Source organism: Notothenia rossii (assembly GCF_949606895.1).
Source record: "Notothenia rossii genome assembly, chromosome: 8".
NCBI lineage: Eukaryota > Metazoa > Chordata > Actinopteri > Perciformes > Nototheniidae > Notothenia > Notothenia rossii.
In genome coordinates, this window is record NC_136906.1 from 47,643,820 (window position 1) to 47,715,908 (window position 72,089).

The 72,089-nt window shown below is 41.7% G+C and overlaps 2 protein-coding genes and 2 long non-coding RNA genes across 5 annotated transcripts in view; 3 read left to right on the top strand and 1 right to left on the bottom strand.

The window, feature by feature from the left end:
- Positions 1–5,571: 5,571 nt before the first annotated feature.
- Positions 5,572–9,366, bottom strand: LOC307015071. The gene is made up of 4 exons (XR_013801413.1): positions 8,790–9,366; positions 8,328–8,419; positions 7,787–7,982; positions 5,572–7,617 (listed from the first exon to the last, which is right to left on the bottom strand). It is a non-coding gene; the product is annotated as an uncharacterized lncRNA (long non-coding RNA).
- A 3,621-nt stretch (positions 9,367–12,987) lies between these two features.
- On the top strand, positions 12,988–40,984 carry ndufaf4 (NADH:ubiquinone oxidoreductase complex assembly factor 4). Its single transcript, XM_079646197.1, has 3 exons — positions 12,988–13,254; positions 13,393–13,490; positions 40,111–40,984. Exons 1-3 carry the CDS (start codon positions 13,110–13,112, stop codon positions 40,414–40,416), a joined length of 549 nt encoding a protein of 182 aa, XP_079502323.1. The 5' UTR covers positions 12,988–13,109; the 3' UTR covers positions 40,417–40,984.
- Positions 40,985–47,673: 6,689 nt separating this feature from the next.
- gpr63 (G protein-coupled receptor 63) lies at positions 47,674–65,542 on the top strand. Its single transcript, XM_079643443.1, has 2 exons — positions 47,674–48,111; positions 62,811–65,542. The coding sequence occupies exon 2, from the start codon at positions 62,917–62,919 to the stop codon at positions 64,129–64,131; it is 1,215 nt and encodes a 404-aa protein (XP_079499569.1). The 5' UTR covers positions 47,674–48,111; positions 62,811–62,916; the 3' UTR covers positions 64,132–65,542.
- Positions 65,543–69,379: 3,837 nt separating this feature from the next.
- The window catches only part of LOC307017484, a 3,013-nt gene continuing 303 nt past the window's right edge, over positions 69,380–72,089 (top strand). The window contains exons 1-7 of one of the 2 annotated variants that reach the window (XR_013802194.1): positions 69,380–69,492; positions 69,717–69,815; positions 70,118–70,213; positions 70,612–70,761; positions 70,850–71,048; positions 71,280–71,437; positions 72,016–72,054. This is a non-coding gene — a long non-coding RNA (uncharacterized lncRNA). Of the gene's footprint in view, positions 69,493–69,716; positions 69,816–70,117; positions 70,214–70,611; positions 71,049–71,279; positions 71,438–72,015; positions 72,055–72,089 lie in introns of both variants that reach the window. The other variant, XR_013802193.1, reaches the window with a different exon arrangement.

Here is a 72,089-nt window from a genome sequence, read left to right on the forward strand (position 1 = left end):
AATCAGCAGGAGTAGCTATTTGACTAAAACTACCAGGTGGACCCGGATTTGGCTGTACATTTCCTGATAGTAACAACAATAAAAATACCAAGCACCTTTTCCTCTTAATCAACACACATACATTTTCAGCTGTTCTAGAGTCACCAGCAAACTTCGCAAAAGTGAGATTAGAGTTCAAAAAACAATTCTGAAGGACCATTGTGGCAGGCATGTGAGAAAGACAGACATTTGACGAAATGAATGTCCGCGACAGTGCAACTAGCAATTGTTTGTGCAACCCATCCGAACCTGTACAGGGGATGTCCACTGCGGGCGGCAGAACGGACCCGCATCCAGCAGAATTGTCAGGATGACTAGCGAACTTCTCCTTGTCCAGCACAGTCAAAAAAAGGCACAGCAGAAACACGACATTTGCCATTTTCCCAGTCCAGCTCAACAGCATCCACGATGTTCCCGAAGCAAAACCACGTCAGGACAGCAGCAAGGAAATAGGCAATCAGCAGTGTGGCAACACTCCGGTTTCTCCGCGGTATCTCCAGACCAGGCCTCCCCCGCACAGTAGCACCCAACAGGTGGGAGTAGGCCTCTAACAGCAGGTGGATAGCGGCCTTCAGCCGTGGGAACCACCACCAGCAGAAGCAGAAATGGGTGGACGGCAGGCCCTCAAACCGCGGCAGATCCTCCACAGATCAATGGCGTTAAAGATGGAACATAGATGGACATAGATGGAGCCTAAGCCGGAGAGCTAGATCTATGCTAACAGATGCCAGATGCTAACAGGTAGTGGGAGCCTGTAAAAATTGCGACTGCCTCACGCGAGGCTGGAAGTGTGTGTGTGTCAGGCACTCAAACTACTTCATCATCTAGTAATGCCAACTGGCTAGCTAACTAGCTTAGCAGTATAGTATAAACCTCATGTGACTGGGGGAAGGGGAACACTCAACATGTGCAGATTAAAACCACACTGCTTGACAATACAAAACAACACAATCTTCATTTATCTTAGCTCTAAATTCTTTCGATGCTGACCTTAAAAGCTGATCTCATACCAATCTTGTACACAATCGTTTCGGCTTAGAACATTGCACAAAAATATACTTTTCGGCTTAAAAACTCCACACAATATACTTTATTAAACCAGACTACGTCGGTTTAACACATCAAACATATAGACTAACATGAATGGACCCAGTCCAGTGTAAACCAGATCAAGTCTGGTACCTCCCCAGAAGGTCTTAATACTATGTAATATTCACATTAATCGGGCGGCGCCGAGGGTACAACAGAGATGAATAGAAACACTATATACAATCTCTACACCACTCGCAATCACCACATTATTACCACAGATCAATCTACAGATCACTACCAACGCTTGCACCTAATGTAAGTTATTTAACTATACAGTTTTTGAATTGAACAGGTAACTGTCTTACCTTTCGTTTAGGCCCAGCCAAAAACTCCAGCAGTGAGTCTGTAGCCTGTCCTCCCTTTGTGCAGTCTGGTGTGATGCTAGTTAGCTTGCAGCCTTCCCCTCTTCTTCTTCTTCTTCTTCTTCTTCTTTTCTTTAATGGCGAATCGCTTCCACTTGGAGCTTATATCGCCACCTACTGTTTAGTTATTAAATGTTCATACTAAATCCTTGTCCTCAGACCAGTGCTTTTGAGGAATTTGAAGATCAGCTTGTTTGCTTCATTTCTTGATTTACTTTCAAATATTGCCTTGAAATCCATGTCCTTGATGTTGAGTTGTTCCAGTGCAGTTTTCAGAATGAATCTTTGTCTGTTATAATCCGGGCAGCTAAAAAATACATGATGTATTGTCTCTGGTTGTTGGCAACCATCACAATTGCCATTTGGATGTTTTCCAATCAGATGCAGTGATGAGTTTAGTCCAGAGTGTCCCAATTTTATCCTGCTGTTGATGCTCTGCTCTCTTCTACTACTCCCCCAAGTGCTTCCTGTTCCTACTTCCCTTTGTATCTGATATAAATGTCTTCCTTTGGTGTTACTATCCCATAGTTTTTGCCATTGTTGCTTGATAACCACTTTAGTAAAAGATTTGACTTCTGCTCTACTGATGGGTACCATAATATCAATCTGGTTTGCTTTCAAACCACATTTTGCCAGTTGATCCACTACTTCATTCCCTCTAATGCCCACATGCGCTGGAACCCACACAAATTGAACAACAATTCCCAGATGAACTAACCTAAACATGCTTTGTAAAATTTCATGGAAAATATCCTGACGACATTCTGAAGAGAAGTTGTTTATACTCTCCAGAGCTGCACTGGAGTCAGAGCAAATGACCACTCGCATTGGCTGTATTTCCTCTACCCACTGAAGTGCTAGAGAGATAGCCATCATCTCTACTGTGTATACTGCAATGTGATCACTTGTACGCTTTCGCACTTTGACTTTTAACTCAGGAACATAAAATGCACAACTCGTTAGACCATTTTCTGGATTTTTGGATCCATCAGTAAATATTTTTATAAAGTGCCCATATTGTTCATGTAGAACAGTGTTCACATAAGCCTGTACATTGAATTTGTTTTTCATTGAATGTACCCGTTTCAATAGTGATAAATCTACTATAGGTTGAGGTAGCAACCATGGTGGAACAGCTGATAACAACACCGTCGGACTAATATTCCATTCCTTAACTTTGAATTCCTTACATATTTCCGAAACACAAAAACAAAAACTTTCTTTTTTTATTTTGTTACTTTCCCAACTTGTTTGTACAGTTTGTTTAGTAGGGTGAGTATCTTTATGACCCTGTAGATTTGCCCAGTAATTAACAATTAACTGCTTTCTCCTCAAAGAAATAGGTACTTCTCCGACCTCTACCTGAAGTGCCGACACTGGTGTAGATCTTACTGCCCCACAGCATATCCTTAGTGCTTGTGCCTGGACTCTATCTAATTTTTGAAGAGAAGAGTATGCAGCTGACCCATACACTATCAGTCCGTATTCTATGGCTGATCTTATTAAGGCTGTGTATACATTCCTCAAAGCAGCTTTATCAGCCCCCCACTTAGTGCCTGCCAAGCACCTCATAACATTTAAAACCCTTTTACATTTATCTACGACTTTATCAATGTGAGTACTCCATGTGACTCTCTCGTCCAACCATATTCCCAGAAATTTAAATGTCTTCACTTTCTTTAGATCTTGTCCATAAAGTTTTAACCTAACCTCCTCTCCTATCCTTTTCCTCGTAAAAAATAAAGTTTCAGTTTTTTCCACCGACAATCTAAATCCCCATGTCAGAGAACAGCTTTCAATTTCCCTAATGGCTTCCTGAATCTTAGCTACAATATATTTTACATTTCTGCCCCTTTTCCAAATAGCTCCATCATCTGCAAAAAGTGACTTACCAATATCAGATCCTACTTGTGTATATATATCATTGATCATGATAGAAAATAAAAGAGGACTGATGACACTCCCCTGCGGGGTTCCATTTTCAACTTCATGCCTTCGAGAATATGACTTGCCAACTCGGACTCTGATGGCACGGCCAAACAAAAAATCCATAATCCAATTATATACATTACCTCCCAGACCCATAATGTCCAGTTTTATTAATAATCCTTCCTTCCACATCATATCGTAAGCTTTTTCCACATCAAAGAATACAGCTACAACACACTCCTTGTTCGCTTGGGCTTTCCTGACTTCAGACTCCAGGCACAGCAGTGGATCTAAAGTACTCCGCCCTCTTCTAAACCCACTCTGATAAGGAGTCATTAGTTCATTTTTCTCAATGTAGTATGTTAGCCTTTCTGTTATCATTCTTTCCATAACTTTACACAAGTGTGATGTCAGAGCTATAGGTCTATAACTGCCTGGACTGGTTGGATCTTTCCCAGGTTTCCTAATAGGAATAATGACTGACTCTTTCCATATTATTGGCAGCTTCCCTTTCTCCCAGATCTTATTGTACATCTCCAGCAGCTTTCCTAAGGCAAAATCACTTAATTTGGTCAACATTATATAACATACATTATCTTTCCCAGGAGCAGTCATTTTACACTTACTTAATGCTCTTCTCAACTCTTGAATAGAGAAAGGTATATTTACAACACTCTGCGACAAATGTCTTTCTTCATATACATTAGGATGCTCATCTAACACTTCCTGCCTCCTGATCTTACCTTCTTCTGTCAAATTTTCAGAAGAATGAACTTTGACAACATTTTCAGCTAGAATTTCTGCCTTCTCCAAAGCACCAGTGGCAACTTCCCCTCCAATCTCTAATACTGGCAGGTTACTCTGATGTCTTATTCCCCTCATCTTCTTAATCATTCCCCATACTTTATCTAATGGTGTAGTTCTCCCAATACTTGAACAGAATCCTCTCCAACACTCACTTTTTGCTCTTTTAACAATGTTCCTTACCTGAGCCTGTGCCTTTTTATATTCTAATAAATTATGTAATGAATATGTCTTTCTTAGCTTTCCAAACAGCCTGATTTTGTTTCGGATTGCATCATTACAGTCTTTGTTCCACCACGGTACCATCTTAACACATTTACCAAGTTTCCCAGTTTTATTCCCAATAGTTTGATTAGCGCTTTTAATTATATTTGAAGTAAATTGCTCATTTATTTCATCAATACTTTCTGCCATATCAATCTGATCCAACTCATTATCGCACAATTTAGCAAACATCTCCCAATTTGCTTTAGAAAAAGTCCATCTCATGATACCGTCTAGCTCAACCACATGATTTATATCAAACTTGATTATAATCGGAAGATGATCACTCCCAATACTGTTATTTGTCAATACTTCCCAACTGCTACCAGAAGCTAATTCACTTGTTACAAGAGTTAGGTCGATCGCAGACTCTGTTCCATCTCTAAAATTGATCCTTGTACCTTGCCCATTATTTAAACAAACTAATTCCTTTGCCTCCATTAAATCCTCCACCACCTGTCCGTTGTAATCTGTTGATCTCCCTCCCCACATTGTATTATGTGCATTGAAATCACCACACCATATTATTTCATTTCCTTGGCAGAGACTGTCTAATTCCTCTATTCTGAGTTTATTACATGGATTATAAAAATTCAGGACACTAATTTTCCTTTTATTAATCCAAACTTCTACACCCACTATTTCTAAATCATGACTGTTCTTAAATGTTAGCTTACTATAAGACATGACTTCTCTGATAAAGATTGCACATCCCCCTCCCTGGCCATCATTTCTATCTTGTCTTATAGCAGTATATCCCCCAATGATGAAGTCCAAATGAGTCTTCAGCCATGTTTCTTGAATAAAAATAACATCTGGTTTTTCTTTTAACTGATATATATAGGTCTTGAATTCTTGTCCATTTGCAATAAGGCTTCTAGCATTCCATTGCAGAATGAGAAAAACCATTCATCTACTCAATCTGTGAATCATCATTATTGGTGGCTAGCATATCATGTATCATTTCAATGGTTATATCCTTTATCCCCAAAAATTCACCTGCTGCCTCCACTGTTGTTTTCAGTCTTGACCTCTTTTTTGTCTGTTGTAACGCAACATTCACCACTTTTCCAATAAAGGCCACAAACTTGTACTTATTAACAATCAATGCATCCTCTCCTATCACACACTTATGTGAACACTTTGTGGGGCTTTCCTTTGCCTGTGGGAGTTTGGGAAAATCTTTTGAAGAGAACATACTTGATGCTACTTGGGATTTCCTAGCTATGTTTAGTGAAACCTTTTCTGTTGCTTCAGCATATGAGACTTTATTTTGCACTTTGTATCTCTGCACCTCCTTGGCCTTTTTCTGCACTTCACAGCCCTGATACGCAGCACTATGTTCCCCACCACAGTTACAACATTTCACCTTAGCACCTGCAGTACAACTACCATATTCATGTTCCCCCGCACATGTTGGACACCTGGGCTTAGTTGCTTTGCACTTGTCTGCCACATGCCCAAACCTTTGGCACTTAAAGCACCGCAGAGGTTTAGGGATGAATTATCTTACTGGAAAGCTCATGCAACCGATCATTATCTTCTGTTGCATTGTTTCTTCAAACTGAAGAAGAACAGACAAACTATCCACTATCTTACCTTGATACCTAGTAGGAAGACGCTTTACTACAGTCACTTTCCCCCCTTTAATTTCCTTCTTGAGTTCTTCTATGCCTATTTCTATGGGAACTCCACTGATAACTCCAAGTATTTTCCGATTTGCTCCAGGAACATGGCATTTAATTCGAACTTCCTTCAGGGTCTTCATTTTCAGTAACTTTTCCTGTTGTCTTGCATTAATCAACTCAACCAACATCTGTCCTTTGCTCAGAAATCTTGCTTGTTTTATCGATCCAATTTCTTTGTGAATTGCTTTAGTCAGGGCCACTGGATGTAGCTTAGCTGCGGATTGCTCACCAAACTCCACAATCACTTTCCACTCTTCATTCTCAATCCTTTTCTTTACTTTCTTCAATTCATTCTGTGAATCAGATTCACTAAGACTGTCACTTGACATGTCTATCTTCTTTCTTGAAGTCTTTTTCCTTACTTCATTCCATCCTCCTTCAGATGCACTTCCCATATCCTCCTCTCCAGGACTCAAAGAAGCCATTCCACCAGCTGCTCTCAATCTCGCACTCACTTCAACGTTCACTCCTATCTCCGTCTACTCAGTCTCAGCACGTGTGTCCGCTGCTCCAATACTCCTCAGTCAGCCCAACCCTGGACTTCCTCCAGCCTTCCCCTCTACTCAGCTCTATCCTGCTTCAGGTCCACCCAGGGACGCCAAATTGAAAGCAATTCTAGAACCCTGAAGGCAAGAGAGACTGAAAAGAGTCAAGGGAAGCTTATAAAAGTTAACAGCATTTAATTACACAAAATATGCGGTGGTGTACAAAATGAATTGTGCGAGTGGAGGCGCTCTCCACATCCGACCGGTCAGTTCAGGTCAGGGGGTCGAAGAGATCAATTCTTGGCTTGCTCTTCCTGTTGTCATCTGAGGTCTTCTCCTATTGGCCGGCGTTGTCGGGGGGCGGGTCCTATGCAATTCCTGCCTTTTTCTGTAGCTAAATTGCATCATTCTGGCATCTGTGGTTATTTAAACATTCCCTGCTACACATTATTCAGCGTCAATAAATGAGTGCTAATCCCAGTGTGCTCAGTGTACAACATCACATGTCATTTCACCTTGGTTCAAGGTTTGAAATCGTATGATTCCGCCAGATGCTAAATGCTAACCGGAAGTGACGAATTTTCAGAATAAAAGTGTTAAGCTAATAGTGAGAACTTCCGGTTTTTCAGAATAAAACTGATTTAAATCAAATAGTGTATTTAATTCAAATTACGCCATATCAACATTGATTTTAATTTCTAACAGTTGACATGTGGAGATTATCCGGCTGAACAAAATGTGATCCCTCTCTTAAATGTGTGTCAACCACAGACCTTATTTCGAGCTATTTTCCAAAATCCTATGGAGAATTTGCATTGGTTTTTCAAGAAGGAACCGGAAGAAGTTTACTTCCGGGTTTTACGACGCGTCACTGCAGTTCTCTATACTCACAACATTAGGCTGAGGTTCATCTTCCGCTCTTCTTGAAGTGGTTGTGCTTCTTGTTGCTTCCGGCTAAAATAAACATAATTAAAGACATTTTGAGTGTTTAAAATGTGCTGTAATACACAACAAATTATTTATTCCTAAACTTGCAGAAAGAAAAACTAAAGTGTGACATTTAATCACATATTTATATATCAATCTTATACACCTTGAATTCTTGTTGGCCAATGATACACACCACTCATTGAAGATGAGCTGGGAAGTTGAATATTGTTGGCACAACACCATCTTTAAGCCGGACAGTCTGCCCCGTCCTGTCAAACTCCTCACAACTGAAGTGATCACTGCAGAGCAGTGTCCTGCCACAGGAAACAAAACCGTCCCTTCTTCGGGCAACTTCCCACTGCCGCCTCCTCTCTCCGGTTTTGGGAAACCTTAAAAACATGAGAAAGGTAGCCAGATATATAAATTACTGTCAACATTGTCCTCCCTTCTTTCCTTTAACATTAAGGGTAAGGACAAAAATACACAACAAAATTATCATATGAATAAGACAACCACACTAAGAGTTATAAAAAAGGTGTCCAAAAGAAACATTAAATAATTGTATAAAGAAATGGTAGCAACATATTCTAAAGAGGCTGGGTCAACATCAATCTTGCAATACTATTATCTCACATAGCCCCACTGATCCTGTGTAGCAGGACTTGTAATGTACATACATCCACTAAGTAATTAACGATTATCCTAATTATAGTCATAATATTGTCATATCTTACACATGAAAGGTGATTCCACGGGTTCTTGTTTGCAGACTGCGGCGATTAGAGCATCCGTAGGCTGCACAAAACTCCGGCATAGTCAGGTACTTCTGTAAACACAAAGCCAGCAATTTCCTGTATCATAATGTATCTAAAATGTAAGATGTTTTTAACAAGCCAAACCACTTGGAAGAAATCATGTGTAACTTCAGTTAAGTTGAAAAGAAAGAGCAGTTTTGCCTCTCCCACTGGTGTAAAGTTGCTGGGTCAACTTTGTAAATACTATGTCTCACTCACAGCCTCTTGTTATAGCCAGCTAATAAATACAACCACGGCACATACACAAAGAAAAGCTGCAATTTCAACATGTCCAATCATCCTTTATCATAGCCATGCTAATAATGTTTATAATAAACCAAACCGTTTGTAAATCAGTCAATATTTCAGCGATTTAAGAGTATTTTTGTGCAGATCACTCACCTTACAACAGCTACCAGAGCGCGTACCAGAGTAGCTGTTGACTGTAGCAAGATGGCGGCCGGTGAGCTACGCTGGAAAATCTCCCATGAGCCATCTAGTGTTTATATATATGGGTGTCAGTAGGTTATGGCTCGAAAGGATCCGTCTTGTTTAAAACTCTCGTGAGAGTTTGGCTGAATGTCACGTGGCTGAATGTTTACGTTTGGCAGGCAGCCTTTCAGTTACGATCGTTAACATCAGTGGGCCACAGCAAATGATGGTGAGAAGCTAAACTATCTATTAATTATGTCAATGACAGGGAGTGTGATTGTTGAAATAGGGTGTTAGCGGTCTTGCTGGTGTTCAAAGAAGAATGACAACACTGTAGATCACCAACACTATGGTTTATTTTTTATTCACAGGCAAGTCAACGTTGTCGCAGTAAAAGTCCCAAGATAGCTCCTGGTGCAATAAAATGTTCCTTGGCAGTGTTTTACTATTATGTCTGATGTTTCTCTATTAATACTGCTGCTGCATTAATGTGTATGTTGCATCATGTTACTGCTGTAGATGTGTATCCGAGCCGCTCCGGTTACAACGAGAGTTACAACGAGAACGTGACGTCATATTTACACTAGACGGATCCTTTCTAGCCATAACCGTTTGTACCATATGTGCTCGGGATCCGTTACGCTTACCAATGACGTCACGCATTGGCTGTACGGCAACACAAGAGGTAATAATAACAATTCTAAATAAAACAGGAAGTTAACCTAAATTACATTTAAGACACTGCAACGAAAGTAACAAAAACAATGTAATATCCTTTTCCGTTTCACAGAACACAAATTGGGTTATTTACATAATTATGTTTACACTGTTGAATAGGGGACATAATTCACTGGGTTGGGTTATATAGTGTGTGTTGCACCCATATTTGCCAACCTTGAGACCTCAGAAATCGGGAGCATTTAAAAATGCAAAATGGGGGGGGGGGGGGGCAGGGCCGTGGGAAGTAGGGGTGCTGAGGGTGCTGCTGCACCCCCTGGTGGAGGACAGGGGATCTGCACTTCCACAAGATTAAATACAGATATAATAAATTTAAAAAAATGAATTTTCAGCCTTGACGTAACAACATTCATAATTAAGTAAAGATAACACCCTTTTCACCCCGGTTACATTTTCCATTTGCCCCGTACGATGGGCGCTTTAAGTGATGAAAGTGGGGGATGTTGGCTTATCAGGCGCCCGCAGCTCACAGCCAGCGTGAGAGAGAGATAGATAGAGAGAGGGGGTGCACCTGTACCGGCGGGGAATGTTGTTAGCTTCTGCTGCGCTAACGGATATAAGAAGCTCTTTCTACAATAATGTGGAGGGAGAGTTCTGTCCTGTCAGACTGAGAGGCTCAGTGAGGTAAAGGACTCTGAGTGTTTAGATAGTTCACTTTAGTCTAAGTCATCTCAGTGGGTCTCAAACGTTTTGATCACAATTTATGTAAAAACATATCTCCAATGCACACCTTTATAATTATTAGGATAAATAAAAACAGGTTTGAAATCATTCCAATGTATACTATAAGACAGTAAACCAAAAATATCGTTTAAAACTGGAGAGATTTAAAAATATGCATAAATAAATAAATGTTAACTGATGAGATATAAATGAACCACAAAAATAAAACAAGTTAGCCTACATTTATTTGTTATTGGCTATTGTAGGTTATCGGTTATGTTCACATACTTATTTGATTATTAAAATGCAAACCGATCTTTTTCATATGGGTGTTTAGAGTTGTATCCCCTAGATCAGTCTCTAGTAATTGGGCGCTCAAAGTGCACCAGATGGAAGCATTTGACTTTAAAATGTTAAAAACAATCTTCCCGGGGGGGCACCCCCGGACCCCCCTAGAGGATGTGAAGTCCACCCCCCAGTTAAAACATGTTCAATGTGCATGCAATACTAAATAGTATACATTTGAAGCCTTTTTATATAAGCTGTCCACCATGTCAATATGTTTCTCTGTTTGTAGTGTCTTTTGTAGAGGTTTTTCATTGCCAGCTAAAATCTTGCCAATAGGGCAGCAAATTGGTCAAAACCGGCCCTGGTGTCAACCCCACAGCACCCCCCATTTGAAACATGTTCCCACGGCTATGGGGGGGGGGGGGGCTAGTGCCTTGCGGCCTGTAGCACCATCCTTGATGGAGCATATGTGTGGGCTGGACCTGTACCACGAAAGGAGTGAGCAGAGAGTAGAGTAGTTGTCGATTCTTGTTCTGTTTCCTGTGACTATCTGCTTCACCCTCTCAGACTTTGAGTTGCGCGCGCTACTAAATAAAGAGACGTGTTACCATGGAAACCAAACAATGGTGTAGCTGTATTAAAGTCCGAGTGGAAACAGTGCTGAGTAAATCTGATTTTGTCAGAAATCGGGAGAAATGCGGGAGAAATATGACCCCGGGAGGAAACCGGGAGAGGGCAATGAAATCGGGAGTCTCCCGCGAAAATCGGGAGGGTTGACAAGTATGGTTGCACCACGGACGAGTTAGTGAGTGCACCTGTGTTGCGTTGTCATTCTAGCTTGTGTAGCGTGTATACAAGTTCATCCTGCTGACTCCCATTCATCGGCTCTACAACACTGTCGATTGTTCTTTTTTAACATTCAAACATAAAAAATAACAATCGACATTAATCTGAATGAGGGAGGTGATTTATTATCATTACAACGTAATTTCCCAATCATTTAAATAAGAATATGGTGAAATACATTCTTACAATAAGCGAGAAATTGATTTAACTCCTGTTTGACAATAAATGTGAATTTATTTCCTTTTATTTAGAAATCAAATTTGATCATACACCAATAGGGCGGGTCATACTCAGGTGCTAACATGAATCTGAAGGAAATCCTAACAAAAAAAAATGATATGGGGAATTCAAATATGAGTTTATTTAACTCGTCTCTAACCTACATCGTTTTGTATTTCTAAATTGGCCATTTTACCCTTTCGAGGGAAATAATTTATATTGACAAAGCCAAATCCTTTTAAAATATTTATTAAAAGGTGAACTGCATATTATTATCATAATATTATTATTATTATTGTTAACTGCATAACTGGACAAGATTACAAAGAGTAATCTTCTGACTTCTTGAACTTTGCCAGGTTGCACAAGTCCTGCTTTGACTCATTCTTGGACATCAGTCTCCTGCTAGTCTCCTGAGCTCTGATCCCTCCATCCCTCTTTTCCTGTGAGAAGTACTTAGCAGAAGCCTCGGTCACCATTTTAACAACCTCGATTTCTCTTATTCTTCTCCTTCTCTCTCTCTACCTACACTCATTCGTCTTTGGTCAGACCCCCGGTATACGCTAGTCAGCGCCCTATAGTTACACCAATCAGCGTGCGATTACCGTACTGCCAATCACAACGCGTGACGTCATTGGTAAGCGACGGACCCCGAGCAGATCTGGTAGCCCGAGCACATATGGTACTGACACCGGTGTCGCTACACGATGTGTTTTAATATGTTTTTCACAAACATTTTCACACGCTAGGAGTATAGGAATACTTCAATTCGGTTCGTCATGATCTGTAGATGTGATTTGCCCCAGAGCACCCCTGGGTAAATTACCGTACAGCCAATCACAATGCGTACAATGCGTGACGGCCCCCGAACACATCGTGTACCCCGAACACATCGTGTACCGACACCGGTCCACTGCTCATATGTGCATTACACTCATAATAATTATGTATTATTACAACATAGATCAGGAATTACATTTCTAAATTTAAACTAGTACTTTTTTTCAAATCCTCAATAAAATACATCTACTTTAAAAAAAAAAAAAATGTAGATACTGTATCAGCTTTCCATTGTTTTATTCACGTGACATCGGTTAATTATTTTTGAAACATTTCTCAGGTTATTATGTTTCTAGAATAGTTTACTCAAATTACAATTGTGAATGAATAAAGTATGTTCTTGTTGGAGGACATTCCTAGGACGACATAAATTATGTAAGTGTATTGCATCATTTTCATAGTATTTTGTAGCATTCCTTTATTTATTAGGGCAATTGACAGTCACACACACACACACACACACACACACACACACACACACACACACACACACACACACACACACACACACACACACACACACACACACACACACACACACACACACACACACACACACACACACACACACCGTTCATAAACCATAGCCTCTTTCGTCCACTTGGTGTCGCTGCTTTTTCTCTGTTCATATATATATATATTTTTAAATGAACCTTCTTGCTCACCGTCGTCAGTTTGCGAGCTGTGTTTTGTAACATGTCAAACATGGGGGCACGGGTTGCGCGAATGTTCCGAAATGTCAACCTGGAGAACCGTGTTCACCGAGAAATCTCCAAGGAGAAGCCGCGAGCAGCACCCCGCCACGAGGCCGACCTGTCGCGCTCCTCCGGCGGCTCTGAAGGTGAGTGACGCTCCACTGACAGGTCGCTTCTCCTGCGGGACATGCCGGGAAACCAGCCTAAAGGCATGGCGGCAGTCATTAAGCTCTGGAGGAAGGTTCTGTAATCCTCTGTTGACGGCCTGTTGTGTTCTGTTTCAGCCGCGGAGACAGCGGAGTTGGTGAGCCAGAAGAACGCCCCGCTACTGGGCCTCCTGCGCTCCGTGTATGTGGAGTCCAAGGACCCGGCAGCAGCAGAGGTCAGCCCGGGACACTCTCTACCCTTCTGTGTGTCTGGGGAGGGAGGCTGCTTCAGTTGAATGCCCTCCATATATACCATTATAAGAATGTTTGATTATTAGAAGCTGAGGTGGGGAAGTACTCAGATGTTGTTATTCAGTAAAAGTGGAAGTACCAGACTGTAGTATAGGGTGACCAGACGTCCCCGTTTTCCGGGGACAGTCCCCGTTTGTATTGGCCTGTTCCCGGTTGAAACTGTCCACGGAAATGTCCCCGTTTTTTAATATACGTTAAAAACACATAGCAAGGTGAAATAAAACGTTTCATGTCAGGAAACAATGGGTAAACAGACTGGGGTGAAGCCAGCCCCCACTTCGGAAAACACAGTCAAAAGCACGTTGTATTGCGGTGCGCGAATATCCTATGGATTACGGTAGAGGCCTGGAAAAACTGCCTTCAAAATAAAAGCGTTTACTCGGTCAATAAGAAATATACCTGAAAAACACACCAAACATATTCATATATACTGGAGCTTAAATTAAGAAATATGTGCTACATAATGTGATCAATAATAATTTAAAACAAACTACTTATAACTACCACATTATAACTGAGTGAATGTAAAATGTAAGTATACAGTTAATGAAGACATATCTGACATTTCTACTGCGTGACTAATTTCAATTGATGTTGACACCATCTCACAACACTCCTAAAATAACATTACTTTCTGAAGCACAATTTAAAATGTATGCTGTTTAAAATCTCAAATTAGATCTATTGTCCATCTATATTTTGATTATTATTTAATGTAAACCGTCCAAAATCAAAGAGTCATTCGAAGTCAATCACATACAGTACTTGTTTCACTTCAGGGTGATAGCAGGAGTCCCTGTCTAGTCAATCAGAGAAAATCAGGAAAATCGGATGTCGAATTTCAAAATAAAATACTTTTGAAATCTCATATGGGCTATCGTCCTTCCGTTTTTATACAAGAATAAATTAAAAAACTGTCAAATTATCAAAGACTTATTTCACTCCAGGGTGATAGCAGGACACCCCATCTAGTCACTCAGAGAGAATCAGGACAATCTGATGTAGAGTTTCAAAATAAAAGACCTTTGAAGTCTCATATATGAGCTATCATCCCTCTGTTTTTAGATAAGAATAAAACAAAAACTATCCAGTATCAAAGACTTATTTCACTCCAGGGTGATAGCAGGACACCCCATCTAATCACTCGGAGAGAATCTGGGCAATCTGATGTACAGTTTCAAAAATAAAAGACCTTTGAAGTCTCATATATGAGTTTGTATCCAACAGCTCAAATGTTCGAATTACATTAAACCAGAATTGTCCCCCTTTTTTCTTTAACAGTGGATATGTTAATGATATATTGACCGCAAAACTCAAAATGTCCCCGGTTTTCATTTTGAAAATCTGGTCACCTTACTGTAGTAATACAATTTATAACAGAGTATTCCTTACAGGTAAAAGTCCTGCATTCAAATGTTACTCAAGTAAAGTATTAGCATCAACATATATTTAAAGTTCCAAAATTGAAAGTAGTCATTGTGCAGATTGGTCCATTTGAGAATAATATATGATATGTTTTATAATGATTGATCATTAAAGTGTTCTCAAAGCTGGTAAAGGTGCAGCTAGTTTGAATGACTTTGTATACTGCAGGGTAGCTTGTGAATTTACTCCAGGTGGAACTAAAGTCTGATTTAACACTGATTATATTTCACAGTAAAAGTAAAAAATGTACTCCTGAATTTTAGTGGAGTAGAAGTACAAAGTATCATAAAATAGAAATACTCAAGTACAGTAAAAGTATCTCAAAATGGTACCAAAGTACAGTTGTAGAGTACATGTACTTAGTTACTTCCCACCTCTGATTAGTAGATGCTACGGGCATTCTGCTTTATATGAGATTACGTCTTATATTGACATCTTATGTGTTGACTTTCTTTACATACATTTCAAATGCTTATGTTAAGCATCTTATCCTCATCTTATGTTATTTTTTCAATGTGTTTTTTTAATTTGGACTTGCATCTCCATCTGTTAACATATGGGCTCAGTGCAGATTGTTATATGTGCTCGAATGTTCCTACTTTGTTAAAAAATGAATCTCCCCTCCCCCCCACATACTGTATTTCAATCAGGAGAGACATCATTTTCTTTAAAGAACATTTATTGACACATGTCATATGATAAATGTAAAGTCTTTGGCGATTAGACCCCGATCCTGAAATGGTATATCTAAAGGGGGAAATGCAGCCGTGAGCATATAAGGAACCCCCCCCTGGAGTCTAGACACTGTGATGATGCTGAAGATCTGTATTTGATGAGGAGATGGGATGAAGAGGAGGTGTGATGAGGTCTTTGGATTAGCTCTCCTGGCACTGGATGTGATGAAATGAGGTGGATGGGGAGGAGGTGTGATGAGGTCTTTGGATTAGCTCTCCTGGCACTGGATGTGATGAAAGGAGGTGGACGGGGAGGAGGTAGGGCTGCTCAATTAATCGTATTTTAATCGCAATTACGATTATGGCTTGCAACGATTACGAAAACAAGGACATTTTTTATTTATTAATTAGTTGTTGTATTGGTTTTTCAGTTTAGTTATACTTAAAGTTCAGGGTAATCAACTGTTAAAAACATACTGTTCAAAAAAAATTCTACAATAAATTGATGTTTTCAAAGTAAATGGATAATCGTTTTAATAATCGTGATATCAATCAGTGAATGACATTAAGGATTTTTGGGAGATGGCCCTGTGGGCCATCTAAGCTAATTTACAGATGGCCCTGAACCCAATAGAGATTGCCCTGAAAAATGTGCGCGGACGAAATGACGCACGAAGGGTTTGGGGGGCCTCCTCCTAGACAATTTAGATTTTTGCAGGTCTTAGATGCTGTCTGGTGTATTCTCTAGACTGAATTATAAGATGAACCACCACAATATTATATTGTACAATTTCAATTGTATTCTTCATTTCACTTGTTTGTTTGTTCTTGTTTGTGTTTGCTCGCTTGCATGCCCTGCATAGTTATACCTGCCAAAACAAACATTATCAGGGCTCGACATTAAGGACTGCCCGATGGCCCGGGGCCATCTAGTATTTAGCTCGGGCCATGAAGCCTCACCTGCTGGTTGCCCGATCGGGCAATCTATTATACCAGTATCATGCAGCTCGCGGATCCAGTAATGAGGGACCCGACAGTAAAACTAAACATATCTATAACTAGTTTAGGTAGTTTGAGAGGTAATTAAAATAGCTACGTGTGATATTCTAACCTGAAGTGTGTTTTGTTCCGCTCACCACTGCATGTGATCATGCAGAGCTGCGTGTCGACTCGTCAGCAGCAGCTGATCTCTCTCTCCCATCAGATTAGACTTCACTCGCGCTTATGTCCATATCGATCAGATCCAGCTAGTTTTAGCTAATGATATGACTACCTGCTTATTAAAAGACACCTTGAACTAAACAATAAGTGTCGCTATGCAACTGGGTGAGGCCACAAAGTAGAGCGCAGTATTATGCATTTGTTTACATGCCCACCGGAACCCCGAGGCATTAGCAACAGTTAAACGCACAATCAACCCATACAGCACATCTCTTTCTCCACATTAAGTGTTACACATTAGAATTGACTACTCTTGTCTGTCACATACTCTTCTTGTCTGTCACATAAGTGGCGCAACTGAAGCGGTATTGCGCTAAAGGGAAATTATTTTGACTGGACATTTTGACCGAAGAGATTTTAGATTTGCCTGCTAACGGGAACTCTGATGTCGCCATTGTGTATGCTTCGCGGATGCACTCGGCTGCTCGGGTCTGCTCGGTCAGCTTCTGGATGAGGAGGCATTCCTTCGACCAACTTACAGTAGATAACATTACAAACATTTTTAACGGGGGCCATAATAGCGTAATTAATGTTTGTTTTGGCAGTTACAACTGCATGTAATGTTTTCTACTTTTTTACATCTGGGAAGGCATTTGCCTTCATCAGATGGAAAGTGTCTTGACCAACAACTTAAGTATTTATTATAGCTATGCAGGGCATGCAAGCGAGCAAACACAAACAAGTGAAATGAAGAATACAATTGAAATTGTAATATTGTGGTGGTTCATCTTATAATTCAGTCTATAGAATGCACCAGACAGCATCTAAGACCTGCAAAAAGCTAAATGTTCTAGGGGGAGGCCCCCCAAACCCTTCGTGCGTAATTTCGTCCGCGCGCATTTTTCAGGGCAATCTCTATTGGGCTCAGGGCCATCTGTAAATTAGCTTAGATGGCCCACAGGGCCATCTCCCAAATTATTATGGCCACTGTTAAAAAATGTTTGTAATGTTATCTACTGTAAGTTGGTCCAACGAATGCCTCCTCATCCGGAAGCTGACCGAGCAGACCCGAGCAGCAGTCGAGAGGAGCCAAGCGCATCCGCGAAGCACACAAAATGGCGACGTCAGAGTTCCCTTTTGCCGCAAATCTAAATCTCTTCGGTCAAAATGTCCGGTCAAAATCATTTCCCTTTAGCGCAATACCGCTTCAGTTGCGCCACTTACAGTATGTGACAGACAAGAATAGCCAATTCTAATGTCTAACACTTAATGTGGAGAAATAGATGTCCTGAATGGGTTGATTGTGCGTTGATCTGTTGGTAATGCCTCGGGGTTCCGGTGGGCATGTAAACAAATGCATAATGCATATATACTATACTTTGTGGCCTCACCCAGTTGCATAGCGACATTTATTGTTTAGGTGTCTTTTAATAAGCAGGTAGTCATATCATTAGCTAGAACTAGCTGGATCTGATCGATATGGACATAAACGCGAGTCGACTGCTGACGAGTCGACACGCAGCTCTGCATGATCACATGCAGCGGTGAGCGGACAAAACACACACTTCAGGTTAGAATATCACACGTAGCCAGTGGCGGTTCTACGGGGTGGCACGGGGTGGCAGCTGCCACCTCAGAAAAATGCCTTGCCGCCCCAGCTGTCACCCCATTTGGCAGCTTTGTTTTGAAAGAAAAGTTGTGGCTCATCGGAAATTTATGAGAAAATCTCTAATGTCCGAGTGCAAGTGAATGCAGCACAAGACACGAGCCTTGTAACCACCCCCCCCCCCCCCCCCCCGGCGCGAGCTTGGAAGTATGATTGGCGGCGATTTCATTTGAACGGGAGGACAGCGCAAAATGAGAAGCTTTTCGGATACAAGTAGACAGAAGGAATGAGTTATTTGCGGTCAGGGTATGGCTGGGGTAGGCTACAGCCATACCAAGAAATGGCTTAGCCCCACCATAAAAAATGATGTTAAAGTAAGCTAAATAAAGTCTTCCAACTCGTGCGGAGTAAATTGCACAGACAGCAGTTAGTAAGATTGATTTCAGTAGCCACTTGTCTGGAAATACCGAAGACTAGAAACGGTTTTGAAAACTTTTGTCACGTAGTGATCGTTTTTTCAATAGAACATCTTGCTCTGTCTTCTGGCCAATCAGAATCAAGATAACGGCGTGGTGTTGTTGCAGGAAGTCCCGACGGAGAATACTTTTGCTGTAGTACATCTCTATATACATGGGTACAATTATAAGACCCCACGCTTTGATGATTGATAGGTGTGTGGGCTGTCTTTCATTTTGACACACAGAACAATGGGTGCTATCCACCCTTATCCACAATGTAAAGTAATTCACACAGCCTCTTCCCTCTTCTCTGTGAGGAGCAGCAGGTTCAGCTTTCAGAGCAAAGTAACAAAAAACTAAAATGGCATTCATTTTTTAAAATACGTCGTGTAGTAATATATATTTATTTATTTTTCTTCTCAAGAGAGCACCAGAATGTGTATTTGATTTTAGTATTTCAAAAAATCTCCTGTAGGAGAATCCCTGCAGGGGTTGGGTTTTCAGCATGTCAACTCTTTCACCTGTGGGTAAATTGCAGGATTGGCTCCAGGTCGCTCTTTTTATTTACTACAAGACAAATGTGCCTTTTTATTTCATACAGTTGAATTTGGATTGAGACAGGGAAATAATCTAAACCTCAAGCGTGGCGTTTCACTGTCAAGGGGAGCGTGTATGTAATTACATTGCAAATACTGACTTGAGCCCTACCACTGTATGGGTTAGCCCTACCATAGATTACCCAACACAAATACTCTGGCGCCGCAACTGTTTGCGGTCTACAATGACAGAGAAGAGCCTGTCAAGTTTGGCTGTACTCAGCATTGAATCAAAACGCACCATAGCTTTAAACCTTAATAAGTTTGTGAGGCGTTTTGCTGATCAAGATGGTAATCGCCACATTCAGCTGTTATAGACATGCCAACTTGATGCTCTGCTCACGGATGAGTCGATGAGAATAATAAACTGTTTAAGAAGATGACCTTACATGTGTATATATGTTTCTTCTTTGTGGGGGTCTGCCCCCAAAAACCTTTTTCAAGTCCTGAGAAAGTCAAATAAGACGGTGTGTAAAACTTCACTGCCCAGCCAAAAAAAAGTAACCACTTTGATTAACTAGGCGAGTAGGTAAGGGCTTTCCACTGGATAATAACTGCAGCGATGTATGTTTTAGCTGAATACACGTTTTTTTAACCCTAACTGATGCAGTTAGTCATTTCTTTAATGTTTGTTCTTTTTGATGTAAAGTCAAGGTTGTAACTGTTTGCAATGAAGTTGTGGGGCGCTCAACTGTTCCTTTGATTCTTTTGAATTATGATAGTAATTACTGGTCTTTCAAATTTGAAGGAGGGTGAGCAAGCATCTTGAGGAACATTCATCATTAACTCTACTCTAATTAATTAATGATTGTTAATATTATCATATTCATACAGACACACATCGATGAGACAGTTAATGTACTTATTGCAGCAGTCTGCATATTTGGTACCCCTGCTGGTCTAAGAGTTAAACCAACTCATTCAGTTAAAATTCATTAAATTACGCCTGCCACCTTATATATTTATATTTAAGGCTTTACTGATGTGCCACAATAATGTCACCTATGTTATTGAGTTAAAATATCAATATTGTGGCTTTCCAAGTTAACATTGATTGATATGACTGCGATTAAATCAGCATATACTTCTGCCAGGGGATGCCACCCCTCAAAATCTCCTGCCACCCTCTTGCCACCCCATGAATATTTTTCTAGATCCGCCCCTGCACGTAGCTATTTTAATTACCTCTCAACTACCTAAACTAGTTATAGATATGTTTAGTTTAGGGCTGCAACAAACGACTAATTTGATAATCGATTAATCTATCGATTAATGAAACGATTAATAGACTATTCGGACTATTACTGTATGCCTTGCACAATTTCTCAAATGCTCTTATTTAGCCATCAACTTTTAGATTTAGCTTGAGGTTGTTTTAGGCATGTGGAAACTAACAATGAAGACAATAAAGATGAATACTTGATTCAAAAATACATATATTATTAAACTAACTAAACACATTTTGAACAAAATTAACATTGCTTTTTATTTAAATTTTAATAAATAATATTTCACATCAAAAGAAACAATATTTTAACAAATCGTATTAAATAATCTGATGACAGAACTGTAAACACAATAGCTGAAACTTTAACAAAATAAAGAACTCAGTTACCTCTAATCATTAACCCATGTTTGTATAATTGAGTTAACTGCGTGTGTTGCTGCTAGCATACATAACACCTGACGTGGAAACGTTACTCGTGGATGGGGGGGCTACAGAGCTACTAGAAAGACAGTCGAACCCGGTGCATTCCTCCGTCTGAATGTGGTGCACTTTTGCTAAATGTTTAGACAAATTGCTCGTTTTACCACCCTTACATGCTAAACTCTTATTGCACTTTTGGCAACGAGCATTGTCCACATCGAGACGGGTAAAGTTTAACCACACCTCGGAGCCATACTTGTCAACCCTCCCGATTTTCGCGGGAGACTCCCGATTTCATTGCCCTCTCCCGGTTTCCTCCCGGGGTCATATTTCTCCCGCATTTCTCCCGATTTCTGACAAAATCAGATTTACTCAGCACTGTTTCCACTCGGACTTTAATACAGCTACACCATTGTTTGGTTTCCATGGTAACACGTCTCTTTAGTAGCGCACGCAACTCAAAGTCTGAGAGGGTGAAGCAGATAGTCACAGGAAACAGAACACGAATCAGAACTACTCTACTCTCTGCTCAATCCTTTCCTGGTACAGGTCCAGCCCACACATATGCTCCATCAAGGATGGTGCTACAGGCCGCAAGGCATTGCACTTAGATTCACATTAACATGCTTATTGTAGTTCTAACAGCTCCGGCGATCCACTAGAACCCCCCCCCCCCCCCCATTTTTGCTCCCGATTTCTGAGGTCTCAAGGTTGGTTCTCTCCGCCATCTCCGCAGTGTGTTTCTGCATGTAGCAGCCGCGTGTGTGTAAACTGCCCCGCCCCCTCGTACACAGACGGGGGAGAGAGATCTCGTCTGATCGAAAATACATCATAGACGCATTTTTGTTTGTCTTTTTGCATATTAGAAACGAGTTGTCGACACTAAGACTATAATGTTTTTGTAGCAATAATACATGACATATATTTTTTAAATGTCTCCAATACCGATGAAAAGACCAATAGAGAACCGCAGTGACGCGTCATAAAACCCGGAAGTAAACTTCTTCCGGCGCCTTTGTCAAAAGCCAATGCAATTTCTCCATAGGATTTTGGAAAATAGCTCGAAATAAGGTCTGTGCTTGACACACATTTAAGAGAGGGATCACGTTTTGTTCAGCCGGATAATATCCACATGTCAACCCTACTTTTATAATTTTTGAATCATAAATCTAGTCGCCAGAAGCAAAATGCTAACGTTATGCTATAAACGAACTACAAGCCAGTACAGCAGCAGGGTCGCACGACTTCAACGTCACGCCAACTTAAGATCGTTTCAACTGACTTGCACTGAAACTGCACTTTGAACCCTTTAAATATATTAACATTTTAAACTGTATACCCCGGTTATCTAGGCCCTTTTTGTTTTGTTTCATGTATACCACGTTTATCTAGGCCCTTTTTGTTTTATGTATACATGTCACACTGTGGGAAACGATATTTCTGGATGTATAACACATGTAGAATTGTTGGCAGTAAAGCTGAATTTGACTTTCGCGCGCTTGCATATTTTAACAAAGCTTTTCATTTTAGCCACACTGAATTTAACTAGAAGTCATGGCTGTGTCAATTACCAGTCTCATATCGTTTTACAAAGATGACAAGAGTGTAGATAGGAGAGAACCACTACAAGTCAGGACACGTAAAACAGTGCAGCCTAGATGAAGGCGTGCTTACCGGTGTTGTCAGGGCTAGCATGAGGGACAAGGTTTATAGTGTCGGTGAGTAGTGATAGCAAGAGTACCGTTAACCTAGAGTTAATTTATTCACATACATTCCCATCAACAAATCCATTTTATGTGTCACATGAAATCTTTATTAGGCAAGGCAAGTTTATTTATATAGCACTTTTCAACACAAGGCACTTCAAAGTGCTTTACAAAAAATGAAAGACATTAAGAAAATGGCATTTAAAATCAGTCATTAAAAAGAAAAGCTAATAAAAGAAACATTAAAAGAAAAAACACATGGATAAAAGTTACAGTGCAGTCTAAGATATGAATAGTTCAATTAAAAGCAGCGACAAAAAGAAAAGTCTTCAGCCTGGATTTAAAAGTAGTAAGAGTTGCAGCGGACCTGCAGGTTTCTGGGAGTTTGTTCCAGATATTTGGAGCATAGTAACTGAACGCTGCTTCTCCATGTTTAGTTCTGACTCTGGGGACAGAAAGCTGACCAGTCCCTGAAGACCTGAGAGATCTGGATGGTTCATAATTTAGCAGGAGGTCAGAAATGTATTTTGGGCCGAAACCATTCAGTGCTTTATAAACAGCAGCAGTATTTTGAAATCTATTCTTTGACACACAGGAAGCCAGTGTAAAGACTTCAGAACTGGAGTGATGTGATCCACTTTCTTAGTGTTAGTGAGGACTCGAGCAGCGGCGATCTGAATCAGCTGCAGCTTTCTAATACATGTTTTAGTGAGACCTGTGAAGACACCATTGCAGTAGTCCAGTCTACTGAAGATAAAAGCATGGACAAGTTTTTCCAAATCCTGCGTTGACATTAGTCTTTTAATCCTAGATATGTTCTTTAGGTGATAGTAAGCTGATTTAGTAACTGTTTTAATGTGACTGTTGAAACTCAGGCCAGAGTCCATGACTACACCTAGACTTCTGGCTTTATCTGTTGTTTTGAACATTGCAGACTGAAGCTCAGCGCTAACTTTTAAACGTCCTGCTTTGGCTCCAAAAACCATTACCTCAGTTTTATCTTTGTTTAATTGGAGAACGTTCTGACACATCCAGTCATTGATTTGTTCAATGCACTTACCGTAATTTTCGGACTATAAGCCGCGCCTTTTTCCCTATTTTTCGACGCTGCGGCTTATATAACGGTGCGGCTAATCTATGGATTTTTACAGCTAACGGCCAACACCTTTAACTCTATGGGCTCTATGGCCGGTCCGCGGACCCCCACCTTTAAGCGGCGAGTTCCAGCAGGAAAAGCTGGAGGCCGGAAAAGAGTGAGACAGGTAGCGCGCAAAAGTAAAAGTGGAACCGAGAGTGGTATGCCGCTGCTGCGGCTTATATTCAGGTGCGGCTTACAGGACTGTCTCAGAAAATTAGAATATTGTGATAAAGTTCTTTATTTTCTGTAATGCAATTTAAAAAAAACAAAAATGTCATACATTCTGGATTCATTACAAATCAACTGAAATATTGCAAGCCTTTTATTATTTTAATATTGCTGATTATGGCATACAGCTTAAGAAAACTCAAAAATCCTATCTCAAAAAATTAGAATAGTTCCTCAGACCAAGTAAAAAAAAAAGATTTATAACAGCAAAACACAATCAAACATTTGAAAATGTCCATTAATGCACTCAGTACTTGGTTGGGAATCCTTTTGCACGGATTACTGCATCAATGCGGCGTGGCATGGAGGCAATCAGCCTGTGGCATTGCTGAGGTGTTATGGATGCCCAGGATGCTTCAATAGCGGCCTTTAGCTCATTAGCATTGTTGGGTCTGGTGTCTTTCAGCTTCTTCTTCACAATACCCCACATATTCTCTATGGGGTTCAGGTCAGGGGAATTTGCAGGCCAATCGAGGACAGTAATGCCATGGTCAGTACACCAGTTACTGGTGGTTTTGGCACTGTGGGCAGGTGCCAGATCATGCTGGAAAATGAATTCCTCATCTCCATAGAGCTTTTCAGCAGACGGAAGCATGTAGTGCTCTAAAATCTCTTGGTACACAGCTGCATTTACTCTGGGCTTGATGAAACACAGTGGACCAACACCAGCAGCTGACATGGCTCCCCAAACCATCGCTGACTGTGGGAACTTCACACTGGATTTCAAGCAACTTGGATTTTGCTCCTCTCCAGCCTTTCTCCAGACTCTGGCGCCTTGACTTCCAAATGAAATACAAAACTTGCTTTCGTCTGAAAAGAGGACTTTGGACCACTGTGCAACTGTCCAGTGCTTCTTTTCCTTAGCCCAAGTCAGACGCCTCTTCCGTTGTCTTGAGTTCAGAAGTGGCTTGACCATGGGAATACGGCTATTGTAGCCCATTTCCCGGACACGTCTGTGAACAGTGACTTTTGATACCTGGACTCCAGCTTCAGTCCACTATCTTTGAAGCTCCCCCAAATTCTGGAAGCGACTCTTCTTCACAATGCTGTTAAGGCTGCGGTCATCTCTCTTGGTTGTGCAGCGTTTCCTGCCACATTTCCCCCTTCCAACAGACTTTTTGTGGATGTGCTTTGAAACTGCACTCTGTGAACAGCTTGCTCTTTGAGAAATTTCTTTTTGTGTCTTACCCTCCTGATGGAGGGTGTCAATGACGGTCCTCTGGACAGCAGTCAGATCAGCAGTCTTCCCCATACTTGTGATTTAGTTTACTGAACCAAGCTGAGGGTTTTTCAAGGCTCAGGAAACCCTTGCAGGTGTTTCGAGTTAATTAGACGATTCAAGTGATTCGTTGAACACCCTACTAGTATACTTTTTCATGATATTCTAATATTTAGAGATAGGATATTTGAGTTTTCTTAAGCTGTATGCCATAATCAGCAATATCAAAATAATAAAAGGCTTGCAATATTTCAGTTGATTTGTAATGAATCCAGAATGTATGACATTTTTGTTTTTTTAATTGCATTACAGAAAATAAAGAACTTTATCACAATATTCTAATTTTCTGAGACAGTCCTGTATAGTCCGAAAATTACGGTACTCAGTTTTTGAATTGGAGCATAGTCTCCTGGTGAAATGGTTACGTAAATGTGTGTGTCATCCACATAGCTATGGTAACTTATTTTGTTGTTCTTCATTATCTGAGCCAGTGGTAGCATGTAGACGTTAAAGAGAAGAGGCCCCAAGATTACAAATATTACACACCAGAAAACACAGAAATATCCATGAAATAAACATACAGTAGGCTATAAACAATTAAAGGGATAATTGGGAAGGCATTACAAATGTAAATATATTTTAAATAATAAAACAATCCCACCACCACAGGTATCTACAGGAGAAGAGGGAATTCTCCCCACAAAATGTGAATGCCCATGTGGAGAATGGAAATACAGTCATGCGGCTGCATTAGCCATCTTTGCCATCCACAATTTCAGCTGCACTTACACCCCCTGTCAGTGGAAGAAGCCAAAGGCAGCTAAACGTATGCATTCAGTGGAGGATGTTGCAATGTTGTGGTTGTTAGAGTGTTAGGTTTCCTGTCAGCTCGTCTGTTGGGAAGATATAAAATATTAGTTTTTTTTGGAAGTCACCCCGTCACATATAAGAGCATTAAGACATACAGTACATAGGCTAAAACAAAACATCTAAAGATATAACCTTGCACTTTGATAAGTCAAGTGAACATTTTCACTATTTTGACATTTTTATAGATGAAAATTGAACTAAAGAAATAAATGGTAGATTAATCCATATTGAAAATAGGTCTCAGCTGCTACACTAATAATAGTTATATTTCTTAATTAATTAAGATAAGATATTACTGTATTGATCCCAATTTGGGAAATGTTTGTGTTGCAGCAGCATAACAAGAAAAACTAAATATAAGTTATTATATATACAAAAGTATGTGAGGGATGGAATATTACATTGAATATAAATGTAAAATGTACATGTGATTTTACGTCCAAGAGAAGCTATGGAGCAGAGAGTTCTCTGCCAGCCAGAGGTGATTTGTTATTAGTTCAATATGTCCCTGACTACAATCTTTAGTTACATGGTGAAACGTTATGCTGCTTGTACTAATTAGACTTACCATATAAGCCACACAGGTTTTAATAGGATGTATTCATTATCTTTACTTATGTTGCTGTCTTTTCAGCAGCGCCATCTCTAAAACGGCGATACAGTCACTACCCATCATTTACATTTCACCGTGACATGGACAAAAATGTAACGTCAGCTTACCTCATGACACGAATCCAGACTCTCCTTTGGAAAACATGGGCCGGGAAACGATAGAACAAGCACGTTTCATGCGAAGACCTGTGGCTGCAACCCGGAGCAAAGCAAGAAACCATTGCGTAGCTAACTAGTAGCGCTAGCTTTAGCTAACATTAGCTAACGAAACAAACTGCAGAGTAAAATTGGAAAACACTAGTAATTAATTATTCTATCATTTGTAAAACTACGGTGTTAAAAACGACAATTTCAAAAATACAGATTCTAATGGTCAGATATAGATATACAGATACTAAAGATAGGCATGTACTTGCTTTCAAGCAGAACACAGGGGAAAACAAACTTAGCGGGAGTGTTTACGTGTTCGGCGTAATGAAGTACAACGGCCTCGACAATTTCTGTAGTCCTATTCAGCCACTCGGTAACAACCATCGTTTTTCAGACACGTAAACTCTTCAAAAATAACTAGTGGGGTCACTGCTGATGTATTTAATGTCGTAGAACAAAACGTGATTTATCTCTTACATTTGTGTCAACCACAGACCTTATTTCGAGCTATTTTCCAAAACCCTATGGAAAAAATGCATTGCTTTTTGAGGAAGGAACCGGAAGTGCTAAAAATGCTAACCTACTTCCGGGCTTTTGGACGCGTCACTGCGGTTCTCTATAACGTTGGAGCTTAACGGGGCGTAAAAAAACACATGATGACGTCACCAACGAATCTGGTAATCGATTTTAATAGATTAAGTCGATTATTTGTTGCACCCCTAGTTTAGTTTTACTGTCGGTTCACTCATTACTGGATCCGCGAGCTGCATGATACTGGCATAATAGATTGCCCGGCAACCAGCAGGTGAGGCTTCATTGCCCGAGCTAAATACTAGATGGCCCCGGGCCATCGGGCAGTCGTTAATGTCGAGCCCTGTATCAATTATTGACCCAAATAATCGAGATTATGATTTTTGCCATAATTGAGCAGCCCTAGGAGGAGGTGTGATGAGGTCCTTGGATTAGCTCTCCTGGCACTGGATATGAGGACAGGGGGAGGAGGTGGGCGGCAGCACGAACACCTGAAATCACAGCTGACTGCAGGATAGAGGAGAACCATTTTAAAATGTGGCTGCAGCACAGTGATTGGCTGCTGGAGAATGAGGTAATAGGTTATAGACAACGCCCGTGATGAGCTGATTATATGCAGCTGCGAAGTGAATGTGTGTGTGTGTTAGGCTTGGGCGGTATGACGGTATTACGGTATACCAGGGTATTTCGAAATCCCGTCGGTATGATTTTAAATACCGTGACGTCACAGACTGTGCGCCAAATCACAGATGCGTTTAATTCTATTACACTGACACAGAGTTTTGACAGGGACGACATTGGTTGTAATGCACAGCACGCGCCAGCAGAGGGCAGGGGAGGGCAGTCCGTCTTTCCCGCTCTCAGAGCTCAGCACAGAGCTGAGCTGAGCAAGATGGCGGCAGCATTTGCCGGCCCCGAACCCCGACAGAAAAATGCCTCTGCGCCTGTTTGGGACTATTTTGGGTTTACTCGTCGCCAGTGACTTCATCCAGCACAACGAGAGACAGAGGCACTTCTTTGGGAATGTCTAAGACGGGGTGAGTGAGTGTTGACATTGTTTAATCCTATGCAACTGGTTGATGGTTTTGTAGTCGAGGTCGGACGGTTTTAAAAACGAAAGCATTTACGTGCTAAACATTCACGCGAGTAATCCAATGAATCAAATGGAAATAAGGTTTTTAACACATGTACGGAATAATATTGCCAAACTAGTTAGTGAATAGAGCAAACTTTATTCAATAAGTCAAGTATTTACTCCCGGAAAATGTTTATGTCTGATGATATATTGTTAACTTAGCTCACAATGGAAACAACGTCGAACATCTACAAACGCGTCCTGTATCCGATCTCAAAATGTGCCATTTGCACAATATGTCATGTATGCAGCCCGTCGCGGCACTTTGCGAGCGTCTACCGGCTCGGGCTGCATTTTACACCGAACATATAATATACCGTTCGAAACATCTATTTGCCGCCGAACGCCATCTCGCTCAAGTCGACCCAAGTCATACCGTCATATACCGTATACCACGGTATGATGTCAGCAAGGTATGACGGTATGAAAAAAATGATACCGCCCAAGACTATATCTATGTATATGTATATGTATATATATATGTATATATATATCGGGGCAAAAAAGTATTTAGTCTGCCACCAATTGTGCAAGTTCTCCCACTTAAAAAGATGAGAGGCCTGTCATTTTCATCCTAGCTATACCTCAACTATGAGATAAAATTAGGAAAAAAAAATCTTTTTTTTAAAGAATTTATTTGCAAATGATGGTGGAAAATAAGTATTTGGACAATAACAAAAGTTAATCTCGATACTTTGTTATATACCCTTTGTTGGCAATGACAGAGGTCAAACATTTTCTGTAAGTCTTCACAAGGTTTTCACACACTGTTGCTGGTATTTTGGCCCATTCCTCCATGCAGATCTCCTCTAGAGCAGTGATGTTTTGGGGCGGTCGCTGGGCAACACGGACTTTCAACTCCCTCCAAAGATTTTCTATGGGGTTGAGATCTGGAGACTGGCTAGGCCACTCCAGGAACTTGAAATGCTTCTTACGAAGCCACTCCTTCGTTGCCCGGGCGGTGTGTTTGGGATCATTGTCATGCTGAAAGACCCAGCCACGTTTCATCTTCAATGCCCTTGCTGATGGAAGGAGGTTGTCACTCAAAATCTCACGATACATGGCCCCATTCATTCTTTCCTTTACACCAGGGGTCGGCAACCCCTGGCACGCGTGCCAGCATTGGCACGCGGCACCGTAACCAGTGGCACACTAGGAATAAGTGGAATAAGTGTGCAAAAATATTTAAATTAATTTTCGGATCCTGAACGCGAGACCGCCGCCAGAGCTCGTCTCCCCGTTACCTGCAGAAGGAAGCCATGCACGCAACGCAGCCCCGCTCTCTTTATCTCCAGTTGACTTTCTGCCGCTTTCCTCCGTGGTGCAGTGCTGATCGTTTCACCACGGAGGAAAGCACTTCACAAATTGCAGTACCCATAAGGAGCTGTACAAATGACGCAGTTTTTGCGTGGCTGTGTTTATTTAGTTGAAAGCCCAGTGGCGATCTGCTCATCTCTCATCTAAATAATATGCTACAAAGGGGCGGACTGGCCATCTGTGTGTAGAACTTTCCTGTCGGCTCCCAGACCGTAGTCGAGGAGGGCAGAAGCAACAAGCTTCAGGTTCAATAACCCACTTTAGCTTAAATGACTGGAGAGAGGCGAGCTCTTCTTGGGAGGACGTTGCATTTATTTAGCTGTTCTTCTGTTTCACAAAATACATCACAGACCTCTGTTTTTCTGCTTTCCCGTTTCACTTCCAGAAACATACACACGTTCCCTCACTGTCGCTCTACCATTCACAAACAAACATGCACAAGCCGCACCCCTCTCTCTCTCTCTCTCTCTCTCTCTCTCTCTCTCTCTCTCTCTCTCTCTCTTTCTCTCTCTTAAAGGGACAGCGATCTCATCTCACTCTGCATGACCCTAATATCATAACTTGTGTGTTCTGGAGAATCACAGAACGGACGATCGTTGTTATTATTATGCCGTTTAAACCAATTATTTAAATGTGCTTGTTAAATTCGGCATCATGTAAGTTGCGCTGACAGGTCCACACACTGCTTCCCCGCAGCGAGGCTCCCCCGCCCTCCTGCTGATAGTTGAGATAGTTGACGAGCGTCAAGCTCCTCAACCCCCGTTGATAATTATCGATCGTTGGCACGCTGATAACATTTTATCAGTCGTCCTGGTCCCTTTGCAGAAAAACAGCCCCAAAGCATGATGTTTCCACCCCCATGTTTCACAGTAGGTATGGTGTTCTTTGGATGCAACTCAGCATTCTTTCTCCTCCAAACACTTCTAGTTGAGTTTTTACCAAAAAGTTCTATTTTGGTTTCATCTGACCATATGACATTCTCCCAATCCTCGTCTTTATCATCTAAATGCTCTCTAGCAAACTAAACTTCAGACGGGCCCGGACATGTACTGGCTTAAGCAGGGGGACACGTCTGGCACTGCAGGATTCGAGTCCCTGGCGGCGTAGTGTGTTACTGATGGTAGCCTTTGTTAATTTGATCCCAGCTCTCTGCAGGTCATTGACTAGGTCCCCCCCATGTGGTTCTGGGATTTTTGCTCACCGTTCTTGTGATCATTTTGACCCCACGGTGTGGGATCTTGCGTGGAGCCCCAGATCGAGGGAGATTATCAGTGGTCTTGTATGTCTTCCATTTTCTAATAATTGCTCCCACAGTTGATTTCTTCACACCAAGCTGCTTACCTATTGCAGATTCAGTCTTCCAAGCCTGGTGCAGGTCTACAATTTTGTTTCTGGTGTCCTTTGACAGCTCTTTGGTCTTGGCCGTAGTTGATTTTTGAGTGTGACTGTTTGAGGTTGTGGACAGGTGTCTTTTATACTGATAACGATATCAAACAGGTGCCATTAATACAGTTAACAAGTGGAGGACAGAGGAGGCTCTTAAAGAAGAAGTTACAGGTCTGTGAGAGCTAGAAATCTTGTTTGTTTGTAGGTGACCAAATACTTATTTTACCGAGGAATTTACCAATTAATTCATTACAAATCCTACAATGTGATTTCCTGGATTCTTTCCCCCATTCTGTCTCTCATAGTTGAAGTGTACCTAGGATGAAAATTACAGGCCTCATCTTTTTAAGTGGGAGAACTTGCACAATTGGTGGCTGACTAAATACTTTTTTGCCCCACTGTATATAGGGCCTATAGGCCTACCCAGTCTTCCTGAAAGAAATTGCGCTGAGCTTCATATAATGGTTCGTCCTACGAGAATAGTCTGCAGCCTGACACTGTGACTCCTGTCTATACAGGTGTTGCTAGCAAATAGTAAGTCAATTAGTGTGTACAAACAAAAGGGTGGCGCGCAATACAGTTTTATTTGTATCTGAAAAAAGTGTCCCCACCACTTTGGCAACAAAGTGAAACCCATGACTTTGTTCATGTCATACATGTAAGGTTGGAACACTCTTCTCCTTTTAGTTGTTATAATGCTGTAAATATTCTAACATGTAAAGCCAATTGTGCCGTTATGATTACCCTTGTTGTTATTAGGCTTTATTGATAGAAATGAGCCTACGTTGTCATCTCTAGTCTGAACACCCCCCCCCCCCCCCCCAGACGCTCAGTCTCTCTGCACACAGCAACTGGCAGTCTTTATACATTCTATGGTTTCAAAGCAAGTGAAGGAGACACCTGCTGAAACACGCTTTACTGGTAACATGGTGTTACCAGTTCCCTTGTATGCTAAACACAATGGTTACTTGCACACTGGATGACAGGATAGAACAGATTTCCTTCATAACTACCGGAACAATACATACATAGTATAACTAGTGCAGTAACTATGCTACACTGCTGCAAAGCTGTTCTCTATTCAGTTATTACTAATATGAAAGGTGTCGCCGCTCCAAACTGCAACACTTGTGTTACCAGTCCCCCAGATTGTACTTGTTCTCTTGTTCTTCAAATTGTCTTTGTGCACGCTATTTTCAGAACATTTGAAACAACAGGTTCCTAATGGAGAGTAGTGGGGACATGTCCCCAGAATAAATTACGCCTATGCTTCCTTCACATATATCCTGTGCTGAAAACAGTTGTGTGCATGTAGACACAAGGAGGATTTAGAGAAGACACTGAACCAGCAAAAGTTGTGGGCAAGTAAAGCAATGCAAAGAGCTGAAAAAAGGTCAAACATACAGAGATGGAGCAGCTCATACATTACCCACATTCTTTGACCCATTAGGCGCATTCACACCGCAGTACTTTTCCCACAAAGGTTCATCAGAACTTAGTTCATGAGAACTATTGAGTTCTCATGAACTAAGTACAGATCGTGTTCACACCGGAATAAGTCCCCTGAGGGAGGATTAGGCAAATGAAGCCGCTGACGTCACTTCTTCTTCTTCTGCTTTGGGTTTACTGGCCGGCCGCAAACAACTTCACGGCCAAAAGACCTCATGAAAGACGACACACGAAGTGAGGATACCCGGCCCGGAGGAAGCCCGGGGTCCCCTTCTGGAGCCAGGCCCAGAAGGAGGACTCGTCGGCGAGCGTCTGGTGGCCGGGCTTGCCACGGAGCCCGGCCGGGCACAGCCCGAAAAGGCAACGTGGGCAACACCTCCGCTTCTCCGTCCCGCGGGCCCACCACCTACGGGAAACAGCAATGGGGTCGGGTGCGCTGCCAGAAGGGTGGCAGTGAAGGCAGAGGGTCTCGACGGACCAGACCCGGGCGACAGAAGCTGGCTTTGGGGACGTGGAACGTCACCTCTCTGGGGGGGAAGGAGTCGGAGCTTGTGCGGGAGGTGGAGCGTTACCAGTTGTCTGGTTGGGCTCACCTCTACGCACAGCGTCGGCTCTGGAACCTTACTTCTGGATAGGGGTTGGACTCTATTCTTCTCCGGAGTTGCTCAAGGTGTGAGGCGCCGGGCGGGTGTGGGGATACTCACAAGTCCCCGGTTGGGTGCTTCGTTGTTGGAGTCTACCCCAGTGGACGAGAGGGTTGCCTCCCTACGCCTGCGGGTTATGGGGGGGAAAACTCTGACTGTTGTGTGTGCTTATGCACCCAACAGCAGTTCAGAGTATACGGCCTTCTTGGAGACCCTGGAAAGAGTCCTGTATGGGGCTCCTGAAGGGGACTCTTTAATCTTGCTGGGAGACTTCAACGCACATGTGGGCAATGATGGAGACACTTGGAGGGGAGTGATTGGGAGGAACGGCCCCCCTGATCTGAACCGGAGTGGTGGTTTGTTACTGGACTTCTGTGCTAGTCATGGATTGGCCATAACAAACACCATGTTCGAACATAAGGATGCTCATAAGTGTACGTGGTACCAGAGCACCCTAGGCAGAAGGTCCATGATCGATTTGGTTATCGTATCATCGGACCTGAGGCCGTATGTTTTGGACACTCGGGTAAAGAGAGGGGCGGAGTTGTCAACTGATCACCATCTGGTGGTGAGTTGGGTCGAGTGGCGGGGGAAGCCTTTGGATAGACCTGGTAAGCCCAAACGTGTAGTTCGGGTGAACTGGGAACGTCTGGAGGAGGCCCAAGTTCAGGAGGCCTTCAACTCACACCTCCGGCGGAGCTTTTCGGGCATTCCTGTGGAGGTTGGGGACATTGAACCAGAGTGGTCGGTGTTCAAAGCCTCTATTGCCGAAGCCGCGGCGGGGAGCTGTGGTCTCAAGGTCCTAGGTGCCTCAAGGGGCGGTAACCCTCGAACCTCCTGGTGGACACCGGTGGTCAGGGAAGCCGTCCGACTGAAGAAGGAGGCCTTCAGGGATTTGTTATCCCGGGGGACTCCCGAGGCAGTTGCAAGGTACCGACAGGCCCGAAGGGCAGCAGCCTCAGCCGTGGCCGAGGCAAAGCAGCGGGTGTGGGAGAAGTTCGGAGAAGACATGGAAAAAGACTTTCGGGCGGCACCAAAGTTGTTCTGGAAAACTGTCCGACACCTCAGGAGGGGGAAGCAGGGAACCATCCAAGCTGTGTACAGTAAGGATGGGACGTTGTTGACCTCAACTGATGGAGTGTTAGGGCGTTGGAAGGAGCACTTTGAGGAACTCCTGAACCCGACAACTCCGCCCTCTATGTTAGAGGCAGAGCTGGTGTATGAAGGGGGATCGACACCAATCTCCCGGGGGGAGGTCACTGAGGTCGTCAAACAACTTCACAGTGGCAAAGCCCCGGGGGTGGATGAGATCCGCCCAGAAATGCTGAAGGCTCTGGGTGTTGAGGGACTGTCATGGTTGACACGTCTCATCAACGTTGCGTGGAAGTCGGAAACAGTACCGAAGGAGTGGCAGACCGGAGTGGTGGTTCCCCTTTTCAAAAAGGGGGATCAGAGGGTGTGTGCCAATTACCGAGGCATCACACTACTCAGCCTCCCCGGGAAAGTTTACTCTAAGGTACTCGAAAGGAGGGTCAGGCCGATTGTCGAACCTCAGATTGAGGAGGAACAATGCGGATTCCGTCCTGGTCGTGGAACGACGGATCAGCTTTTTACTCTCGCAAGGATCCTGGAGGGTGCCTGGGAGTATGCTTATCCAGTCTACATGTGTTTTGTAGACTTGGAGAAGGCATATGACCGGGTTCCAAGGGAGTCACTGTGGGAGGTGCTGCGGGAGTATGGGGTGAGGGGGTCTCTACTCAGGGCCATCCAATCTCTGTACTCCCAAAGCGAGAGCTGTGTCCGGGTCCTCGGCAGTAAGTCGGACCCATTTCAGGTGAGGGTTGGCCTCCGCCAGGGCTGCGCTTTGTCACCAATCCTGTTTGTAATATACATGGATCGGATTTCGAGGCGTAGTCGTGGGGGAGGGGGTCTGCAGTTCGGTGGACTAAGGATTGCACCACTGCTTTTTGCAGATGATGTGGTTCTGATGGCTTCATCGGTCTGCGACCTTCAGCACTCACTGGATCGGTTCGCAACCGAGTGTGAAGCGGCTGGGATGAGGATCAGCACCTCCAAATCTGAGGCCATGGTTCTCAGCAGGAAACCGATGGACTGTCCACTCCAAGTAGGGAATGAGTCCTTACCCCAAGTGAAGGAGTTCAAGTATCTCGGGGTCTTGTTCTCGAGTGAGGGAACAATGGAGCGTGAGATGGGTCGGAGAATCGGAGCAGCGGGAGCGGTACTGCAGTCTCTTTACCGCACCGTTGTGGCGAAAAGGGAGCTGAGCCAAAAGGCAAAGCTCTCTGTCTACCGGGCCATTTTCGTTCCTACCCTCACCTATGGTCATGAAGGATGGGTCATGACCGAAAGAACGAGATCGCGGGTACAAGCGGCCGAGATGGGTTTTCTCCGCAGGGTGGCTGGTGTCTCCCTTAGGGATAAGGTGAGAAGTTCGGTCATCCGGGAGGGACTCGGAGTTGAACCGCTCCTCCTTCGCGTCGAAAGGAGCCAGTTGAGGTGGTTCGGGCACCTAGTTAGGATGCCACCTGGGCGCCTCCCTAGGGAGGTGTTCCAGGCACGTCCAGCTGGGAAGAGACCAAGGGGTAGACCTAGAACCAGATGGAGGGATTATATCTCTTCTCTGGCCTGGGAGCGCCTTGGGATCCCCCAGTCAGAGCTGGTTGATGTGGCCAGGGAAAAGAAAGTTTGGGGCTCTCTGCTGGAACTGCTACCTCCGCGACCCGACCACGGATAAGCGGGAGAAGATGGATGGATGGATAATGTCAGACTTTTTTGCCGTCTGTGAGGAAAATAAATGGGGCTTAGAGCCTAAAAATACTGAAATCTGTATTTTTGAAAATCTTTTTTTCCTTCTAATTTGTTATTCTTTTCTAAATAACACACTGTTATTTGCTCAACAATAACACACAATTATCCTTGTTTTTATTTATTTGTTTAATTCTATAATCTTGGGGTTTTTAGCATGCTTTTTAGCCGTAAATAAAGTCACCGGAAACAGACGTAGGCCTATAAGGGACATTTTGAGCGATACACACCACAAACCCACTGAACAGATTACCCAAGATCCTCAGCTTGAAGCTCGCTGATTGGATGTTTTACCCGCAATGCTAATCAATATGATGTTAATGCGATATGATATCCGAAAACATTTTTAAAAAAAAAGTAAAATAATACTTTATTCCGAGTGTTCTTGCTTTTCTCTTTGGAAGTCATCACATAACGGCATTGTAATACACGGTTCGGCTGCATTAAATATTACATATCTGCCGTAGTTCTTTATTTATAGAGCCCTGATGAGAAGACTTCCGGACAAACAGGAGAATTGCCGCCACAACTGAATATGTGACGTGGATCATAAATATATCAACAATTAAACAACATCTTGTATTTCTTTTCACAAAATACGTCTCCTTGCAGTATCAATAGTAATTCGGCTGACTTTTATATTTGATCCAATTGGTAAATAGGTTATATTTACACCATAACGGTGCACAGCTGATAGAAAGGGACTTGTAGTTTTTAAAGATATTACTGATTTTCTTTGAATATAAAAATGTAAATACTGAGTTGAGAGAATAGTCAGGGGATTTGGGTGATGGGAGACAAATCTATGGAATCACAATTTCAATAGCTTACAATTAAATGACGGATATGCCTTTCTGTCTGTGATGTTCAGATATTAATGTGTAGAAGTAAAACATGAGAAATAGTATAGCAATATCCTGTAAACTTATGTAAAAACATAAATAAAACTACACATCTTCAGATGTTATACATAAGTGTCCTACACTAATAATACAAAGTTATTATTAGTATGCTGTGTGTACCTTGTGAGCACCACCTAGTGGTTAAAGCACGTTATTGAATTATTTTTGTTGAATAATGTTATTTTTGTTGAATAATGTTATTTGATGAAAAAAATATTAATATTATTAAATATTAAGAGTACATACTTTCATAGGGGGAAAGTAGAAGGTCAATGATAGAAATATAGAATATAAAAAATCAAGAAGATACTGTGATCTCTACAATAAAACAGTTTAGTGCTGGATGTACAAAGATATTAATAGGAGGATATGCAAAACAGACAAACTAATTAACCTTTATTAACACATTTAAGAATACTTTAGGTTAAGGTCTTCTTTCAAATAAGAAAAAAGCTTTGGGGGTATCTACAGATAAATATTAAGCCTGACAAAGTACTTAACGTCTAAGATATTGCTTTCCTGCAATATTAACTATGTTGAAGCACTTATTTCAACTGATATCATACACATTAATTATACTCTCATGTATGTAGATAGAATAAGAAGTGTGCAGAATTTGACAGTTTAATGGTGGAGGTATACACACATATTGATAGATGTTTTGTAATGCAATGTTGAGGAACCTGTGACCCAAGTTTTTCATTCATTGCATAACTACACCGTAGTTGTGTATATGATATGTCAATAAACCTTAGAAAATCTTGAAATCTTGAAAGGGATGTGCAAAATAGCAATTATATACAGTCTTTAATTAACTATTAGTAGAGAATAACGAGTAATTAATATACTCTACTTTTCGGACGTGTAATTAGCTAAAGCTTTGTTGTTTATTGATATCAGACAATGATACTACAGATTATTCAATTATTAATTAAATATGTTGTTTTGTTATTGCATTCACTTGTATAGTACTGTATCATGTCTGTATCATCTTTTGTTTCATTTGTATTTTCTTTAGTTTTACACGCTGGAAAAATAAATAAATAAATAAACTAAAGTATCAAATATCTCTCCTGATTGTTGGCACTTGACAATCACCTTTCCCTGAATTTTACTCAGGTGTAACTAAAGTCTGATTTAACGATTTTTTATATTTCACATCATTAATCAGAATCTGAAAAGTAACTAAAATAAATGTAGTGGAGTAAAAATACCAGGTTAACCTCTGAATTGTAGTGGAGTAGAATTACAAAGTAACAATGAGCTGTCATGTGGGTATATATTAATGCTGCCCATTATGGATACAAGCGATTTTCACCCATTTTGTAATTACATATTTTAAATGTGTACACACCAATTTTTTTCCTATCGCCTAAACCTCCAGGGCTGTACGCAGTTTAATACTGTCAACCTCTAATTTTGGGGAAAACGTCTTTTAAAACTATACAATTCCCAGTAGAGACGTGCCATAGAGAACATGTTGCGAAACACAATAGCCAGCATGTGTATTTCTGGGGGGGGCGTTCGAGTCCAGTTTTGAATAGTCTGCCGTGGTTTCGTTCCATTTCGAAGAGCTTGACGCTCGGAGTAACCTTGGCGTACTGCCACTCCAACATCCAATTCCAGAGCTTGAAGATTAATCACGGGGTTTGTCAACGGGACTGTAGTACCAAACGATAGCTGGAGATTATGGGTATTGTAGTGTCTTCGGCTATCCTAAACTGAATTTTTTTTCGGATATCATATCGCATTAACAACACCACATCTGGCGTCACAGAGATCTTCTGTTACTGTCCTTTCTTCTTAGAGGAAGTACAGAAACACGTAACTGGATTTGTTTTAATGTTTGAGGTGCAATAAACGACACAGCAGCTTTTTGGCATGTTAAAACTATTATTTTCTGCCTCGCTCATGAGAGTAACAGCTGGCGAAATTACAGCCTCGCCTACTGATTTCAAATGTGTGCTCTAAAATGATATTTATAAATGACTTATCATTATTATAAGCAAGACAATAAATGGCAAAGATATGTAGAAAAATAAACGTATTTAAGATACGTTCATAAGAAACGTAACGTGGGAGAAAATATGTTTCTTGAAGATATGTAGAAAATAAATCTATTTGAGATACGTTCATAACGAACGTAACGTGGGAGAAAATAAGTTTCTGGCTAAACGTAATTGAGAATGCAGTATAGTTCTGTGGGAACGTAATTTTTAGGAGACAGGGTTGTCACGGCGTATACTGCCACCCAAAGTCACCGGCCGGAAGTCTCCAGAGTTGGGGACTGGCTTCAGTAGAAGCTGCTGGGACTCACAGCAGCTTCTACTGAAGCCTTCCGAATAAATAGCCAGAACGCCGACACCTCCTCATCTCCACCGCTCCCATGTTTTCTTTTGTGTTGCCATAAGTTAGTGTCTCTGCATTTGTGCGCTGGGCTAATGCTAATAATGCTAATGCGAGAATAATAAAATGGCGGCTTCACAAAACCTTTTGGAGTTTTACGGGGCGTGGTTTGTAATCCGCTTAGCCAATCAGACATAGGAACCTTTTTCTCCCACGAAAGTACCTGCTCTCTAGCAGGGACTGAAAAGGTTCTGATTAACTCATTTTAGTTCTGGCTCTTTTTGGTGTGAACGCGACAACTGTATCGGAACTAAAGTGGGAAAAGTACTGCGGTGTGAATGCGGCTAATGTTCATGTACACATTGATTAGTAAGGCAGAGCTTGGCACAGTCTGTATTTAATCTGGGCCTGATGCTGTGGCTATAAAGGGACAGGAGTTCACCAGATTCTGCTCACAGGGAAATCTCTTCTCAGTCGAGGTGTACTTGCAAACCTCCTGTGCTTTCTCTTCTCACAGGCATCACAGGAGGTGAGTTTGGAGACAGAAGGTGCGCGGCGGCCGCTCAGGTTCAGTGTGCCGGGGGGGCACTACGGCCTGGTGGAGCTGTCAGATGTTCCTAGAGGCAAGCTGACCATCGCTGAGACCCTGAAGGCCCTGGGCAGCCACCAGAGGCAGCCTCAGACCTGGACCCCGGGAAAGATCGCTCAGGAATATTCTCTGGACCTGAAGGACACAAAGGCTCTCCTGGAGTTCTTCATCCCCTTCCAGGTTCACATCATACCCCCCAAGACTCAGAGTGCCAAGCAAATAAAGGCTTCCTAAGACTGGATTGTAGGTGAAAGGAAGCTCATCTAAATCCCAGAGACTTCAGAGCATCTAAAAAAAAGATGCTGTTATGTATTAGCGTGTTCCAGTAAGCTGCGACTGACGCTTCTGCCTCACTGATCCTAGTATTTACTCCTGTGCTCTTCTGTCAACTGTCCAAATGTCCTCTGGGGAAAGGCTGGATTTCAAATGTTCTGCCCAGCTCATCACATCATGATCATCAGATTGAATAAAACATGTTTGGGTTTCAGTCAAATAAAAGCATATATAATGTCTATTCAAAGAAAACTTTATTTAAGTGCGATAATAAATGAATAATTGCAATATTAACCGTTGTAAGAAACATATAATTATGTCTAAGAGAAATGTTAATGTTGGCAACACAGATTGCACATTCCTTAAATATGATTTAGATTAAAACCACTGTTTTTGTAAAGTTCTGAATATTCAAATTGATGTCACTATCCTACGGATATGTTATTCTGTTAAGATGTAGGGATTCTGCAAATGTTGAAACCGTGAAAATGTGTTTTTTCTCATGAATAAATGCAGTGTTAAATCATAAGGCCTACTTTTGAATCATCAAGTCTGTTGTGGACCAGTTGAAATGCAATCCGGTTCAAAAGGACGAGCCCTGTCATTTACTTTCAATAAACCCTCGGCCAAGTGTCACCGGCCACTCAGGAGCACATTGGGTCCTCCCCTAAGGTTTGGATCTCTATGAAACACGAGTCATGTAATGAGTCCGAACTAAGATCTGTTGCAGACTCCGAGGCCTAGTGAAGTGGTACACTGGATACACAAGCACTATAACCACTGCAGCTTGAACACATACAATGGTGTGATGTGAAACAGCAGATTCATGCTCACTGCACAATTACAATGGATATAAGAGTCGAATATTAGAGCAGTTCTGTTTCACTGGCTGATGTGCTGCTTCAAGCATGTATTCATGTTTTGAATGAATAGCCATATACAATTGCAGCATCCTAAAGTGAATGTACACAGACCTTCTAAAAATAAATGATTGTTGTGTTTATGTTATAAGAGGTGTTGCATTTCTGATTTAATGAATGGGGTCTGGGAATTTGAAAAGTATTTTAACGCTCAATATTGTTTAAAACATAATATATTAACCCTCCGGTATCACTCTGGATTTTTTGTAATACGGCTATTTTCTCGATATATTTTTGAATTCCATTTTCAATTTTTGAAATGGGTCTTTAATTCACTGTGAAACAAATCGACTACCCTAATTGACCATTCGGGACAAAAATGTCCACTGCCAAAAAACTTTTATAAAAACATATTAAAATATAGAATATTTTTCATCCCTTTAAAGCAACTTCAGCCCGAATCAAAAATACCAAATATGTAATCATTTTCAGGATTTTAACCCTTTAAAAACCATTTTGAATACATGAAACCACTGTTGTTTTTCATGATAAAAACTGAGAAAAATGAGTTATTTTCCATATAATACATATCTGGGGACTGGCTTTTTTTTATCACAGTCTTGGATATGTCAAAGATTAGCAACAACATTGATTTTGGTGCATCATTAGTTTTTGCACATAGTCAGATTTAAAATAAACTACCCTAATTAGTCATTCGGGACAAAAACGTCCACTTCCAAAAACTGCTATAAAATGATAACAGATTAATAGTTTAAAAAACCTTTTGGGGTTAAACCTTTCAATCAACTTCAGTCCTGATAAAAAATACCAAATATTGAATTATTTTCAGGATTTTAACCCTTTAACTGCCAGTTTGAAAATATGGTGTTGCGTTTTGAAAAACGTGCACAAAAAGGTTATTTTCCATATAATAAATGTTGGTGGATTTTATTTTTTTTATCACAGTCTTGGATATGTCAAAGATTAGCAACAACATTGATTTTGGTGGATTATTAGTTTATGCACAGAATCAGATAAAAAAAAAAACTCCCACATTAGTCATTTGGGACAACAATGTCCCACTCACTCCCATTATAACCACCTCCTTTGATCTCTCCGCCATACCGGTATATAATCATGCATTTTGTGATGTCAGGGCTTTATTTTGGAGGAAAATTGTTCAATTTGTCCTTTTGACTGTATATAAAAATCAAATCAAATCATGTTTTATTTATATAGCCATTTAAAAAGGATTTTTGGTTGAGCCAAAGTGCTGTACATGCAATAAAAACACTTTACTACAATAGCAAACAGAAGACAATAATTTACAACAGCAAATATAAAGATCAAACACAGGGAAATGTCAGGAGTCGTGCTCTGCTCTGACTAGAAGGCCAGAGAGAAGAAGTGAGTCTTTAGTGTCGATTTAAAAAAAGCCTAAGGTCTGGGCCGACCTCACACGGAGGGGCAGAGTGTTCCAGATCCTATGGCCAGCTGCTGCGAAGGCTCGGATGGGACATTTTACCATTGAATGACATGCTTGTCATTTCTTGGCTTCTGTGCCTGTTGTATAATGGAGCCCTGCCAGCCATTGGAATACATGTATGCAACTCATATGGTGTAGGTGTGTTGCAGGCGCGCCGGATTCATTTTAGAATTGGGGGGGCCAAAAAAAGTGCGTGTGTATGGCCCAATCCCAAACTACGCCCTAGACACTCCCCCTCCGTGACGGAGTGAACTCCGTGGAGTGACACATGAGGCTCCCTCCTGTCAGATGGAGGGAGTAAATACAGCGGCAAGCTTTGGGACAAACTCCCCTCTCTCCGGCAGAAACAGGAAATGCCGTAACGGCTACAACGGTTTCAAATCAGCATCTCTTTGACAAAAAATGTAAATGAATAACTCAAATAAAACTCCAAACATCTTTAATTGTGTTACTTTTTTGTAAAGCTCTTAGTTTTAAATCTGATGTTTATAAGCTTCTTAGTGTTTGCAACAGTCTGTAAATATACACAATTTTATAATAAAATGCACACATTCACCTTTTTCTAGACTAAACACAGGTATGATCCTAAGTAAAAAAAAAAATGAGGTTATCATGAGGTTGTTAACATCGCAATTTATCACTATCGTTTAGTGGTTTTGCAAAGAATTAACCACTCTGTTTTTGTACCATTCTGCGTTGAAGTACCTTCTCTTTGCCCAAATAATCTACTAGCGGTCTCCTTTTTTCTGATAGTTAGCTGTACAGCTTTAACCGCCTCAATGTCCCGACAGCAAACCTCCATGCAGTTGGAACCAGCCTGTTTCGGTTCAACAACGACGGCGGTGGGGTCGGCGGCGGTTTTGACAGTTTCTGCGGCCGCAGACTAGAGCTGCTGCTTTTGGGTTCATCTGGCTTCGCTGTTTGAAGAAGGTCCAACCTCCGGAGATGTGGTAGTCAGGGATGTGACCTTCCAGTTGTTAAATTTAAGTTTAGATTGACCGTATTTAGTTTTCTTCTGCGCTGGTTCTTCTGACATGTTTGCAAGTGTATATATTCTTTATATCTCTAGGTTAACGGCTGACACACACAGCAGAACAACGTAACAAATAAAGTAAACAACGTAACAAATAAACAAATCTAAGCTTTTTTATTGGTTGTAATTTACATGGATACATTTGAATGGTGTGACAATGTCCTATTTGATTGGGTTAAAATGTACATATTCTTCCTGTTATGTCTGCCTGCTTTATTTTACCTAATGCAAAGTGACCTGCTCCATCGAAATCGTTCGCATTGACCCGAAGACACATTTTGATTCCTAGCTTTCTAATGAGATCAGGATTGTTTTTGTACTCCAAATATTAAGCAAAATATGTCACATTATATAATGACTGTTACAGAGTCATCGTTTTGAGAAAAAGGCCTTTAAAGTGTTTCTCTTCTCTGGAATCCATCGATCTGATTGATTATTAGCGGAGCAAATGATCAAAAATACTACGGAGGGAAGATATTTTCGTTTGGATTACTGCACTCACGGGAAACACCGGCTGTTGTTATGCCTATTGTGACGTTAAATTACTCAGTTCTCCGCTTGTAATTATGCCATTACAAACTTCAAACCTGTATTTATCATCTGCATTTGCCGAAACAAGTTTAATATTCTGAAAGCCAAGACTTTGTTTATTTGAAATCAGATGAAAACGAACTGTAACGGACCCTGCCGTGTTATCTATGATTACTATGCCTTACATTCATAATTTCAGCGGGAGGGAGGGGGAGCGGCGCTGCGGAAGAGCAGAGTGGCCAGTGAGAGGCGAGCTGTGGTCTTCCCTTTACAAGCTTAAAAAATGCGTGTAGCTAATGAGATTGAATATATATAACAATACAAAATAACAAAATATACACAGCTAGATCAGATCGCGTTTTAGATGCGACTTTAGAGTAGAGGGGAATTATTGAAACGGGATTTGTACAGTGTTCCGCGCCGCGTGTATATACGTGTGTGTTTGTGTATTTTTGCGTTTGTGTGTATTGTGTTTGTTTCCCGGGGAAAAGACTCACGAGAAACACCGGCTGTTGTTATGCCTGCAGTGACGTTAAATTACTCCGTTCTCCGCTTGTAATTATTCCGTTACAAGCTTCAAAGTTGTAGGCCTATTTATCATCTGAATTTGCCGAAACAAGTTTAATGTACTGAAAGCCAAGACTTTGCTTATTTGAAATCAGATAAAAACAAACTGTAACGGACCCTGCCGTGTTATCTATGATTACTATACACCTTACATTCATAATTTCAGCGGGAGGGAGGGGGAGCGGCGCTGAGGAACAGCAGAGTGGCGAGTGAGAGCTGTCATCTTCCCTTTACAAGCTTCAAACATGCCTGAAGCTAGTGAGACTGAATATAACAATCAAAAATAACAAAATGTACACAGCTAGATCAGATCGCGTTTTAGATGCGACTTTAGAGTAGAGGGGAATTATTGAAACGGGATTTGTACAGTTTTCCGCGGCATCTGCTGCTGCGAAAATGTGGGGCAGGGCTGAAAAGTGGGGGGGCCAATGGCCCCCTGGCCCCCCTGCTTCCGGCGCCCTTGGTGTGTTGGTATGGATGTGGAAGAGTGGTATCAGCTGAGAAATGTGTGTGTGTGTGTGTGTGTGTGTGCGCGCGCGCGTGCGTGTGATGACTAATTAGGGTAGACCATTTGAATGATACCGGAGGGTTACATATCCCAACCACACTAAATGAAATGTTGATATCACCGAGCTCACTTTTGCAACAACAGACTCCATTTGTCATCTTTGCCACCCACCCATTTGCACCATGATTTGCCCCCACCACAAGCACTCGCGCGTGCCCAAAAAAGCGGTTCTTGCAGCTAGACTCCGCCCATTTGGACATTTCGTCCTTTCTATTGGCCCCCGCTGTGTGTGGAGCGTGCAGCATGAGGAGTCTGCTTGTGTCCCTGCCACTGGCTCCTCAGGGTGTCAGTTATCACTGAATACAGAGCTGCGTCCAGCTAACGAGCAGAGCACGGAGGCTGCCGGATATCCCTTCAAAATAAGCCACTTAGCTGAAAGTAGTTTAACCGCTTATACTTAGACAAGTTTACGCGCCAAACCACGGGTAGCGCCATAACCCTACACAAATGCACTTCATTTCCGCCGGAAGTCTTTTGCACAGCGTCTGTCGGTGTAAACCGGTGTAAACAGTCAGACGGCCACTGGTGTAAACACAGCGATTTCGATGCTAACAGTGATGCTAGCTTGGGAACACGATTCTACTTCTTTGACTGGAGATGGCGTTACTCTCCCCCACCCGAATTCAGTGCAAAACTGGGAGGATAACATGACGACGTGGCCCAGCATAACGTACAGCAAAATTTGCTCCTACTTCGTTCAATCCATGGCAATAGATGGAAAAGCAATGGACAGTCTGAAGGCATATCATAAGGCTGCGCACATTCTACTTTGCCCACATGCTCCCGAAAATTGTTGACGATTTTGTTGAGGGAAGGTTACAGTTCTGCAGTAAATATCTCAGCATTTTAAAACCAAAATAAACTGCCTTATTTAGGTCATGCCCACAGGAGCCAACAGTTGTCTGTTGTTTACATAATGCACAATTCACATGATCTCTTTATGCTGTGCAATATATCATATGTGCCTGTACTGTTTGAGTGAAAATAAAGTTTGATGTAATTTAATTTCATTATTGCACTGTTATTGCATTATTGCATTTCATATGTTCCTTAGAGTGCTACAATTTCTTTTAACACAGTTCATCATTCATATTAAGCTCATACTGTACATAAATAACACTGAATTAATTAATTGTTGAGAGGAAACTAAAGAAATGGCTTCAACAAGAAAGATCACATGTTTAATCCTAACAGGTATTACAAATTAAAATATAAAAGCAGCCCACACAATTACATCACTATGAAAATATTCATATATAATATTAAAAAATACAATGCATGCAGTATTTGTTGTGTTTATCTGTATTTAATGAACAACATGGCTGGGTGCTGGGTGCTGGTTTGTGGTCGTAGCACTCTCTATCTAACCACTCGTTCAGGTGCTTTCTCGAGTGATTGCAACCAACTACCGCACACGTAGTTCCCGAACCACTTTTCTTCATGTTGTAATTGTTATATCCTCTTTGTCTCTGCGATATCAGTGCTTTGTCGGCACAACGGAGCTAGCTAGCAAAACAAACCCAGTCCGCCAAAACGGAAGTGCATTGCATCGAAGGGAGGAGTTCAGGATGTAGAGCGGAAACGGCTCAATAACTTGTGTATACTTTGTTCTTCTTTCCAGCGCATTGAAAGGTAAGCTATATGATAGATAGCTTGCACTGTTACACTGATCAGAAGTAGACTGTAATACATTCTCGCTACATTCTGTGATGCATCATGCAACGTTATTCTGAGATTCTTCTGTACTTTTACTAATGTATCCTTCAGCGCCTCACCCTCCAAGTATTTTTTTCACTAATCAAACTGCAGAGATCATATTTACTTTTACTCATCCACAACAGTATTGTTCTGCATAATTACATTAAAATTGAATCAATTTCATGATGTGCCAAAAGGTTCGGTAGGCTAATATGCGTTATACCCAAGATATGACTTAACCTTCACTAACTGCTGTTCTTTTTTCTTCTTGAAGTGTGTTATAACTCAAAGAAATGGGTCTACAGTTGTATTTGTATACACTGCTCCTAGTACTAGGATGGGTAAAAAGCAGAGAACACATTTCACTGTGTGTGTGCTTTGTGCATGAACAGGTTTGACCAATAAAGAGGGTTTCATCCTCCAATTCTAGTCTAGTTTTATTTTTGAAATTCCATACAGGAAGTGGAGTGTGTTTCCGCTCGCTGCCTTGCCACAGGTTGCCGACAGACCGAGTTTAGTTTGTAACAGTGAGGTGATAATTTGGGCTACATGCAGAACACAGTCTGATACACTGTGGACCAGGAGGCTCTCCAATATCACACATCTGTCGGGAGGACGGGGAGGGAGAAGAAGCGTAATATTTTCCTTGCGACATTTACGTGGATAAGCATCGCGGTGTCTCGTGCTCCTCTACAAAGCGACAGGAACCAGATGCGGACTGGACTTTCTCCACGACTTCACTGGTAGTGCTCAGCGGGTTACACTGCACGGCTACAGGCCTCACGGAACATCTGGAGGAGCACCACCGGACCGCTGTGTGAAGGAGAACCGGCTGTGAGAGCAGGAGGAGCAGAGAGATGCACCGCCAGGAGGACTGAGCCTCCCCCGCCCGGATCATGGGAGAGCAAAGCAGGTAACCACCGGAAACCATAACAATATGGCAATGTTATTTTACCTAAATGTTGACCGTCGTAGAGCTCAGTTGGTAGAACTGGGGCTTGGACCCCGTGCGGATGACTATGGTTTGAATCAGGCCTGGGGCCAGTCGCCTGTCTCCCCCTTCAACACTGTCAATATTAAGGCACTGGTGGCCCAACAAAAATAATTAAATATTACAAATGTTGGTTGAGTCCTGAATAGAAACCGTAGGTGTGGGCTGCTTGTGTGCTCTGCCGTCCACAGTGTGCCTCTTCCATTTTGGTGAGAACAACAGGAGGCTGAAGGATCTGAGGCTCTTATGGCAGCTGCATCAGGTGGACGCTGCTCTGAATACGGTGTCATTGTCACAGTGATTTTCCTAACATGAGTTCATTTTCCTTCAGAATTTCATTACATCTGAGTCTCTCCTCGACACCACCCTGTGTTTAAAAAAATGGCTACCTGTGGTTAAAGTCAGAATAGTGCACTGATTTACATATTCCAACAATATAGCCTTAATACAGAAAACAAACAAAAGTAGGTTTGTTGCAAACAAATATTAAAACATTGCATACATAAAAGATTACCTTACTATTTCTGAAGCAAAGACACCCTTCAAAGCTTACATACAAAATATATTTGAAACACCTAAATACCTATTCCTGGAATTGATATACTACTCATACTAAATGTTGAATTTATATAATTTACATTATATTACTTATTAGACGCTTTTATCCAAAGCGACTTACATACTCAATACTGTGGACAATCCCCACAGGAGCAATTTGGGGTGAAGTGTCTCAGGGACACAACAACATGCTGACTGCAATGGGGATTGAACCTGAACCGCTGCGCCACACGCCTCAGCATTTACATGTTATACTTTAAAAAACTGCCTTTTGGACAAATGTGGTTTGAATTTCCCTCTTAGAATATTCCAGAAGGAATAGAGAGGTTCCCACATATTTCACACCTTGAGTGTGAAGGCCTTTTGATAAAATGTATGTATGTATAAAGTCACTCAAATGTATTTGATGCTTTATTATGGAGCTAAAAAGGCAAATAACAGCAAAGATCTAATCTTTAAAAACTACAAATTCAGTCATGTTTAAAATAAGGTAAACTTCAGTAGTGGTCAGGGCTGTCACAAAAAAAGAGCTGAACAAAACACCATTGATTTGACTATACTTCAACACACATAGTACAGTATATTGTAGCATTATTAATCACAAATGCATTTATGTCAAGGATTCTATATAATGTTGGGATTGATTGATTTCTATTCTCTCATCTATTGGTCAGATCATAGGTCAAACAGTGAGAAAGACTGCCAAATGGTCAGTGTTAAATAATACTGCCTAAAATAACAAAGCTACACTCTAATTGGTTGTTATTGCTTTACATGAGTACATTTGACCACCTTGTACACCTTTTAACGTCCTAAGCATGTCTTAGTGATTCCAGCAGACTACATGTGGCTGTGAGCATTTCCTCTCATTACATTTCCCCGACAGTATTTGAGCTAGTTCCAATCATTTACAATGTAAGTACCCGCTCAACCATTTTTACTGCTGGGTTACCTGATTGCTTGGAGCCTGGAGTGGCTATTTGCACCTCTCAGTTCCCTGCAGGCCTTATAGGGGTGGTGGGGGGGGGGGGGGGGGGGCTGCAGATGTGAAGAGGGAGACAGCTGCAGAGTGTGTTCAACACTGTGATCCCCACGCCCTGTCCTTTAGATCAGGCATCTTCACAACTGTGTCTCAGGTCCTCAGGTGTGCAGTGAGAAATTGTCCAATTTCACTAAATCGGTCCGAAAACATATTATTTAGGTGCTCCAAATAAATCCAACATTGCCATGGTCCCAATCTTGGTTAAAAGTCATCTGACGAAACACAAGAACACAGACTATTTATTCTGCATGTGTTAACTCTGACTGAGAAACGCGTTACTTGAATGAGATAACAAAGAGAGGGCTTTCAAAGCTAGCTACTGTGGAGCCGAACTCATGGTCAAATTAAGATACTTGTAATTAAATGTTCATTTTATATATATATATATATATATATATATATATATATATATATCTCAATGGCTACAATGTGTCATTTAGTAACTTTTTGTTGCAGGATTTGAAAAAATGTAACATGGCTCAGAGCACTAGAGAGAAAGAGTTACGACACTCTCTGATGTCGCCGCCAGCCGGTCACGTGGTTTATGTATGCCGGGATAGTTCAAAACGCACTTCCGGGGCAATGCTTCTCTATGGCAAAAACAGCACTAACATGGTCAAAATAGTCAGATTAAACCAACGCTGTTATTTTTTAAAGATTGCTTTCATATGTACATGATGATTCACAGGGCTGCCAACACTCACGCATTGAGCGTGAGAGTCACGCAATTAACCCATATCTCACGCACTCACGCCACACTTGCCTTTCCTCACGCTAAGTTTTCGTCCAAAATAAATGTATATAAATATAAAAATAAAGTGAAGGAACAGCAAACCGAGCGGTCTACGAAATGAGACGGTCTTCTGGCTTAGTTCAGTAAAGTTGGAACGATATTGGGAGATTCTGATTTCACGGATCAATAACTCATGAACAAAACGTTATTCAGACACAAATGACGTCTCCTAAGTACAGTGGTAAGGTTGACAACGAACTACAATCACATTTTGATCAAAAAAGCCAATATGCGCCCTCCTCCGAGCTGGGCACATTACATTGGTCTCTATCCGCAGCCGGAGACGAAACGAGTGCTCAGGGACCGTCTGCAAAGTGCAACTCCGAAAAAAGAGAATACAGTAATATTCAATCACTATTATACATCTTATTACTACCAAACTCACTACACACATCAATAGTCTCCTGTGTGTCATACTACAGCAAGGAGTTTGGAAGAATATGCTTTTGAATAATTTTGGGGAATATTTATAATGTAAAATCTTCAATAAATATGGCATCATCTTAAATAACTTTACTATTATACAGTATATTTCTACCAAACTCACTATTTGCATTGTTGTTAGCATCTGGTTAGCTAACTGCGCTAACAGATATTAAAAGCTGTTTCTAAAACAAGGAGAGGGAGACCTCTGTCCTGTCAGACTGTGAGAGATAACTACAGCTCAGTGAGGTAAGGGACTCTCTGTTTAGATAGTTAACTGTAGTCTAGTTATCTCAGTGGGTCTCAAACGTTTTGGTCACCATTTATGAGAGTAAATGAAAAACAGTTATGCAATACTATATGACAGTAAAACAAGAATACAGTTAAAAAGGTGAGTGATTTGTAAAATATACATAAAGAAAAAGAAAATCTGTTTACAGTTCTGTTTCATATGGGTGTTGAGAGATGTATCCATAAATTCATTTTGCTCTCAAAATGCACCAGGTTGATGCATTTAACTTCAATATTTTTGTAAAATAGCACTTTACCTCTATACATGTCATTTTATATGCTGTGAGCTGATTATCGAGCCTTCATTGTAAGAGTCGCGGGTACACTGTGTATGTGCGTATTCCACTGTAGTGCCCGGTACATTAATGGGAAACCCGTACATGTTCAATACATTTGTAACACATGAACGTTTCTTTTTTCGGTCACCAAAAAAAAAAACTCACTCCAAGCTGAACTCAAATGTTGGCAGCCCTGATGATGTGGTTACACTTTGTATGGATTGGCACTATTTCCAAGTTTCGTTATTTAACGATATTTTGAGGGGAAAGTGTGGTAGCACAAGCAGGCTATGTCACTGCCAGGCCAGTCATGTCAGTAGTATAGTTGCGCTGCGCTGTCATGTTCTTCTATGGGACAGACATGTAACGATCAACTATCTAAAAATAGTTGTTAAACGCACAAGGAGTTCTTGAATGAAATATTATAAAAGGTAAACAGAAATAATAAACGGATAATCGGCTCTTCCCACAAAATAGTCCCCACGGAAATGTATTAACTAAAGTCTATATGCACACATTAACAAAATAAACAAAGACAGGTTTTCTGCGTTATTCAAATGTAATCACAGTTTTTCGAGCCAAACAAAACAAATAAAACCCAACAAAAAGTCCACTCGCGATACATTGAAATTGTCTTTACTGCCTAATCCAGGCCATAGTGTAGTTCATTGATACAAAAAAAGGCTGTTGCTTCTGCGCCCGTCGGCGGCAAAAACAGAAATGTTTGTAGGCCTTTTCAGGCAATAATCCACAAAAAAGGAAAACGCGATGATCGTCGTGGCACAAAGGAGCGATCTCACCCTGTGTTGGAGAGAATCTCTCTCACTGTGAGCATCCTCTCCAGGGAGACGTGCTTCGAGGTTGGTCGATGCAATATCCACATACGGTTACTTTCAGTTACTTCCCCCGTTGCATTTTAACATATATAGATATGTTGAGGAAACTTAAATATCCCGATGAATACCAGTAGCGTGGCGTGGGGAAAAAATTAGGGGAAGCCAATAATACGTCCTTTCTTTTGGGTCGGGGGTGTGGTGGTCAATGTAATAACCTAACCAGATGAGTGATTACAGCGCCCGGTATCATTTTACACACATTTGTATCATACAGATGCAGGATTTACACACGCCTGTTATCTGACCGACAGGTCCGCACGCACTCTCCAGCCGAAACTCTAATAAGCTTTCATTCACAAACTAAATTAGGAGACCTTTAACGTTTTACGTCCGGTTTGCTCCTTTGTTCCTCGCTGTACACAGCTCCAGTATGGGCATTGGCCTGTCAACAGATTGTATTTGTTGTTGCTGCTGCAGCGGAAGTTTAGTCCAATTATTTTTGATTAAATACTCAAAATCTCCACCAATCACAGGTTGGCAGGGGCATGACGTGAGCCTCATCTGATTGGTCAATCCCTCAATTTTTTTTCACCAAGGGAAGCCAATTTCGGCTGGCCTCCTCTCGCAACAGAGAGTGCAATCTACTGTTTCACCATAACATCTAGAGGGGCGCTGTTTCACTCTTTGTAAAATACTCAATGAGAATGGGGGCGAGACGGGCCGGCAGCAACACACAAAGAATTTCCGAAACTAAACAAAGTGTTTTTATTTATTTATTAAAATTATAATTACAATCCGAAAAAACAGGGGAAGCCTGGCTTCCCTTGGCCTCCAGGAGAAAACGCCACTGATGAATATCCGCATTCACCACACATACGCTTCCTCCTCCCGTGAGAACCACCCCTGGCATCCTGGTGACGCACCCACTAAAAAGCCTCTGGGCGCGCCGCGCGCTGTGACAGGTGAACCTGCAAATGAGGCTTGCAGAACCACACCCTCAAACCTTACACAAAAGTGGACATTTAATGACGGTAGTTGCGAGGATAATACACATGCATCATAGATTTTTCATTTCATTCTAAACTACATGTCTTAACCTTTTTCCCTGCCCCTACAGTTTATAAGACACACTGAGATCAAACTGCGACTGTCACAGACAGACAGCAGCGATTGCGTTATTGAATGGTAAATATATATATATATAAAAAAAGACACACACCCAAGTACTTTTTCAGCTGTAATTGCATTATTGCATACTTTTTATTGACAGTTTTGCATTTGGAGAGGCAGGGTGACAACCGAAAGCGTGGTAGCCTATTACTTAGATACGTTTTACATTTTTGGAGGGAAACGCTTGCGTTCATGTTAGCATGAGTAGCATGATCATGTTAAGACTATGAATATCATTTTACCACAATATCATTTTACCACAACAGTGGATGAACAATTGATATATATGTTTGAACAAGAACAACAGGAAGAACAAAGTAAAAGGGACGAACAAAGTATTAAGAACAGTGTATGGAAAAAGTGATGTATGTTAGAACAAAACAAAGTAAAATGAATGAGAAGGAGAACAAAGAGGGTTAGGGTTAAACAGAAAAAGATTAATTCAGCCAAAAAATACAATTTGATTAATCTAAAGTGTAAAACAATCTTCAACCCAGACCAAATTAGTGCCCTTGGACAACAAAACATATGGTGGGGCAAAGAAACGATAAATTAAATTGAGACAGAGTGGGAGACTGAAAATTATAACTATGATAAATATTAAAACTATTTACAAAACTATTTACAGAAGCTCCTGTTGAACCATGGTTCAAAATCACTACAGGATATAAAACCTTCCAAGCCATGATCTCTACCTGAAATCAGGACCACTCAGAGGAGAATGCAGCACATCAAACTGGAGTCAGGAGTGTGAATAACACATTTTGGCCAAAACAAATTGTTGCTTACCAATACAGTGGCTGAACAATGGACACCAAAAAGTGAAAAAAAGAAGCATAATTGTGCGAATAAAAATTGTGGCGGGGGGGGGGGCATTTTACAAATATTTACAAACAACTATTTACAAAAAAGCAACTATTTATAAAAAAGCAATACTATTTACAAAAAAGGGTTAGGGTAAGCAACTATTTACAAAAAAAAACCATCTGTTTCGGGGCCTGAAGATCGGTCCCAAGGGCAGCTGGAAACCAGTAGTGACTGGTGATGGCCACAACAACAATCCTGGAGGTCCAGCATGACCTGTTGAGACAAGGGCACAAATTTGTTCTCACAAGCCGCTTCACTCAAGACTGCCTGGAAAACACATTTTCGTCCATTCGTCTGAGGAACTCTGTCCCAACACCTGAAGAGTTCCAATATGCACTGCGCGCTGTCACCTCCGCCAGCAGCAGCAGCAACAGCCATGGCTGACATATGAGGCTGAATAAAAAAGTGCTTATTATTTTTTTGAAAGTGTTTATTTTGTTAAAAATAAACATTTTGGATGCATGACCATGTTTTAGGCTCATCCTTCATTCACTGCTGTTCAGTACGCTATTATTTTTTTAAGACTGAATAATACCTTTGAAGAACAATCATTAAACTAGTGTGTATATTACAATACAAAGGAATCTATCCTAGCATGGAATCAAGCATTAAAAAGTAGCGCTAGGCTAGTTGTACAGTACAGATGAGATAACACAGAACAGTACAAAAAAAAACTAAGTACTGTCAACATGTCACATAATCAAATGTTAGTATATCCCAAAATTCAATTAAATATTAAATGAAATATTTATCACAAACGCCACCTCATTTCTACTAGTGCTAGCAGTTAAGTCATATCATACAGAAAAAGCCGACTAAGGATGGCTGACACAGTCAGGTTCAGCAGATAAAAGCCAAAATAACACAATCAATCTAAATCCTGCTTGTTAGTTACCCAGCATCATTGATATATAAGCTGCTAGCGATTCATTACTGAAATCTTACCTTCAAAGCTGACGAAGTCGCGCTAGCTAACTAGCAGGAAATGCTTGCAAAATTGGTTGTAACAACCAAGATAAAATATAGATAATTACGCTGTGCATATACAAATGAAGACCAGTATAAGCATCATAAAGGGCCTGTGAGACAATATAGACAGTTGACAATTCAAAAGAGTTCGATATTTCAGCAACTTACCTCTGGAACTAATCGACACGCTGTAATGTAAGTGAATGAGGTCCAACACCCAAATGACAATATTTGGAACTATGTCGATGTCCATACCCCGAAAGTAGGCAGCGCCATTTTTTACAACGGAGGTCTATGGGAGTGTCCTAACTCTTATCTCTCTAGGGCTCTGACATGGCTTAAACAAGGGGGAAAACACGGCTTTATTTGAATGGTTTATTTGGCAGGGACAATGCAAGACTTAAAAAATTACAATGTGTCAAGCGTAACAGTGCCAGATTTAGCTTTGAGCTCATTTCCATCCGCTGTCCCTCACATAAAACATTTAAGAAAATTATATTTGACAAACATAGCAAAAACGAAATGTAGATAATGTGTTGTTTGTGGATGTGGGGGGGATGGAGAAGGTGAAAGCAGTTTCCTCAGGTCTTCATTGTGAGGAAGAACCTGTGAGCATCAGATGGAGAAAGCCAAGTGTTCCTGTTTAGGGGGAGGGCATGAGATCATGTGTTATCTGCTCACATGTCCCGCATCAGAGCGGCTTCAACTTTGGTTTGAACATGAAAACAAAATACTCCATGACATGCCATCTCTTAATAATAATTACCTATCATTATATTTGCTTGATCTTTCTTAACCCCCCACACAGGGGTACAAATCATTGAAAAAAAACATATACAGTGGGGGAAAAAATTATTTAGTCTGCCACCAATTGTGCAAGTTCTCCCTCTTAAAAAGATGAGAGGCCTGTATTTTTCATCCTAGGTATAAAAAAAAAAAAATCCAGAAAATCAAATTGTCTGATTTTTAAAGAATTTATTTGCAAATTATGGTGGAAAATAAGTATTTGGTCACCTGCAAACAAATAAGATTTCTGGCTCTCACAGACCTGTAACTTCTTCTTTAAGAGCCTCCTCTGTCCTCCAATGTATTAATTGTACTATTAATTAACTGTATTAATGGCACCTGTTTGAACTCAGTGCCAACAGTCACACTCCAAACTCCACTATGGCCAAGACCAAAGAGCTGTCAAAGGACAACAGAAACAAAATTGTAGACCTGCACCAGGCTGGGAAGACTGAATCTGCAATAGGTAAGCAGCTTGGTGTGAAGAAATCAACTGTTGGAGCAATTATTAGAAAATGGAAGACATACAAGACCACTGATAATCTCCCTCGATCTGGGGCTCCACGCAAGATCCCACACCGTGGGGTCAAAATGATCACAAGAATGGTGAGCAAAAATCCCAGAACCACACGGGGGGACCTAGTTAATGACCTGAAGAGAGCTGGGACCAAAGTAACAAAGGCTACCATCGGTAACACACTACGCCACCAGGGACTCAAATCCTGCAGTGCCAGATGTGTCCCCTGCTTAAGCCAGTATATGTCCAGGCCCGTCTGAAGTTTGCTAGAGAGTATTTAGATCAGGGATGGGCAACTTTGAGGATAGTGAGGGCCAAAAAAAAATTTCCTCACTACCAGAGGGCCACTTCGTGACCATTCACTTCCATCGGCAGGATACTATATCCACGACATTTAAATAGCCAACTTTAGCTACTAATTTAATGAAAATAACTAAATATATATAGGCAATAAATGTTTATTGTACCAAACACCAACACTGAGTTTAACAACGAATATTCATCTTTGTATTGTGTTTCTATGCTTCCCTCACATTCCATACATAAAACCAAGAACATATGCATTTTTCTGAACTTCACCCACAGCTGGATCAGTAAGCTATACTCTTAATGAGATACTTGTGGCCTCTCCTGCTGCTGCACAATAGACTGAATGTCAATATCAACATTTGTACATCCGATTTGCATGAGATGGAACAGTGTCTCATCTGTCAGTCTGTTTCTCTCCCTTGACTTGATGTGCTTCATCATAGAGAAGTTGCTCTCGCAGATGTAAGTGCTGCCAAACATGCTGGCCATTGAGAGCGCAAAATCCCTGAGGAGTGGAAAAGCGGGACTCGGGTAGCAGTCTCCAAAAGGAAATTCCCCTCTCCTGGCGCTTTGCTAGAAAGGGGTCTGACTGTAGTTCGCACATTTCAAGCTGCAACTCAGGGGGCTGCTCGATGATTGCAGCCGAGAGGGGGTTAGTGAATAACTCGATGCGTGGCTGCATGGTGTGGAAATCTTGAAAGTGCTTCTTAAACTGCTGCTGCAGTGTTTCTATGTCGGCTCTGTACTTGGGTAATGTTTTCTCACATTCGGGGGCATCTTTGCGCATCTCTTCACATGACGGGAAGTGCGCCAGATTAGGACGGTCGGCTGAAAATCTGTCTTTAAACAGAGTCAGTTTAGTAACAAATGCGTTCATGTGCGCATATAGATCCGACACGGTTTGGCATCTTCCCTGTAACCGCATATTCAGGTGTTTAAGATGCGAGGTAATGTCCGCAAGGAAAGCCATGTCGAGAAGAAAATCTGTATTCCTGAGTTTTGCGCAGTACGCACTTGTATCACATTGGATGGTGTCCTCCAAGAACACAGGGATTTCTGCGCGTAGCGCAAAAAACCTCTCCAAGCATTTTCCACGGCTCATCCACCTTATCTCTGTGTGCATCTGTAAATCACCGTACGCGGCGTTCACTTCATCCAAAAAGGCTATAAACTTCCTGTGATTGAGAGACCGGTTCCCTCCTCGAATGAGATTAGTAGTCTTTGTAACTAAATCCATGACATGGCTAAAGTTCATTGATTTGGCACACAGAGTCTCCTGCAATATCAAAACGAAATTTGATTTAGCCAGATTTTTTTTTAACAAAGAATGCCCACATTCAAAACCATTAGAATAGCTAACAATAATGTTACCCACCTGATGTATGATGCAGTGCAGTCTTGGACAGTCAACGCCACTCTGGCGGAGGAGGCCGGCGAATCCAGTACGCTTTCCTTGCATTGCTGGCGCACCATCGGTAACAACAGCTGAGAGCTTGTGAAATCCTCCGTGCTTACAACATTTTCAACAGCGGCGAAAATATCTTGTCCTTTGGTAGTGCCATGCAAAGAAGCCAGTTTCAATAACTCCTCGTGCACTTCAAATGAACTGTTAATGGCTCGTGTGTAGATGAGAAGCTGGCTCACATCAGTCACATCAGTGCTCTCATCCAACGCTAAGGAAAAGTATGCACAGTCATGCATGACTTGTTTTACCTTTTGTTCGACATTATTTTGTATATCAAATATTCTTCGTGTCAGCGTCCGACGGGACAAAGAGACGGTTTCAAAGTTTTTAGCCATGTTGTCATCTCCGAATGCTTTAGCCATCTGGAATGCACAACTCTTCACCATTTCACCGTCAGACAGGGGCTTCTTAGCTTTAGCAAGCTCAAGGGAAACGGCATAAGACGCCGTGAGAGACGATTGCTGTGTAGTCGTGGCTCTGGTAAAAAAGGTCTGCTGCTGGCATATTTTCCCTTTTAGGTCAGCAACGATGGCGACTCTGGCAGCTCCTGTGTGCTTTTCATATTTGTCTTTATGGGTGCTGTTGTAGTGGCGACTTAAATTGTAGTCCTTCATTGCCGATTTAGTTTCAAGACACACCAAACACATAGGTTTGCCTTTGAATTCTGTAAACAGATAATCTATTTCCCATTTTGGCTGAAAGAGACGGTTTTCTAGGTTCAGTTTTCTTTTTTGGGCGCTCATGTTTCTTTTCCCGCTAACTGAGGAAAGCCACGAGGTAAACAGAAGACAATAACACTTGGCTGCAGGCCTCATTCATTTGGGGGGAGCGCCCTCTAGTGGTGAATATTATTAATTACAAGTGGGGTCTGGTTCAAATGATTTGCTTGTTTACAACTGTGAAACCAATATATTTTTGTAAATTGACTCGCGGGCCGCACAAAGTGAGGGCGGTGGCCACATGCGGCCCGCGGGCCGCCAGTTGCCCATCCCTGATTTAGATGATCCAGAAGAGGATTGGGAGAATGTCATATGGTCAGATAAAACCAAAATAGAACTTTTTGGTAAAAACTCAACTAGATGTGTTTGGAGGAGAAAGAATGCTGAGTTGCATCCAAAGAACACCATACGTGAAACATGGGGGTGGAAACATCATGCTTTGGGGCTGTTTTTCTGCAAAGGGACCAGGACGGGGCCATGTATGGGGCCATGTATCGTGAGATTTTGAGTGACAACCTCCTTCCATCAGCAAGGGCATTGAAGATGAAACATGGCTGGGTCTTTCAGCATGACAATGATCCCAAACACACCGCCCGGGCAACGAAGGAGTGGCTTCGTAAGAAGCATTTCAAGGTCCTGGAGTGGCCTAGCCAGTCTCCAGATCTCAACCACATAGAAAATCTTTGGAGGGAGTTGAAAGTCTGTGTTGCCCAGCGACAGCCCTAAAACATCACTGCTCTAGAGGAAATCTGCATGGAGGAATGGGCCAAAATACCAGCAACAGTGTGTGAAAACCTTGTGAAGACTTACAGAAAATGTTTGACCTCTGTCATTGCCAACAAAGGGTATATAACAAAGTATCGAGAAGAACTTTTGTTATTGACCAAATACTTATCTTCCACCATAATTTACAAATAAAGTCTTTAAAAATCAGACAGTGATTTTCTGGATTTTTTTTTCTCATTTTGTCTCTCATAGTTGAGGTATACCTAGGATGAAAATTACAGGCCTCTCTCATCTTTTTAAGTGGGAGAACTTGCACAATTGGTGGCTGACTAAATACTTTTTTGCCCCACTGTATGTTCAAATGAATCATTTGAAGTCTTTGCAAATGGACAGTTTTCTGTAGCACATGTGTTATTTGGCATTGGCTGCGGAGCCATTGTTACTGATGAAATAACAGTGTTCAGTGTGTATACAGTGTGTGTACAGTGTGTACACAGTGATAAGGTTTACTGCACTGTTGGACTGCTCTCTGGAAACAGTCAGAAAGCACTTTAGCAGGTACACACAGGAGAGCTTCATCTCTTCTTAGGCAAAGGTTTTCCACATGCATTTAGCTTTTTCTTTGACTTCAACATTAAGGTAGAATCCACTGCCCGGTTTCCTTTGTCAGACTAAAGGAGAATATGAATGACTCACTCATATCTGTGTGTTAAATACTGAGCTGTTGTCTGCACAGGGTTAGCCCAGCGTAGCTAAAGTGCTGCCTGCCTTCTTACTTTTTTTTTATTTCATATGTTTTTGAGGTTCAATAATACAGGGTTAGAATTGGGTCTTCATTCATTTTCATTTATTTCTAACCATCCCGACCCCCAAACATCACCTCCCACCACTAACTAATCAAAGAAACACTTTGATTCCATGTCCAATATTTAAAAAAAAAACACAGTAAAAAATAATAGTATATAAATTAAAAAGCAAGTAAAGAGAGATGAGTAAGTTAAATATCATCAAGTCATTAGTCGCTTATTGGTGGGGAGTGTTTGGAGGTTGTTGAAATAATTGATCAAGCACTGCCATTTCATAGAAACGGTCTACAGAGCCCCTACGACAGGGGTGTCAAACTCAAGGCCCGCGGGCCAAATCCTGCCTGCGACCTCATTTTATTAGGCCCGCGAGAGCTCGCAAAGAATATAAACAGTTTATTATACGGTTACATGCCACTTAAGCACGTTGCCCATAAACTACATGACTACATAAACCAAAATGCATTTTGTTTTGTGACATGCGCACTGAAGCGACTTCCTATCAGCGGCGGCACTCACACTGAGGCGGTGAGTGACCAGTGTGTGAGTGACACAGAGCTGAAGGAACAGAAGTTACAGCGGCACAGAGACGCCAAACACGGAGCAAAGTCTGCTTCAGAAACCGAGACAAGCAACTCCAGTCCCAGAAAAAACAGGCAGAATGACCCGCTCTTTAAGAATCAGTCGGTGTCGCTGCGGCTCAGAGACACACATGTGTTATGGTTATGACATTAGGGTCATGCAGAGTGAGATCGCTACCCCTTTAAGAGAGGGGTGTGGCGCGTGCATGTGAGAGTTGGGTATGGTAGAGCGAGAGTGAGCGAGTATGTTTTCTGGAGGTGAAACGAGGCAGCGGGAAAAAGCATAGTTCTGTGATGTATCATGTGAAACGGAAGAACTAAATAAATACAACGACCTCCCAAGACGAGCTCGCCTCTCTCCAGTGATTTCATAAAGTGGGTTATTGAATCCGAAGCGTGTTGCTTCTGCCCTGGGAGACGACAGAGAGTCATCCCCCCTGTTTCCTCAACCACGGTCTGGGAGCCGACAGGAAAGTTCAACACATGGATTTATTATGTTTTAGAAAAACTCGCGTTATGGTTATTTCCGGTTTCTTGTTGATTAAAATATATTAGGTCTTGGCTTGCATGTGTATATTTATAGTGTTACAGTTACAACCGGCCCTTTGAGGGCAACCATAATACTGATGTGGCCCGCGATGAAATTGAGTTTGACACCCCTGCCCAAAGAGGATATATTATCTTCTCAAGTTTGAGGAAGAGTAGCAGGTTTTGAAGCCAAATAGAGGACAATGGGGGCTTAGGGGAGGTCCGATCTGGTGGCATTCTGCGCCGAGCTATTAGAGGTGTAAACGACATTATATCACGTGGTTTGGAAAGGTGCAACCCCAAACAGTATATTATAAGTGCATGCTGCCTTCTTACTGAGTTCCAAAGCTTGACTTAAATCACAGACAGGAGATCAGTGTTCATATCCTCTTATCGCTCGCTGTGTTTCCAACTGCGGCTTTATTTGCTTTGTCTGTGTGTTGCATTCAAACTGATGGCACATTTTGGATCACCTGTCTGCCTACACATTGTGGATCACATGTCTGCCTACACATTGTGGATCACATGTCTGCCTACACATTGCCTGAGTGGAGAAAACATTTTAGTATGCATGTTCCAATGCTTCAATTTATCTTTAATGATGACTTAGTAATTTAATGCTTTGATACATTCAAAATAAGCAGTTTAACAAATTGTGAGTAGCTTCTGTTCAACTGCTTATTTTGAAGGGAAGCAGTCTGCATATCAATCAGTTAGAAAGGCCTGCATGTGAAATGAGAACACTTAGAAATTATGTTTAGCATTACCATGATTTAGTCTCACTCTTGCAGACTGTGGGTTTAAGAGGCATGTCGGAGGGAGTAATGTGGGAGATGCACTTATGATTACAGGCTCATTGTTGCTGTCATTCCAGCTTCAAGTGGAATGTTGATGGGAAGGATGCTTCTGTAATCAGGTTCACATACTCCTTTTGATTCACTACATTTTCTCCTATCTCAGGTTCTGGCAGCCATGAAGACCCTCTGCGTTGAGCTGGGAGGATCTGCAGCCGTGGCCCCGTGTTCAGCGTGAGCTCCGCAGCGATGCCTGCCCCCCCCGGGGAGGAATGGTTCACTCCACTGCTGCTCCCCCCCCAGAGGCCGGGGACATTACCAGTCTCTGCTGCCTGGTTACGGGGCTGCTGAAGCTCCCGGAGAGCACGTCGATGGAGAACGTCTCCATGGGCTCCCGCTCCCCCCCCGCCCCGCTCACACCCACAGCGGGAGCCCCGGAGAGCCTGCAGGGCGTGGGCCTCCCTCTGCAGGTGTTCTTCTGCCTGGTCATGGCGGCCATCCTGCTGCTGGCCCTGCTGGGGAACGTGGTGGTGTGCCTGATGGTGTACCAGAGGTCAGCCATGCGCTCTGCCATCAACATCCTGCTGGCCAGCTTGGCCTTCGCCGACATGATGCTGGCCATCCTCAACATGCCCTTCACTCTGGTTACCGTGGTGACCACCCAGTGGGTTTTCGGGGACGTTTTCTGTCGAGTGTCCGCCATGCTCTTCTGGTTCTTTGTGATGGAGGGCGTGGCTATACTGCTTATAATAAGCATAGACAGGTTTCTAATTATTGTCCAGAAGCAGGATAAGCTGAGCCCTCAGAGAGCCAAGGTGCTCATCGTGGTCACATGGGGGCTCTCCTTCATCGTCGCCTTCCCCCTGGCGGTCGGTTCCCCTCCCCTGCACGTCCCCCCCAGGGCCCCTCAGTGTGTGTTTGGCTACAGTGTGGAGCCTGGGTACCTCACCTACGTGCTGATCCTGATGCTGGTCTTCTTCTTCCTGCCTTTCATGGTCATGCTGTACACATTCATAGGGATCCTGAACACCATCCGCCACAACGCCATCCGCATCCACAGCAACCCGGACAGCATCTGTCTGAGCCAGGCCAGCAAACTGGGCCTGCTGAGCCTGCAGAGGCCCTTCCAGATGAACATCGACATAAGCTTCAAGACGCGTGCCTTCACCACCATCCTCATCCTCTTCTCTGTGTTCACTGTGTGCTGGGCCCCCTTCACTGCCTACAGTCTGGTAGCTACCTTCAGCGATGGCTTCTACCACAAAGACAGCTTCTTTCAAATCAGCACATGGGTCCTGTGGTTGTGCTACCTTAAGTCAGCCCTCAACCCTCTTATTTACTACTGGCGGATCAAGAAGTTCCGTGACGCCTGCCTGGACCTGATGCCCAAGTACTTCAAGTTTCTTCCTCAGCTGCCAGGCAACACCAAGAGGAGGATCCAGCCCAGCGCCGTGTACGTGTGCGGAGAGCATCGTGCCGTGGTCTGAAGGAAACCATCCCACATCTTTACACACTGTAGCGTGTTCTGTTTGGAGGTTCACTTCTCTTAGCATGGGGCAGAATGAAATGAAAAGGCTGCTCTGTTTGTGATCTGTGGATACAGGGAGCAGACAGAAAATGAAAAGCAATCCAGGAGGAGTGTTTGTTTTAAGGGTTATCAGAAACACGACCCCTGTCCTCTGTGGTTTATGATATAAAGAGTTTTTTTACTGGAAGAGGGCAGAGTTTTATTTAAAAGATTCTGATACATTTCTGAAGTTTCAGCGCCGAAACAACAATATGTTCTTACCTGGAAGAAAATAAATATACTATTTTACAAACACCTTTTTTTTTTTTTATTTGATCAGTGAAGCCAAACTCCTCAGATTTGACATAACTTGTAAGGTTGGTAGAAAGCCATAATATTAACTTTAAATAAAAATATATTAGGTTCAACTTAATATTATTGCTTTCAACTAACCTAATACAGTTATGTGACATTTGTTTACATAATAAATTTAATTAAAGTCAACGGACACATCTGTCTTTTATTTGTTCACTGTAGACAAACAACCATATATGTCATAGTAGAGATGGACACATAGGGCCTGGTACCAATTACAGAGACATTATTTGTATTCAATTCCTACATGTTATATTCGGCCTTAACAATCATCACCATGCACAATTTTTGCCCAAAGAATTGACAAAATTATTATTATCAACTATCCAATTAACAAGAATAATGGACTGTTTAAATATTTGATGGCATCTTTTGATACTTGTCGGGTTTTAATACTTGGTTTTCCCGACACATTGCCCTCGGCACAGAGTGTATGTTGACGTACTGCCGGGCTGTGGAGCACAACGCAGCGCAGCTAAAGAGTTCTGCTGGACCCACTTCCTGTCGCTCTGATGCTTCCTCACAAAACACATTGGCCTCTGAGGGGATGCTATGTCATTCTGGGCCACAAAAGGAATATTTCAAGTGAAGTAGAGGACTGAAGGAAAATAATGAAACTCTTGGATGCACTGAATTGCACATACTGTGTTAAAATACAGATGGTGAATTTGTCTTTTATGATTGTTCTGAGAAGACAGGCGCTGCTGGGTTTGACTTGACTGCAAGTCTTTTCTTGTCACTTGAATCACGACTCATGGAGAGCACAGTGTGTGTTTAGCTGCGTAGAAACTGTTTTATGAGGCATGTAAATGAAAAGCTTAATTTTACATTGAATATGGTCAGAAGGTGGCCATGACACATTTGGACGTGTGTATTTCTATCTAAATGTTTTTGATGTGCCTATTGATTAGTCCATTTGCCAGTCAGAATGCTGCTATAACTGGTGACAATGTGCAATTTCAGTGTACTGTAGTGTTGAATGTAATAAAGAAATAGATATTTCTTACCTTGGTAAACTGTGTGAAGCTGTTTGTTTGTGTCTGCTTTTGTGACTTGTTGAGCTCATACACAGGAGACAGTGTCACTATAGTCTAGTCTCCAGCTGATAGAATCCTATAGAGTGGCGAAGTCACGCCCGTCTACTTCCGGTCCATGGGACCTTATTTCGGAAAAATTATGTATTGAAGTCAATGGAGAGAGAAAACTTATCTTTTGATCCCGTTTGAATTGTGCCACGAATTACACATATGATGTTTGTCAATCTTAAAAAATGTCCATGTCAAAAAAGTCAGTTTGTTGTAAAACTGTTGAAATATAAGACTATGAAAAATACGCAACTAGAAAGACCACAAATCCCAGAGTCGCGTAAGTGATGTCATAACTGATGTCACAATTGTTTTCCTGCGCTAAATATAAGAGATAGCTAAGATAAGATAACTTTAAGAAGATGCCTGTGTGCTTAGTACCAGGTTGTTATCATACCAGCAATTGGTCTTGCTCGTTCTTTCGCTTCCCGTCTGATGAAAGGACCATGGGGCCTCATTTATAAAGGGATATACGCTCCAAAAAATGGCGTACGGCAGTTTCTCCGCAATGTTTGAGATTTATAAAATACTAACTTGACGGGAAAACGTGCGGTCCTCCACGCAAACTCTAACCCATGCGTATGCCCCAGATAGCAAACGGATGTGGCCCACTTCAGGCAATGATGCGGCACTGCTGACCTTCTTCTGGCCCGGACCAAACAGATGTGTGTCTAAAGTGGCCCACTTGTAAAATAGCAAATATGGCCCACATATCCCAAAGCAAATGTGGGCCTTTTTTGGCAAAGATGCGGGGCTCCTGCAATGTGTAATCTGGATGTCACCCTAAAGTGGCCCATATGGGAAATTATGAATATGGCCCAAATATCACAAAACAACTGTGGGCCACCTTTGGCAAAGATGTGGCAGAATGGACAAAGGCTAATCTGGGTGTAAAACAAAAGTGGCCCATATATGATGAAGCAAATGTGGCCCAGTTATCTTAAAACATATCTGGGCCAGTTTAGGCAAAGATGCGGCACAGTAATCCGGATGTGAACCTAAAGTGGCCTACATATGACATGGCAAAAATTGCCCAAATACTTTACAACAAATTTGGACCATTTTTGGCAAATGTAAGGCACAGTCAGCACTGGCTAATCAGAGTGGCCCACATTTGACATGAAAAATATGGCCCAAATATAAAAAAACAGACGTGGGCTACTTGTGGTAAGGATGTAGCACAATTGGTACCGGCAAATGTTGATATGTGCCTGAAGTGGCCCACAACTGATGCAGCAAATGTTGCCCGGTTATCTTAAAACATATGTGGGCCACTTTTGTAAATATACGGCACAGTCAGCACTGGCTATCAGAGTGTGAGCCTAAAGTGGCCCACATTTGACATGAAAAATATGGCCCAAATATTAAAAAACAGACGTGGGCCACTTGTGTTAAGGATGCCGCACAATTGGTACCGGCAAATCTTGATATGAGCCTGAAGTGGCCCACAACTGATGCAGCAAATTTGGCCCGGTTATCTTAAAACATATCTGGGCCACTTTTGGTAAATATACGGTTTACTTTTGGCGAGGATGCAACACTTTTGGCACAGGCTAAACTAGATGTGAGCCTGAAAAGGCCTACATATAGTATAAATTGTGGATTGGACTGCCGTGTGATCCGAGATAGGGTTAGGGTAGGGGTCAGCAACCTTTACTATCTTAAGAGCCAATCTGCCCTCACTTCAATCAAATAAATGCTGTCTGGAGCCGCAAAGCATATTTATACTTTATACTATATGTACAAAAACTAAAGCTTGTTGCATTAAAAAAATTATAGAACGACTATAAAGAGAACTCTTGACATGTCTGTATTTACCCGTTAAAACAAATAAAATCAACAAAGTTTGCAATAAATTATACACTTTCCAGAACTTTCTGCATATTTGTGAAATATTAATACAATAGAAATTGATCACTTACAAAAGTATCAAACTTATTTTACTGAGACTTTTCTTATTCTTAGTAAGTAAAGAGAAACATTAATCCAGGGTTAGCTCACTGAGCCGCTCTGGAGACAGATGTGACGTGTATTTCACTCATCGAAGGCCGGATACTCAAACTTTTTTTTACTTTCAGTGTCACACCTAGATGTTCCCTTTGAATGTTTGTCCCCCGCTCAAACACATATCAAATAACTAACTGCTACTAATTTCCATGTTATTTATTGTCAAAGCTCCAGGGAGCTGCTGTAGATGGAAAAAAAGAGCCGCATGAGGCTCTGGAGCCGCAGGTTGCAGACCCTCGGGTTAGGGTTTGTAGGGACCAGAAGTCTATCCTTGTGAAGGTTCCCTGATGCTAAAAAGATCATTGTTACAATCAGTGTTCTTTTTTTAAATTATTATTTTGGGCATTGCTGCTTTAGACAGGCGCAGGGGAGAGAGACATGTGCAGCAAAGCGCCTGGGCCGGATTCAAACCCAAACCACTGTGACTAACATGGTACGTGCTATAATGTGTAAGCAAACACACGGAGATAATGTAATGTGAATCTCGCAATCTTTGACCCCAGGTCAGGGTGACCATTATTGTTTGGGGGGGGGGGGGGGCTTTAATGTGCTTCTAAATGGCAATCTTGTTTTTATTAATATACAGTAGCTCTTGCATCTATGCTATAGTCAGTTGACTTACTATGTTTTATATTGTGTAAGTGAAGTGTCTGAGTGATTAGGTTCAGACTTGTGAAGTTCACTGTTTTATGGTCTTGATCTTCGAATCTATATTGTGGAATGTAGAAGACAAATGTCTTCTTGGGACAATAAACTGTGCCATATAATATGCTATTAACGAGCCAAACTGGGTGCTAACAGGCCATGTGTGATCTAACTTTCTAGATTGCTCCACAAGTGTGGGTTGGAAGTGCGGGCAGCAAGGGATACAAATGCAGTCAGACAGGCAGACTGAAGCAGTGCAATGTTTTATTGTAAATTAGCTTACGGCAGATGCAAGTAGGCAAACAGGCAGGCAGGTGAACGGGTAACGGGTAGATAGACAATATGCAGGGAGGTAAGCAGGTTCTGGTCCAGAATCGGGTGACAGAAGTTCAAAAGCAAAAACTCAAGACAGCTACAGCAGCTGGAATGAAATGGCAAAGAAAAAAGGATCTTGACCAGTACATGTAGTGAGTGGCTGATGAGAGAAGTGAGAAAAGGTGAGCAGGGGAATGATGAAGTCTGGTGAAAAAGTCTGAGGGCATCAGATGGCTCGAGTATGGCAGGTCTAGGGAGAAAGTTCATGGCCTGGGAGGTGAGCAGGGGCTTGAGACAGGGACAGATCGTAAAGCAGAGGGCAGGGGATGAGAGAGTGTGGCTGGAGGAAGGGACTTGGAGGCAAACTGTGACCATTTTTTGATCCTGAGGTTGACATTCTAACACCAATAAATACAAAATAAAACTATGTTTTAATTTGTCTTACATTTGGGTTAAATATTGTCATTTAAATAACTATTCTCATTTTCATTAATAATGAATAACAATACCTCTCTTAAAGAAAACAGTTATTAATATGTTTTTCTGACATGAACTTTTTCATCCCATATTCGTGGGAACTAGGAAGTCCCAATTTTGAGTTGGAAAAAGCCTATGAATAGCCTTCAAGTTCTTTGTTAGAAATACAGATTTATTTTCTTTTTTTTGTTCAAATCAAATATTTTCAATACTACTATGGGTCTTCAGCCCTATTGTATTTGTGGTTGTATCTTCTTGCTGTCTTGTGATTATGTATCCTTGGGAATTAGCATCATTTCAAGTTGGAGTTTTCCCATTTCCGGGGCCTTTTGAACGCAGCATATCTGAGTTGAAGCAAGCGCGAAAAAAAGGCGCCATAGAGACCTAAGTCAGTTGGAAGGATTGTCGGTGGAAAACTGTGCAAAAGTGGAGTCGCGGTAAGTTTTAAATGAAATGATAAACATGACTTTCTGCTGGTAATTTTACTAATCTATATTCTCAGTTGGAGCTAACTCCAGTTAAGCTAATATTCTCAGTTGCAGCTAACTCCAGTTAAGCTAATATTCTCAGTTGTTATGCTGTAATATTAGAGTTAGCTACAAACTGAAAATCCAACAGGTAGCCTACTGAAGTAAAGAGAATCGTTTTTTTTATCCCCCAGCAATATCTGACCTGAAGCAAGCACGAAAAAAAGGCGCCCTCAAGACCGAAGTCAGTTGGAAGGATTGTCGGTGGAAAACTGTGCAAAAGTGGAGTCGCGGTAAGTTTTAAATGAAATGATAAACATGACTTTCTGCTGGCAATCTGTATTTTACTAATCTATATTTTCATTTGGAGCTAACTCCAGTTAAGCTAATATTCTCAGTTGGAGCTAACTCCAGATCTTTAAGCTAATATTCTCAGTTGGAGCTAACTCCAGTTAAGCTAATATTCTCAGTTGCAGCTAACTCCAGTTAAGCTAATATTCTCAGTTGTTATGCTGTAATATTAGAGTTAGCTACAAACTGAAAATCCAACAGGTAGCCTACTGAAGTAAAGAGAATCGTTTTTTTTATTCCCCAGCAATATCTGACTTGAAGCAAGCACGAAAAAAAGGCGCCCTCAAGACCGAAGTCAGTTGGAAGGATTGTCGGTGGAAAACTGTGCAAAAGTGTCGCGGTAAGTTTTAAATGAAATGATAAATATGACTTTATGCTGGCAATCGGTATTTTACTAAACTATATTCTCAATCTCAGTGGAGCTAACTCCAGTTAAGCTAATATTTTCAGTTGGAGCCAACTCCAATTGTTGATCATTTGTGTGCATAAAAGCGGTGACAGTGTCCAGCCTGCCTTCACTTATCTCTGTAGGTGCGTATCCCATATTATTATGAACATGTATTAATGATCAATTAAGCCATCATTCAGCTTTTAAAGCATAAGGATTATCATAAAACAAGCTTTCTTCTAATTTAAAGACTTCTAATTATGTGAATAAGTTTGCAGTTTGGAAAAAAGTAAAAGGTTACTGTGTTTATACTCTTAAAACTAGTAACTTTGTGCCTCTTTCTGTTCTAGGCCTTGTTTCACATTGTTGAGTTTCTGGAAACCCAAGAGGTTGAAGTAGTTCCAGCACTGTTGGTTGCAGATGATACCTGTCAGTGGCCAGCTCACTACAAGCACGACGAATTAATTAAAGCCATACGAAATGAGGAGCAGCCTGAGCCTGTGTGATCCCGCTTATTTTTCAATTTCAAGAGCTGGAAAGAGTCATCTTGTAATGCATTTATATATGTTGAATGTCCTTATTTTTTAGCTCTTCTGCATAGACTTCTTACAAATCAAGAGATGATGATGGATCAACTCAAAGTCCTTCAGATGACCATGCAGAAAATTCCAGGCGAACCTGCTGGTGGGCCGGATCCCCTTGGGATATACTGTCGCTAAAAGATATAACCTCCCTGCCGGCTCTGGAGAAACGTCTGAGGGAAGAGGCAGACCTTCAAAACAAAATGGTAATAATTGCCCTTAACAACTTAAAAGGATGGGGAACCCAATTTGAAACTATTCTTATATTTTACTTGCCACCTAAGTTATATGTTGGACAGCAGTGATGCTAAATACCAGCTAAGCGAAAAGGGAACTAATGTTAAATAAATGTTAATTTTTTTATTTTTGTAATTAGGTTATTGTGACTAGTGTTTATATAGTCCATGTATCCTTAGCTTTTAAATTATCTTTTTCAGATTACTGCATTGAGTGCCATTGGAGGACTGGACGTTAAGGATTGCGTTTGGCGAGTGATGAAACACTGTTTTACCAACTCCCTTGCCAAACAGCTCAACTGGCGTGGCATCAATGGGAAAACAGCATTCCAGACTGCAACTGAAAGATGTCATTACTGGTAAGTGTTACATTGCGCTGTCATCAGTCTAATGAGTCCAGTCCCATTTTCTTGCATGTTTGACACTCAGTTAGTACTTACTGATCCTAGATTCAACCAATTCAAATTACTCTTGGTAAAAAAGTCAAGTAAAAAAAGACATATCAAATAATATTTTGTTTAACATGGTTTGCCACATAAAGAGTTAAAAAAGAAACTCTGAAAGGAGGCTGGAAGCACATCTACTCTTTCTCCCTCATTGAGAAATTCTGGATCAGCTGCAGTCCGATTTTTACTAGCGGGCGTCGAGCTTGTTGCTGTTTGGCAGCTGAAGGCAAAGGGCGTCCTCTGCCATGGCCAGAATGTTCTCAAAGTGCCGTCACCACTGAATTCGTCGGACACAGCACGCCATGCACTTCGCTGATCCTTAGGTCCCCAGATTGCGTCCTAAGTTGTGCAATCCATCCAATGGCTTTACAATGTTCTCTATTTTTAGGGACTGTCAGAAACAACAGGCTCACAGCGACAGCAACAGACCAAGAGGTAGAATCCTACATAAAAAAATGGCTTCACCTTGCGGGCGACCGAGATGGAGGTAGAAGAGAGAGAGGAACGAAGAAGAGCTGTCCAAGAAACCCGTAAGTCAGTTACAATATGTGTATAATAATTTGTA

Coding starts and splice junctions, on each gene's coding strand:
- gpr63 (XM_079643443.1), top strand. CDS start 62,917: ATGGTTCACTCCACTGCTGCTCCCCCCCCAGAGGCCGGGGACATTACC.
- ndufaf4 (XM_079646197.1), top strand. CDS start 13,110: ATGTCAAACATGGGGGCACGGGTTGCGCGAATGTTCCGAAATGTCAAC. Junction 13,255..13,392: donor CTCCTCCGGCGGCTCTGAAG/GTGAGTGACGCT, acceptor GTTCTGTTTCAG/CCGCGGAGACAGCGGAGTTG. Junction 13,491..40,110: donor AGGACCCGGCAGCAGCAGAG/GTCAGCCCGGGA, acceptor CTCTTCTCACAG/GCATCACAGGAGGTGAGTTT.